Source organism: Ursus maritimus, unplaced genomic scaffold, assembly GCF_017311325.1.
Source record: "Ursus maritimus isolate PB19 unplaced genomic scaffold, ASM1731132v1 scaffold_4, whole genome shotgun sequence".
NCBI lineage: Eukaryota > Metazoa > Chordata > Mammalia > Carnivora > Ursidae > Ursus > Ursus maritimus.
The window spans coordinates 26,202,262-26,274,350 of record NW_024426552.1 but is presented as its reverse complement, the minus strand read 5'-3'; the positions used below and the strand labels follow the sequence as shown (position 1 = coordinate 26,274,350).

General features: G+C 36.9%; 1 long non-coding RNA gene across 1 annotated transcript; it reads left to right on the top strand.

The window, feature by feature from the left end:
* Nucleotides 1–31,317: 31,317 nt before the first annotated feature.
* On the top strand, nt 31,318–58,613 carry LOC103673046. Its single transcript, XR_571293.2, has 3 exons — nt 31,318–31,663; nt 32,844–32,974; nt 58,510–58,613. It is a non-coding gene; the product is annotated as an uncharacterized LOC103673046 (long non-coding RNA).
* Nucleotides 58,614–72,089: the final 13,476 nt, after the last annotated feature.

Genomic DNA, 72,089 nt, shown 5'->3' with positions numbered 1-72,089 from the left:
TCGTGAGTGGGGTTCCGTTGTATGCATATACCATTACTTATTTGTCCATTCAATAGTTGGTGAGCACTTGCATTGTTTCAAGCTATTATTTTCAGTAAAACTGGTATAAACTTCCACTTACAAATCTTTTTTAGATATCGGTGTTTTACTTATTATTGGGTAACATGATAGGTGATGTTTGACTCTATAAGAAGTGGCCAAAGAGTTCTCTAAAATTCTTATATAACTTTACACTTTTACCAGTAATATTTGAGATTTTTATTGCTCTACCTCCTTGTCAGCACTTGGTATTGTCTGCCTTTTAAATTTTACCTATTTTGTAAGAGTGGAATGATATCATATTGTGGTTTCAATTTGTATTTCTTCGATGATTAGCTATGTTGAGCATCTTTTCATGTTCTTGTTTGGCTACTCATATATCTTTATGAAATATTTATTCAAAATCTTGCCTTATAAATATTTTATTTTATTTTACTATTGAGTTGTAAGATTTCTTTATATATTCAGGATACATGTGCTTTGTCAGATATGTAAATTACAGATATTTCCTCCTAGACTGTGGCTTGCATTTTCATTTTCATAATGGTGTCTTTCTAAGAGCAGATGCTTTTAAATTTGATGCGGTCTTTTTATGTTTGTATCTGTGGTCCATTTTAAGTTAATATTTTTGCATAGTATGATGTGAGCAACGAGGATAGTTGGTCCTAAACTGAGACCTCGTTGCTTCAGCACTGTTGAAAACACTATCCTTTTCCTGTTGAATTACCTTCCTATCTCTCTTGAAAATCTGTCAATCATATATATGTGGGTCTATTTGTAGACTTTCTAGTCTATTACTTTGATCTACTTATCTGTTCTCACTTTCACCAATATCTTAATTACTGTAATTGCTCTAGTAAGTCTTGAAATCAGTAGCTTAAAAGTCTTCCAAATTTGTCCTTCTTTAATTTCTCGCATCAGTGTTCTGCAGTTTTCAATGCTTGAGTTGCTCATGTGTTGTTAAATTATTCCTGAAGTGGTTTTGTGTGTGTGTAATAAATACCTCATAATGCATTTTATTTAATTTAATATGACAGATGATTTCTTTTCCTGAAACTAAAATGTTGCTTATTAGGGTATAATTCTGATTCCTGTTGTATATTTAAAAATATTTAGCATGTCTGTATTTCCATGTATTGCATGGTTTATAAATTCTCCCAGGCCTTTCTCTCTTTTCAGGAAACTTCATGTATACAGTATATGTTGATTTCATTTGCCTTTCACTTTGTGTGAACACATCAGTTAAGTCTTCTGTTGGTTTCTGCTTTCCCGTTGTCTGTACTAGGAAGTGTATCAGTAGAGCTTACATATGAGGAGATGCGGGCACCAAGACCAGAACAGAAGGCAGTGTTGGTGCTCATGCAATTAATGACTTTGAGATTATCATCAATGTGATTTAAAAAAATTAACAAATAAAACAGGTTTTAAAATATTCTGGAGAATTCACAGGGCCTCTGTTGTTAAAAAACTGATTCAGATGGCACTAGTGAATGATACAGAACATCATTTCAAATGTAGTTATCCGTATGGAGTGGTCAGTCTTTCCTTGCACTGATCTGATTCTGAAATATACTAACTGCTTTGTAAACAGCTGCTGACCCTTATTTAGGTGATGTGACTTGTATTATGAAATCACTCACAAATTGGGGAAAATACAGAAAAAAACAATACCACTTAATAATTATCTTTTTATCACACTTTCTCAGCATTTTTGCCTTAAAATTTCTTTGAGCTAAATGAATTTTGATCACTTCCTTGTCCTCTACATAGGAAAATTGTGTATGTGTCTCTGTTTCCGCATTTGAAAAATAAAAATAATAAAAGCTGACTCATATGATTATTGTAAGGACTAAATGAGAAAGTACTTAAAAGTTCCTATAAAAAAGAAGATGCCAGAAATATTAGCTTCCTTTTTTTTTTTTAAAGCTTTTATTTATTTTTTTCACAGAGCTAGAGAGCACAAGCAGGGGGAACAGGGAGAACAGTAGAGGGAGAGGGAGAAACAGGCTCCCCGCTGAGCAGGGAACCTGATGTGGGGCTCGATCCCAGGACCCTGAGATCATGACCCGAGCCGAAGGCAGACACTTAACCATCTGAGCCGCCCAGGTGCCCCAGAAATATCAGCTTCCTTACTTCCTTGATGCCAGTGGGTGAATAACAGAAAAGAAGCTTTAGCTAATTTTGGTTAAAAGCCAATTTGGCTGAAGTAGTAAAAAAGATGCTTTAGCTATTTTGGTTAGAAGTGATCATGATTTTGTCCCTACAGCTCCATGAATCGATGAATTTTAAAGTTTCATATATATTTTTAAAAATTGTGCTCAAGTTTTTATTAATTCAGTGGCATAACAGGAACATTTCACAGATATAAGCTCCATTGTTTTGGTATCCCACACTTGGCTACTGTATCAAAAATTTGCCAACTACCATTTAACTCACTCAGTTGAGGATGATTGCATGAACAGCCTGCTGAAGACTTTTCTTCCTTTCATACGGAGTTAACATTGATTGGGAGTAAGTGCCTCAGAGTAGCCCGGATGATACAGCCTAGAGTGAAACAGTCATCACTTAACCATGGCATAAATTCAATTATAATTGTATCTTATAAGCTATAATTAGGCAAAAATTAGGTTATGATTTCAGTTTATTTAATTACTGTAGTAAAAGATATAATGTTTGAGTTCAGTAAGGCAATTGTTTTTTTCTGTGTTTTTGCATTCCAATTCTCTGTTACAGTTTCTACTTGCCACGAGTGGTTTTCTGTTATCCCCCAACCCCCCATTTTAAAGTCGCAATACACATTTACTATTTCATTCACTCTCCACATAATTTCATTTTCTATGAGAGAGCAAGCAGCTCAGCAAGGAAAAGAGAACTACGGTGTGGGTAAAACTCACAGTCACTTCCCTTTCATCCCTGCTTGGATTTCAAGTCACTTCAATACTTCCTGAAAACGATTTTGTGTCCAAATGCCCATATAATGTGAAGACCATCTGTATTGAAAATGTTGCAGCCTTAATGCAGTTAGGAGAATAAAACAAGATTATGTTTTTGATTATTGAATAGTACATAATATTTTGATTAAATTATTATTAATATTCAGAAGGAAGAGTCAGTAAGTGCATGGCATTTTGTAGTCTCTGATCAAGAAAAGAGGCAGATAAGTTGAAAGTATTTGTGTGGCATTTCTAAGCTTCCTCAGATACTATTCCTAACTCATACTGACTTTAGGTGTTGTATGTTGGAATTGACAGCACATATAAAGATATGGATTTTAAGCTATTGATTTGCTGGAGTCATTAAAAATCCTTGAGTTTGAAAAATGACAATAATGCTAGCTAATTGTTAGGTAGTAGGTATTTTCAAGTTAAAGGTAATTGCTACATTTTTTTAGTGGCATCTTTTTAAAAGTCTTAACGTAATTTTCAACACATCACTACAAACTATTAGCATCAGAAAAAACAGCATAAGATATGTTTCATATTTGTCTTTCTCAAAATTCCAATCATAGCTGAGTAAACGTTTTTTGTTTCTAGAATCATTTGACAGAACAGTCTACCGGGTTCTGATTCACTTCAGTGTATTATCACAGCTTTGTTTTTAAAGATTGATACCCAATAACTAATGTCCCTTAGGAAGCTCTTTGGCTTTTTGGTAATCTCTTTCCCTATTGAGTAAAACCTTAGAACTCCTTTGACTAAAGGACATTTGCATTAAGACTAAAAATTCATTAGGTTCCTATTCAAAGCTAGAAAAATGAAGTATGAGGTCAGAGCTCATTCTGTTATTTATTTGATAATTGCATGAAATTACTTCAGCATTTATTTCTACTTTAGAGTATCTACGGAAGTGCTCCTCTTTTACAAAGTCTGCAATTCACTTTGAGATGGTTGTGATTGTGGCCATTGTGTGACGAAGACACGAAAGTGTTGCCTCATGGTGGTCACATCGTCCTGAGAGCAGAGAACGGTGCGCAGGTCCTCTGATCCTCAACTCCCCCCTTCACACAAGACTTTGCGGCCAAATCTGACCTCCCCTCGTTTTTGTTGCCTGGTTTCCTTTTCATGTCCACGCATAAGCAAGGGTAATGCAGCTTTCAGTGTTTTTGCAGCTGAGGGAAGTGAAGTGAAGGGGTCACCGAGGTCGAGATGACAACGGAACTCTTAGTGTTTTGCTCACCAGGCGGCTGCCCAGTCCTTCCCGTCCTGCTGCCTTTGAAAACACACTTCTTGAAAGTAACTCCTTCCATTCCAACTGTTCAAAGGTGGACAAATCTTGTGGAGTTTAATAAACATGAAAGGATCCTCAGTTTCATGTGAACAGTTTGCAAACGGTGGTAAGAGAAAAGACTGTGCATTACTGTGTCTCCTACGGCTGTTCAGGGTGTGGTGACAGAGGATGAAATGATCACAAGTAATTAATAAATATCTATGCAGATGAGGGAGAAAACTAATGGATTCGTGGGGACCCCCTTTCCACTGTCTGAACTATTGATAAGAATGGTTTCTTCATAAGGGTAATGGGAGAGTATATTAAAATTCTTCCACAATCCCTTTTTTTTTTTTTTTAAAGATTTTATTTATTTATTTAACAGAGACAGAGACAGCCAGCGAGAGAGGGAACACAAGCAGGGGGAGTGGGAGAGGAAGAAGCAGGCTCATAGTGGAGGAGCCTGATGTGGGGCTCGATCCCATAACGCCGGGATCACGCCCTGAGCCGAAGGCAGACGCTTAACCGCTGTGCCACCCAGGCGCCCCTTCCACAATCCCTTTTAACCCAAAATTGTATTGTTAGAAAATGTTTTTATGAAACTAATGAAAATGAAGACATGTTTACAGAACCGACTTAGGTAGAACAGACACTGCAAAAACATGCTAAAGAAACGTGGGTTATTCTGAATGTAAAGCTCAGGCAAAATATAAACTCAGGATGCTCAACGCTAAATAATGTTATCTCAAGCAAATATCAGTCATTTCACACAACCTTGTTGGATTTTGGAACTGGGGGAACTCTTGTGTCTGGGTGGCAATTTAGAAAGCAGCAGACTTTTGTCTCAAGAGCTTTCTTTTCCAAACATATACCATTAAACTATGTTTGCCTAACAGAGTCCCTGCTGGTAAGGTTAGAATATGCCATATCATTGTAACAATTAATAAAACTATGTTTTATAAACATACTCACAAATCCTAAAATGTAAGTACTTATGTCAATATCCAATGCAATTGAAATTCTACAACTTTGAACTTATGCGTGTTACTCAGTAAAATTTTAGCAAAAAGCAGAACACCTGGTTGGCTCTGTCGGCTAAACGTCCTACTCTTGATTCTGGCTCAGGTTATGGTCTCGGGGTTGTAAGACTGAGCCCCATTTTGGGCTCTGCACTTCGTGGGGAGTCTGCTGGAGATTCTCTCTCTTCCTCTTTCCCTTCCCCCACGACCCCACTCTCTCTCCTTCTCTCTCTCTCTCAAATAAATAAATAAATCTTTCTTAAAAATTAACCAAAAGTATTGCCTTAACAATGAATATCTTTATATACGTACTTGGTACTTTGCAATTTAATGTTTTTCATATGTTATATTTTATTTACTGAACTATCAGAATATAAGTGCTATGAAAAACATATGTGCAGGAATTTCACTGCACAATCGGAGATAAAGCTCACTACTGTTTTCCCCATTCCCCCATCCACGTCCATACTTTTTGTCCAAATCATTCAAGTAAAAAATATTCAGGCTGAGCTGAAGTTAGGAAGGAATGTAGAGGGGGTGGGGCTGACGGGAAGCAGCCTCTGTCTCAGCCTTATTCCTTATGAATGAACTTCACATACGACACTTCATTCAGATAAATGCCCCAAAGTGCAGTTGTGAGGTCATACGGTTGTTATGTGTGTAGCTTCATGAGAAACTGCAAAGTTATTTTAAAGAATGGCTGTATTATTTTACATCACCCCCAGCAATGTATGGGTGACGGTTTCCCCAATGCTCACCAGTATTTGATGTTGTCACTATTTTTGATTTTAGCTATTCTGAGATCTATGTAGTGATATCTCATTTTGGTTTCAATTTGCATTCCCCTAGTTGCTAATGATTTCGAACATCTTTTCATGAGCACATTTGCTGTCTCTGTAAGTTCTTCAGTGAAGTATTTGTTCATGTTTTTTGTCCATTTTCTAATTGGATTGTTTGTCTTATTACTGTTGGGTGTGAAAGCTGTTTATATTCTACATATTAATCCTTTCTTGGATATATGTTTTGCAAATATTTTCACCCAATCTGTAGCTTGTCTTTTCATCCTCTTTAAAGGGTTTTTAAACACACAAACGTTTTAAATTTTGATGTGGAGCAGTTTGTCAGTTTTTCTATTTATTGATTGTGCTTTTGGTATAAAGTCTAAGAACTGCTTGTTTTGTCCTAGATCCTGAAGATTTTCTCCTGTGTCTTATTCCAAAAGTTTTATAGTTTTAAATTTAAGTTTGTGACCCATTCTGACTTAATTTTTGTATAAGATAGGAGGTTCAGGTTGAGGTTCAAATTTTTGACTTTGGAAGTCGAATTGCTCCGGAACCATTTGTTGAAAAGGTTTCCTCACTGAGTTGTTTTTACATCCTTGTAAAATATCAGTTGGCAGAATCATATCCCATTGGAAGGATATATCACATTGATTTATCCATTCATCAGTTGATGGACACTGGAGTTGTTTTCTCATTTTGGTTCCTATTAATAATTCTGCTATGAATATTTGTGTACAAGTATTTGTGTGGACACATGTTTTCATTTTTTTTTGTGGATATATACTGAGGAGTAGAATTACTGGGTCTTACGGTAACTCCGTGTTTAACGTTTTGAGGAACTGCCAAACAGTTTTCCAAAGTGGCTGCACCATTTTATATTCTGACCACCAATGTGTGAGAGTTCCAATTTCTCCACGTCTCTGCCAATACTTGTTATCTGTCTTTTTCATTGTATCTATCCTCATGGACATGAAGTAGTATCTCATCATGGTTTTATTTTTTTTTTTAATTTTTTATTTATTTTTTTTTTAAGATTTTATTTATTTATTTGACAGAGATAGAGACAGCCAGCGAGAGAGGGAACACAAGCAGGGGGAGTGGGAGAGGAAGAAGCAGGCTCATAGCGGAGGAGCCTGATGTGGGGCTCGATCCCATAACGCCAGGATCACGCCCTGAGCCGAAGGCAGACGCTTAACGACTGAGCCATCCAGGCGCCCCTCATCATGGTTTTAATTTGCGTATTTCTAACGGCTAGTGTTTCTAATGTTGAGCAACTTTTCACGTGTTTATTGGTCATTTGTGCATCTTCTTTGAAGAAATGTCGATCCAGATCTTTGCCCATATTTTACGTGGATTGTTTGTCTTTTTATTAATGAGTTGTAGCAGTTCTTTATATATTTTGGGTATAATTCCCTTATCAGATACATGACTTAAAAATATTTTCTCCTCCTCTGTAGGCTTTTTGCTGTCTTGATGATATAGTTTATAGCCCCAAAGCTTTTAAGTTTGATGAGGTTCAACTTATTTAATATTTCTTCTGTCACTTGTGCTTTGTTGTCATTATCTCTGAAGGCTCTGCCTAATCCAAGGTCATGAAGATTTACTCCTATATTTTCTTTTAAGAGTTTTATAATTTTAATTATTACAATTAGGTCCGTGATCATTTCAAGTTTATTTTTATGTGTGGTATAAAGAAGAGTTCCAAATTTTTTGTTGTTGTTATTGTTGTTTCTGTCATGTGGATATGCAGCTTTTTCAGAACCCTTTGTTGAAAAGAATTTTCTTTTTTCATTGAATGGACTTGGTACCCTTGTTGAGTATCAATGGACCATAAATGTAAGGGTTTATTTCTGGACTCTCCATTACTGTAGTTTTTTGGTAAGTGTTAAAATCAGGAAGAGCGATTCCTTCAATTTCACTCTCCTTTTGCAAAATTGTTTTGGATGTTCTGGATTCCTTCCAATTCTACATGAGTTTTATGATTAGCTTGTCAAATTCTAAAAAAACAAAACAAAACAAAAAACCAACAAAAAAACAACTGGGATGTTGATAAGGATTGTGTTGAATCTGTAGATCAATTTTTGGAATATTGCCATCTTAAAATAGTAAGTCTGTACCAATTGATTTTTGACAAATTGCTTAGGTAATCCAACTGAGAAAGTCTGGTCTTATCAAGAAATGATGCTGGACCGTGGACCTAAATGCAATAGGCAAAACTATGATACCTCTAGAATAAAAAAAAAAAAGAGAAAATCTTCATGACTTTAGGTTAAGCAAAGATTTCCTAAAGAAAGCATCAAAGGCATAATTCATAATAAAAATTTAATAATTTAAACTTGAACAAAATTAAATGACCTCTACATGCCACCATTAAGAAATTGAAAAGACAAACCATGGGAAGTACTATCATGAATGCTATCTGTGCTCTCTACTGCATGCTGCTTCTTCGCTTAGTACCCCTGAATCAAAACAGGGCTGGTTCCTTTGTACTGCCTGCTATTTACCTTTCTCTTAATTCTGTGTTTTAGTCACTGACATATGTCAACTGATCCTCCACCTGTATAATTCTTGGTTGACTCTTTCTTGACCATCAGTCTCCTTAATACAGATTAGTTTAAGCAATGTTCAACATGGTTGTATCCTGGCCCCTTATGATAAATATATCCTGTTATCCTCTCATGTTTTAGTGATGGGCTTGGCTTGAGTGAAAAGTGTGAACTGCATGTTCAGGTAGGATTAGAAAGGCCAGTTTTCACAGGTGAATGTTATGCTTTGGAGTATAAGTATAGTCTTTCTTCAAATACCCATTGCTATAGTCACTATTCAACTGTCTATCACAATTGAAATATGCCTCCTAGACATACATTTTGCCTGTAGCTTTGCTTAAAAATATGGCTCAATAAAATTTCTTATGGCTATGGAGCATTCAGTTCTGTTGGCAACAGTGATTTTCCACCTACTATGTATTGTTTGTGACTGAGCTTCAGTGAATCTCTACTCACGTTTTTTTCTCTCTCTAGTTATACTTACCCATTTTTATCCTCAGTACTACAAGTGATATTACTGCCAACATTTTTATACATTCAGCTCCATAGTTTTAACTTATTTTCCAATGAAAGACTCCTTATGATAACAGACTGGCAATGATAATGTTCAAAGATACTGAATAAGAGCACAGGGGAAGGGATTCAATATGGCATTTTTAAAAATTAGGAATATAAAATTAAATATATAAAAATTATGTCTTTGAATTCTTATATTCTTGTGATTCAAGATACATATACGAAATATGTTTTTAAAATATTAGCTGTTTTTTGGTATTTCACATCTTTAATTTTGAATATTATTTCTCAAAAGGCTAACCTTACATGGCAGGAGGGTGCCATACCAGGACTTAAGCCACAGATAAAATTCAAAATGGTGGCTTCTGGTTATAGTTTATTTGCTATAACTAGGATTATTATGATCATAATTTTAATGATGCTGCTGCTAATATTGTTGATGATGACTTTTGCCGTGGGGAGAATGGTGGGCATATTGTTCTTGAATGTCACCCGGGAAAGTCTTTGAGAATTACAGAGGCTTGAACAAAATTCTGGTAATTTACCAATAACATAGACATCAATCAACAGAATAATGAAATGTATGCTATATCTTATAAACTTATAATTTCAAATGGCAATATTTTAGATGTGCCCTTATATATCTCTCTGTTTAACAAAATTAGCTAACTTAAATTTTCATTAGGTAATTTTCTTAAATCGGTAGACACTTCCATCCTACTGGGTCTGATAAAAGTTTATTCCATTTCAGAATGTACCTTATCACAAAGAGAGGAGATGAGTATATTTAGTTGTTATTAGTTTAGGATGCTATGTTGGTAAGTAACTCTATCTCCCTATTTTGTCACCCACTACACTCAGGTCTGAAGATTATGCGAGATTGTTTCTGTTGGTCATACTGTCATCCAGGCACTGTACTGTAACTTCTCTCTTAAAATAGCTATTGAGTTGTGATTACAAAAACTTCAGTATTTGCTTAGCAAAGAGAAAATATGAATTATAATGGAAATCCTCAAGATATGACATTTTTATGTCATTCTTACATGTAACAAGAATTGAATATTATATAATAGTTAATAGTTACTCGTTAAAATACCTTTTTTTAATTTTAATTTTAATTTTTTTTGATGTAAAGTTCGATGATTCATTAGTTGCGTATAACACCCAGTGCACCATGCAATACGTGCCCTCCTTACTACCCATCACCAGCCTATCCCATTCCCCCACCCCCTCCCCTCTGAAGCCCTCAGTTTGTTTCTCAGAGTCCATAGTCTCTCATGCTTCATTCCCCCTTCTGATTACCCCCTCTTTCTTTATCCCTTTCTTCCCCTACCGATCTTCCTAGTTCTTATGTTCCATAGATGAGAGAAACCATATGATAATTGTCTTTCTCTGCTTGGCTTATTTCACTTAGCACTATCTCCTCCAGTGCCGTCCATGTTGTAGCAAATGTTGAGAACTCGTTCTTTCTGATAGCTGAGTAATATTCCATTGTATATATGGACCACATCTTCTTAATCCAGTCATCTGTTGAAGGGCATCTCAGCTCCTTCCATGATTTAGCTATTGTGGACAATGCTGCTATGAACTTTGGGGTGCATATGGCCCTTCTCTTCACTACGTCTATATCTTTGGGGTAAATACCCAGTAGTGCAATGGCTGGATCATAGGGTAGCTCAATTTTTAACTTTTTAAGGGACCTCCACACTGTTTTCCAGAGTGGCTGTACCAACTTGCATTCCCACCAACAATGTAGGAAGGATCTCCTTTCTCCACATCCTCTCCAACAATTGTTCTTTCTTGCCTTGTCAATTTTTGCCATTCTAACTGGCGTAAGGTGGTATCTTAGTGTGGTTTTGATTTGAATTTCCCTGCTGGCTAATGATTTTGAACATTTTTTCATGTGTCTGTTAGCCATTTGTATGTCTTCATTGGAAAAGTGTCTGTTCATATCTTCTGCCCATTTTATGATTTGTTTATTTGTTTCTTGTGTATTGAGTTTGAGAAGTTCTTTGTAGATCTTGGATACCAGTCTTTTATCTATAGTATCATTTGCAAATATATTCTCCCATTCCGTGGGCTGCCTCTTAGTTTTTTTGACTGTTTCCTTGGCTGTGCAGAAGCTTTTTATCTTGATGAAGTCCCACAAGTTCATTTTATCTTTTGTTTCTCTTGCCTTTGGAGATGTGCCCTTAAATTTGTGTGGAACCAGAAAAGGCCCCGAATCGCCAAGGAATTGTTGAAAAGGAAAAACAAAGCTGGGGGCATCACAATGCCAGATTTCGAGCTGTACTACAAAGCTGTGATCACAAAGACAGCATGGTACTGGCACAAAAACAGACACATAGATCAATGGAACAGAATAGAGAACCCAGAAATGGACCCTCGGCTCTTTGGGCAACTGATCTTTGATAAAGCAGGAGAAAACATCCAGTGGAAAAAAGACAGTCTCTTTAATAAGTGGTGTTGGGAAAATTGGTCAGCTATATGCAAAAGAATGAAACTTGAGCACTCTCTCACACCATACACAAAGGTAAACTCTAAATGGATGAAAGACCTCGATGTGAGACAGGAATCCATCAAAATCCTAGAGGAGAGCATAGGCAGCAACCTCTATGACATCGGCCACAGCAACCTTTTTCAAAATACCTTATTTTTTAACTAAGGTCAAAAGGTTAATATATTTAATTCAATATAAATAGTGATAGATTATAGTGAAGTATATTATGAAATTGTTTTTTTTTTTTTTTTTTAAGAAATGACCAAATAGAACCATGGATTTTCTACTCTGCCTTTTAAAAATATGACTTTTAGTTGAAACAATTGTTCTCAAATCATCCCATTCCCTCCCCTATGATGGTGAGCATGCTGGACAGTTGAGTTAGTGCTAGGATTTGGGTCCCAGAACTAAAGAGCCTGAGTCTTGCATTTATTCACTGTCAATGATGTTGAAAATATTAATGCCTCATGAGACAAGCTAGATTAATGGAATAAGACTGGAGTGAAAAAATATTAACCAATGCAATGAATAATTATTTTAGAAAAATTTTTGTATTTAGCAAAAAAATCCTGCAACTTTTTGTAATTGATAATGAATACTTAATTATTCCTCTACCTTTTTGAATTGAAGTATAACTTGAATTCCATAGTATACACATTTATTTCTTTAACAAGCTGTCACTATGTGAATGGCTTAAAACCAACAAATTACCTTAGATTTTGAGGTTTAAAAATGTAACTTTCTTAAATCACAGATCTATAGCATACAAATAAAATTTAAACAATCAATATTTTTATAATTTTAACATTTTGTCTTATTGCAAACATAAATATTCATTGTAGAATATTTAGGAAATAAAATTAAGCCAAAAAAAAATCCCTAAGATCATTCATAATCCCGCTACTCAGAGATAATCACTTAATAATGTCCCCTACATCATTAAATTTTTAAAATATGCACCCAGATTTCTCCAACAAAACTGAAATTGTTTGGTATATGTTATAATATCCTACTTAAAAAAAAACACCTTTGATTAAATTCATGTATCTTTGGGCCTCATTTGCCTTTGGGTAGAGATAAGGGTACTCTGAGTATGATAACCTCTAGAATTTTTGTCTTTTGCCTTCATCTTCTTTATAGAACCTCAAGTCTTATTCAAATTGCAGCAAAGTTTTGTCAGAATATGCTAGTGGATACTTTGCCCCTAAGGTGCCCTTTTGCATCCCTCCCAGTGCAGTCCTTGGTATTACCATGTCCTACTAGTACAAATGTATCCCTCCAGCCTGCTGCAGAACATTCCTGTCCCTACCAGGCTTCTCTGTTGGTCCACTGGGCATTGCCACTGATTTCATGTGGTCCCGCAGGGCAGATTATGTAGGGAATTCAGTGGTGCAGTGGGAAAGCCTGTCTTTTCTCTCTTCGTGGTTGTAGTGTGTTAGAGGGATACTTAATGAATACTGCTATACCCCAGTATTGCAAGGGGAAAGAGTAAAACAAGTTAGTAAAAGGAAAAGAGTAAAATAGAAAAAATAGTAAACACAAATAGACAGTAGAATGCAGCTGTTTAAACTGGTACGACTATCTCTCGGTGCTCTATTACATGGCCGCAGCCTTGAGTCTTCAGGCCTTGTGAAGTTGGAGGCACCGGCTACTGGAAGGTGCTCCAGGCCCTGGCTCAATCCACAAAGGCTTGAACAATACGGTGTCAGGTGAACAGACTGACTCTATGTCAGGACAAGAGAATGACACAGGATTTGCTCCAATCCAATTCTTCCCACTAAAATCTCTGCCCGTCCTCTAATACCTTGGCTCAGTGACTCTGAAGACTCTGTCTTGTTCTTGACTTTTTTCACATCTCCTTTTCCTTGGGGGTGCACTGAAAATATGAGGGTAAACTTGAGCTTTCTCTAGAACGTGCCTCGGTGAATGCAGACCTCAACTTTCCTGAAAAGGCTCAGGTGGTGATTTGGAGGTCAGATTAAGTAACATTTTGTTCTCAAGTGCTTTCCACAGATCTCTGCTAAAGCCCTTACAAGGACTCACATTCTCCTTACAGGACCAGATTCCTGATGATACATACGATTGTGTTGCTGTTTAAAAATACATTTCCCAGAGGATGGCACATAGTAGGTCCGGGTGGGTATTAGGAAACACTGATCATCAGGCAAGGATGGAAAACATTCTTACAATTCTTATTACCTTCCCTTTGTCTGTAGACTTCAATTTACAGCCCTGGCTGAGTTTTAGAGTCACTTGGACCTCACTCCCAGAAATTCTAGTCTAAAGAGCCTGGGCATCAGATTAAAAAAAAAAAAAAAAAAATCCTCAGGCAGTTCTAATAGTCAGTACTGACAACCATTACCTTAGGAAATGCAAACATCAACTGTTTTGTAGTAGTATCATTTGTTCTACTGCGAGTACCCTTTGGCGTATCTATTATAGAGTTTTCAGACTGTTGAGATTGCTTTTAAAATTGAAATTTGCCAGGCAAATTTGAAGTTCTTTTAAAAAATGAATTTTCATGGATTTTTGAAATAAAGTGCTGATTCCTTCATCCCTCATGCCTAAACATGTTGGGTTTCAAGCTATCTTTGTTTATCTGCTATGCCTCCAGCTTTAAGGGAAAATTGGTCATGTTTTCTTGTTGTGCTTTTAAGTACGAAACTCTGTGATTAGATCCATTTTAGGATTTGGGGGATGAAAACATGTCTGAAATAGCTGCTAGTTAAGCCTCAGCAGCAGGCATAACTTGCAACATGCAAACCCACAAGGAGGTGATTTGAGGACTGATTTTTTTCCACTTGCTGTTGTTGGGACCAAGTCAAAATTTGTCAGTCTTTGAATGAGCCCTATGGATGTATTTGCTCTGGCACTGCTAGCCAAACTAAGTCTACCACTTTGGGCAAGAAGCTCACTACATTTATTCTTACTGGTTGACAGGTTTATTTGTGGTCCCTATTTAAAATGGAGAAATTGAGCCCAGCCCTTAAACCTTTGGCTTTGGCAAAACGGCTTTGGACAAGATACAGAAGGCTAAAGATGGAGAGCTTGGAATTTTTCCTTAATAAACCTTTCCTTTGTAAAGTTGGCAAACTATAACCTACTAAATGGTGGGCAAGTTCAAGCATGTTGTTCAAGGCCAGTGTGAGCTAGAATTTCTTTACCGGTAAGCACACTAGCTCCTTGTCACTGACAGTGTTGGTACTTTCCAGCCACACATCCCAGACGAATCACCTTAAACTTTTGAAATTTTATAAATATCAATTTGTGGCTTTGGCTTACATGTGGGGAGCCATATATGGCTTTGTAGGTGCTTGATAGCTGTTTGCAAACTTTTTTCTCCTAGATACAACTTAGAATAATGAGTCAGCAGTTAGAAAATATTAAAGAATATACTGAACAACTTGCATTTGTAACAAGAAAGAAAAAGTCTTCTCTAATTTTTATAGTTTTCATCCTTGCATTCCTGGTATATGAATAGCAAGGTAAAATGGTTTGAAAAAAAAAAAAAAGACAAGAAGAAACCGTCCCTCATAGATTAAAGGGTGTATTGGAAAGGATGCTGGCAGCCAAGAGGAATAGCACTAGAGCAGTAATAAATATTGCACTCAATTCAGCATTGTTTTTGTCTTTATTGAAATATAAAGGGACAAACAGGGAAAGGAATTTATGAGTGAGACTCAAACTATTCTGTTCTCTTTCAAGAATTCAAAGGATGTTCATTTTTGGTAGTATTCTATAAATGCAAGATTGGCCCTCATTTCACCAAAACCTGTCTAACAATGCTCTCCCTATTTGTAGACCAGTTCTAGAAGAACACTTAGCATACCAACACTTGGCAGTTGTGGAGTCCTAGGCCTATTTCCTGGTCTTAACAAAGTGACCAGTGCATCTCCCAGTGAATCCTCCATTTTGCATGGACATTAACTGGGCTCTGCCAAACTCCACCCTACAAGTAACTATTTAAAAAAACTATTTGTAGCCTTGAAAAGATTCATTCAATTGCTCTACAAATATTTATAAAGGGTCTATTTACTATGAGCCAGGCACTGTCTGGGTGCTAAGGATCACTCAGTGAACACAACAGATAAAAGTCACTTTCAGATAAAAGGATTATATTTTATCAGAGAAAGAGAGAGACAACACCTAAAAGATATAATAAATGAGCAAGATAGTACATTAGAAATTGCTAATTGTTATGGAGTAAAATTTGTGCAGGGATAAGGGTGATTTGGAGTGTGAAGTTGAGGTAGTTTGCAAGGGTCAGTAGAATGATCAGGGTAGACATTTTTTAAAGAGCAAAATACGGCAAAGAATTGAAGTGAGAGGGTCCTCTGGATATCGGGGGGAGGAGAATTCCAGATGAGGGAAAAGCCACCTTGACGTATGACACTGTAAGTTGTGAGTTTTCAAGGCACGAAAGGAAAGCAAGGGTTTACAAAAGCAGCTGATGTCATGTGTGGCTGGGTCTTACTGGCTGAGTGGAGACTCACAGGCAGACGGCAGATGATGGAACACTGTGTGCTGTGCTATCGTATTTAGACTCTGTTCTGTCAAGGTCAGCTCATCTTCCATACAAGGAGCAGTCCGTAGGCAGAGATGGTTTGTACATGCTGCAGACCTTTGGATGTGGGAGATGCTCAGTAATGTCTAATGAATGAAAAAATACATGGTTACAAAAAGCTGCTAATAGTTCAGGGGTGGAAGAACTTTAAGAAAGTTAAACTCCTAACTGTGTTTATAAAAAAGAATATTGATGCTAAGCTTAACCAGAGGTATCATTTTCATAAGGAAAAAAATTTTTTTTCACAAAACATCGTGTGAATGTATTTTATGTCTGTAAGCATTTTCTTACTACCGCCACAACAAATTACCATAAAATTAATGGCCTAAAGCAATACAAATGTATGACTCACAGTTCTACAGGTCTTATGTTCAGAATGGCTTCATAGGTTTCTTTGCTCTGGGTCTCACAAAGCAGAAATCAAGAGCTGGGCTCTTATCTGGAACCTCTGGGAAAGAATCCCCTTCTAATATCCTTCAGGTTGTTGGCAGAATCCGGTTCTTCATGGTTTTAGGACCAAGATCTCCATTTCCTTGCTGGTTGTTGGCTGGGATTTGCCCTTAGCGCATGCTCTCTCTCTCTCTTTTTAAAGATTTATTTATTTATTTATTTATTTATTTGAGAGAGAGAGAGAGAGAGAGTGCACAAGCAGGAGAGGCAGGGAGAGGCAGAGAGAATCTCAAGCAGACTTTGTGCTGAGCATGGAGCCAGAGGGAGCCAGACTCGGGACTCGATCCTAGGATCGTAAAATAATGACCTGAGCCAAAACCAGGAGTTGGAGGCCCAACCGACTACACCACCCAGGCACCCCCACTAGCTCTTAGAGATCTTTCTCAGGTTCTTGCCTGTGGGTCCCCACATCTCTGAGCCAGTAACGTGTACAGTCACAGCTTTCTCCTGCTTGGAATCTCTCTGACTTCCTCTTTCTGCTATATCTCTCTTCTTTCTCCTCTAATGCTCCAAGCTAATTCTTCTATCTTTCTCTTCATAGGGTCATATTGAGCTCACCCAGATAATCCAAGATAAACTCCCTATTTTAAGGTCAACTGATTAGTAACCTTAATTACATCTCCTAACGGTGCCTAGATTAGTGTTTAAATAATCAGGGGATGAGAATCTTGGCAGGGCAGATTCTCCCACCAATTAGAACATAATTCTAATGTTTAGAATTATCCCTACCATAATGCCACATCCTGGGATAACTTCATGCCAAATACTGATGGTCTTTCTAGAGCCAGGACAGAGCAGAAAACCTGTTCTTCACGTGTTTGGGTGTCAGCACAAAATCTGTTCTCTGGGGAAGAAATGACAGGGGCAGTGCTCAGATACAGATGCTAATGGTATAAGGGGATGAATTTTGGGGGCTCCATCTTTGAGGAGCGTTGCAGTCTAATTTGCAGTGCAGATAGTAGTCATTTTCCAGTCAGATCAGTAGCAGGTAAATCAGAAAACAGTAACTACTGAGAGCCAAGTGTACAGGTGGTCACTGTAGAGCCAAACTGTCTGTAGGCATAGGTCTCCCTTGCTGGTTAGGGTTCAGGCTATAAGCATGGGCATGGGCTATTAAGCAGGAAGCGGGTCAAAACCCAAATTATAGAGCCAAATTACAGAATACGAAGACTGTCAAAGCAAAGGGATAACAATGGCAAGTTAGGAACAAGGAATCAGGTGTGTGCAACCCTTGATGACACCGATTTCTGGTTCTTCTGCGAAGTAAATATTTTTTCCAAAAAATGCTAACAGTTTCTCAGTAGTGCTGTATGAATACAAATGTCTAGTCTACATCCTTCTGTCTCTAGGAAATGCCCTATTTCTCCCTTAGAAATGCAGTGACAGTTTACTTATTATGTATCAGGGTCAATATCTTTCTATGTTTTGAAGGTAGGAGAGGGCAACATTCCTCAGCGAGATTTTATTTTATGACTTTAAAACATTATCTTATGCCTGCTGTTTTACTTTTACCATGCATTATCAAGAATTTTAGGAGACAAAATACGAATGCGAATGGTCATTTACAGAGTGAATAAAAAGAAATTTTCCCCCTCTTAGCTGTAAGTGCTTCAAAATATTAGATTTTTTTGGTCTGAAAAAAAAAGGACCTAGAAGGATTCTTGAATCTGGGAAGAGAATCCTAATTGGTCCTTTGAGGACACCATCATCAATAAACTTAGGGAAGCAAAATGAAGATTTTCAGAGTGTCTGTTTTTTGAGCTCTTTCCTGAGACACAATTCCTGGACCCTTTGCTTGTTCATTTTGTGGTCAAAAATATCCATCCATTATTAGATGTGTGTTGAGGGGGCCGGTTGGAGGAAAGGTGATAATTACTAAGTAGTATTAGTCTGTTTTTAGTCACCTCACACCTCTATAATGAGCACGTTTCTGCTTCACCGTTTTCCTTCAGCTAGCTGACCTGGCCAAAGCTCAGTCTAGCAGACGATTGAGTGTGGCAGTAGCCAACACCATACTGCTTCCAGCTTCCTGTCCTGGGCTTCCTCTCCTGGGTTTATTATATTTCAAGTCTGATTCTCCTCCAGCTGGCTCACGACCCCAAATATCGCTCTGATTGTGATATGGACAGACCATAACGTGAGCTAAATTTCAGAAACGTCAGAAATCCTTTATTTTATCCATCCATTGATGGTCTCTGAAAGTTACTTAACAACCTGTATTTGAATCTATACATTTTTGTACCAGGCAACAGGAAAACTAATGCCTTAATTGGTGTTGATTAATCTTTTAGATCATCAAAAAGACATAAAATGCTCTGCATTTTGCTAAAGATTATTGAAATTTTTTGCTAAGCAAACGTAAGTCAATGTTACAGTAATTATGATTAGTGTAACAGGTAGTCAAAAAGAAAAACAACAGGAAAAAGACGATGATTAAATTTTTAAAATACATGAGAGAATAAAAAGGGGGTCTTGTCTCAGTATGTTGCTAGCATTACCCAGAGATCCATGTCCTCCCTGGCAACCAAGTGAGGCTGCCTTATTGGATAACGTCTGGGTTGGTATGAGTTGGCAGTAGGTACTAAGTAGGCTAAAGTTGAAGGTTCAGTCTCCCAAATTGGCCATAGGTCATACCTTCATTTTCCAGATTGAGTTTCAATTATATTCTATTGGTAAAAGGCTATTTATTGATTGTTCAGCACAATCTATCTCGAATTCTAGAGGAATTACTAGGGTCCTCTTATTAAGAGTAGACGAATGACATAATTTTCAGATTCAGAGGACAGTGTGGGATAATGGATGTGAAAGGGTGAGGAAGAGGAATGTAGCCAACATAAGGCGGCTAGCCCTCTGGAAGTTTTCTGGTTTGGAAGGCCAGAATCGATATATTATCAGTTATCTAATCTAAATTCACAGGGGTCTAAGGCATAGATTGAAATGTCAATTTCTGTTTGTTTTTAAAAAATAAGTGTTACTTCTATACAGCCAGATAAGATATTGGCAGGCTATAGTGTTCTTTACTTATAGGCACCTTAATCAATCATAATTGGTAGTTCACTTAGTGAGTAAAGAATCAGAATAAGAGATATTCTGCACAAGAAAACTTACTTTAAATACTCTGTAGACAAGGCCTTGCTGATGTGGCCTTAATGTTCAAGACTCTGCTAAAGAGTGTGGAGTAATTCTGGGCCCGACTCGATAACTCTTACCCCAAATAATCTATTTGGACTAATTCTTTTGCCGATAACCTTAAAATTATGTTAATAATATTGCCTACTTTCAACTCAAATTTGGTCACAGAACTCGTTTCTTGATTAGAATATTGATGAATTCCTTAGCCAACCATTTATAAATTGTTGCTTAGTTTGATCAATTAACATATGGCCAACTCTAGTCATTACGTGTTGATTACATTGAATTAATTCTGAGTAGTGAGATGAATCATTATCACCCCTGTGTTTAAGGCTATAAGCAAGTGAAAGATCTTTAACTTAACTTGAAAGACTTCATTTAGCTTCTCTGTGATCATGCTTTTTTACCCTTAGAGCTGTATAGTCACTAGAAAACTCTGATCTCTTAGGCTTTACCTAATTGCTCCTAGCAGTACTATTAGGCAAAGAAGCCTCTAGTTTTTTAGACTTCTAGCATATTTAGAAAAAACTCTATAACTAGTTACAGAAAGTTATTAAACAAAGGGTTTGATGATGTAACCTATTCATTCATCATTTTCTCGTACTGTTATTTAGCTGCCTATAAAACTATTTCCCATTAGATGTAATAGCTCCCAAAGAAATGGAATATATCAAATCATGGCATCTCCTGAGAATTAGAGATTTAACTAAACAAAAATAATGAGATTGTGAGACATAAGATTTCCCATTTACTTTTGTTTCTATATGATTCCTTTTACTTCATTAATGACTTCTTTTTTCATATAATGACTTTTAAATGTTGTAATAGAGGAAGACAGGCTGGCATCCTATTTCTTCTTAATATACTTGTTTCACCTGGTGGCTGTCATGCTGGGATTTCCTGGTGCTGGTCAGCTTGGAAGGGGTCTTTTTGGTCTCTGTTGATTTCTCATCAGCGATTAATGTCAGTGCCTTCCTGGAGTTTGCGAGACTTATGTCAATCTTATGCCAGCACGTTTTCCTCCTTATTCTCTAGGAGTAAAAGGTCAGTTATTCTGCAGAGTGCCTATAATTTAATCTCATAACTCCTACTGAGAGGGGCTTCTACCTTCCACCAGAAAATAGAGATATTTTATTTTACGCACAGCTATAAACTCATTACCACATTCTTACTTGGTCAAATATAAGAAATAACTCCTGTCCGTATTCCAAATATGGAGTAGATTGCCTTGGTAGATAGTCACTAGAAGCCCTGGACATCAGGCCAGGCAATTTATCTGATGAAACTGACAAACTTTTCTCTAGTAAGACGTTCCACTCTATCACTCTTCCTTTGATTGTTATCCTGTTAAAATTTTTTTGCCACATCTCATAAGTTTCATAGAATTATTACACAATACACTGAAGAAATGAAACGTGAAAATGTTGGCAGTCATCCATTAAGAACAACATGCAACTCTCCATTTTCTCTTCTTTAAGTTTTAGCGTTAAGTCTTTTCACAATGGGTAATTTGCAGTCACTGACTAGTAAGCACAGTGGCTTAGTCAATATCCATTTCTATCTTCTTCCTTGCTACTAGATTCCTGATTTGTGGCGGATGCCAACATTCCCAGCCCCACATGATAAAATATTATTGGTTTACGCCACACATGGCATTCCTCTTTTTCTTTGCCACATGCTGGCCCTATTATACCTAGGGGGATCATGTGACCAAATTTCAGCAAGTAAGATCTAAGAAAAATCTATTGATGGATTTCGGGATAGATTTTGTTGAAAGTGAGAGGCATATATGATGCTGCTTTCTTTTTCCCTTTTATTTCCTAGAATGTAAATGTGACTGTTGGAAGTGTGGTAGCCATTTTTTTCTCTTTTCTTTTTTCTTTTTCTTTTTCTTTTTTTCTTTTCTTTCCTTTTCCTTCCTTCCTTCCTTCCTTCCTTCCTTCCTTCCTTCCTTCCTTCCTTCCTTCCTTCCTCTTTCTTTCTCTCTCTCTTTTTTTTGCAGCAGGAAGTTATATGCCTGAAAAAAAAATCTTACCGTGTAAGGATGAGAGAACAAAAAGATGGAAAGAGCCTCTGTTCTTGATGTTACCCTAGAGTAGCCAGCCTAAATCCAATACTAACCTACCTGCAGACTTGTTGCATGAGATAACTGAAACCTTATATTTAAGCTACTGTGATTTTGGACACTTTTTTTCCTAGGACATTGCATTTTAATTGATGAACTAAACTAGTCATTTAAGACTTCAACATGAATTATTTATAGGATATTAGTATTATTAGGTTTTACTTTGACTCGGAGTATAGACAAGACCTATTAAGCAATGTTAAATAATTTATCAAGCAGCTCGGTGACTTTTATATGCTCAATTATTTTGTGAAGAACTTTAATAACAACAAAAAAAGTCTTCTATATTTACAAATAATTTGCAATGCTCTTCATTCTCTTGGGTATATGAAATTACATCTTGGTATTATTTTTCTTCTACCCGAAGGATTCTTTAATATTTCTTATAGTACAGATATGATGAAAGTTCTTTCAGAATTTTTGTATCTGAAGAAGTCTTTGTTTTGACTTTGTGTTTGAAAGCTGTTCTCACTGTATATAGATTTCTAGATTGTTTTACCTTTCAAGACCCTAAAGATATTGGCCCACTGTCTTCTGACTGTCATTAATACTGATGTCAATCTGCTGTCATCTTTAACTTTGTTCCTCTGTATGTAATGGTTTTTTTTTTTTTTTAATGCTGACTACTTTCAAGATTTTCTTTTTCACTAATTTTACAGAGTTTGATTATGCTATAGTTTGGTATACTTTTCTTTTTGTGTCTTGTTTTTGGAGTCTGCTGAATTTACTGTCTGTGTAGGTTTATAGTTTTCATCAAATTTGGCAAATCTTTGATCATTATTTTTTCAAATATTTTTTTCTGCCCTCTCCACTCATATACACATATATTAGCTGCTAGAATTTGTCTTAGAACTCATTGACACTGGAGCAACTCTCTGGTTACATGTAAAAGGCTCATCTTGTGTCTCATAATCTCATAATTATTTTTGTTTAGTTAAATAGTTTTAATTCTCAAGTGGCTCCATGATTTGATATAGTCCATTTCTTTGAGACCAGTCATTGAACATTTTCTTGCATCAACTGCTTTTCTCTAACTCTGTCAAGATATGTGTGTGTGTGTGTTTTAATTTTATCTGGGATTTTCTTGTTATTGTAATCAGAGAAAAGCTCTTCTAAGCCCTTCAAAATCCAACTGAAAGTGAAAGTTTATTGGTCTATCTTTTTACTTCGTTTTTATTTTATTATTATTTTTTATTGGTCTATCTTAATATTACCATTTGATATCACTCAAAGAACAATGATAGGTGGGTGGTAGAAGGCAATATCTTTCTCACTTCTGATAATTTTCATATTTGGGCAAGTTTGTTATCATAATATTCCTATACCTCTGTGTTCTCTTCTTTATTCTCTCAGAGGCAGAGGAATACCATACTCTAATGAATTTGAAAGAAGAACCTAAGGAGGTCTTGTCAAGACTCTTTCTTTTTCCTTTTAGAAACAACTTTCATTCTACCCCTCCAAATGCTATATAACTTGCAAGTCCTAGTATGTCTATAAATGAGTGGGTAAATCTAATTCTTGGGTTCAGTATTTTACTCAGCATTCCTGAATGCAATGCCTACTTAATCCAACATCAGCATTTATTTTATGCATTTAATAAACTAAATTCCTAAGGCATAAGGTTAGAATTATGTTAGTAGGTATTTGGATTATCTATGATTACATAATAAACTAGTACTATACATAGTGGCTTAAAGCAGCAACCAGTTTTATTAGTTCTCACAATTCTGTGAGTTGACTGGACTCAATTACGTGATTCTTCTGCTTCACTTGATGGATCTGCAGCATCTGGAAGCTTGACTGGGCTGGAATATCCAAGATGGTGTTCTCGTATGGCTAGCAATTTTTATTGACTGTTGGCTGGTAGCTCAACTCGGGTTGCTGACAAAAGTGCCCTTACTGTTTTCTATGTGGTCAATCCATGTGGCTTGAGATTCTCACAGGAGGTAAGAAATTAAGGCTGTCATTCTTCTTAAGGCCACAGCTTGGAAGTCCCAGAATATCACTTCTGTCGCATTTCATTGGGCCAAAATTAGTCCCAAGCCCAGACCAGATTCAAGGAGACAGGAAATCAGATTCATTTCTTGATGTGAAGAGTAGCATGTACAGATAGAGTGGGAAAAATTTATTGGGGTTATTCTTGGAGATTAGCTTACTTCAGTAGGAAAAAGTTTAGTATCTTATGTAGTTTATTTGAAGGAAATTAATTCCCACAGTGTGAGAGATGCCTTACTTTAGATAACTTAGATGATTCAAAATGCAGCCTGAAGTGGAAAACCTCATATCCCCATTCAACAGACACAATGAGACCAAAGCTCCTCCATCTTTACTGCACACCTGATGGAGGAGAAAAGCCTTGGAAAGTGTCTGACAGAGTCTGTGAACTTTATAAAATACACAAGAGGAGCAGGGATTTAGTCACTGTTTCAAGATATTGTTGGGAATTCCAGGAAAATGTGTGGTTGATTGCCAGGTGTCTGTTTCAGATTGTATTTGCTACTTTTAATATCATTCTTGAACTCTGTGCAACTTTAAATTAAGAACAGCTTAATCTGTCATTGGGATGTAATGTCAATTCTCTTTGGGAAAAGATGGAAGATGAGGTATAAATGACATACAGAGGAGAAGTCTCTCCTTTCCTTCCCAGTCAGCTCACATCATCATCATCATCATCAAACACCAACATCGTGACTGCGGTGAGGAGTAGATGATTATGGTTTGAGGAATCACAAGATCAATGCCCTTTACTGTTTCCTCTCCCAGTCTGTATAGACTCCATGTGTAGAGATAGAATGGAGCCCTAGGTTATCTGGATTACAGTGGCTCCTGTAATTGCAGAATTTTTATAGAGAAAATGGTATATTCAGGAGAGAGCCAGGTTTTAAGTAGGGTGAGAAGAGAGAGTTTATGCAAACTGTTTAAACATGCAGGAGTGTTTGATTTCAGAAGTGAAGGGCAGGGAAATACATTTGTAAGTGAATGCGTCTATGATGAGAGGTGAGGGAAAGAGGATATGATGGAGGTGGGGCAGTGGGATAGGGGAAAAGGAGCAGATGCAGCTGAAAAAGGTTGTATTCCATTGTTGATTAGGTCTCAGGGATAAAAATTATATTTGGGATGGCCCTGCTATGCTACTATTTAATTTTAGTGTTAAATATTTTATTTGACAAGTAAATAATGACCTGTACAGTAACTTGATAGACAACAGCAGGAAAGGAGTGTTTTTAGTATAGTATTTTAACAGGTGCAGAGTTGGGACAAGTGATTTAAAATTCTGCTTTCAAGAGTTCTTAATTTTTTAGAAGTTTAGGTCACTGTGCTATTGGGGTTTATTTTTATTCACTTTGGGATTTATATTTTTACTCCCTTTGGAATTGATATTTATTCAAAATAACTTCATTCATTGGAGAAATAAGATGTAATGGATAATTACAATTTCAAGAGATGACTTGATTAGTCAGGGTACACATTTCACTTTAAAAACTTCTAGTAATTCCTTGGCTGACCCTGTAAATATTAGCATCATTTGGGTTTCTTTGGTGGATAACCTTTCTTCCCTAAATGCATAAAATCTCCCTCTCCATATGTCCTACAAAACAACTTTTGTTTTTCATGCTAATCCTTAAAATCAGTTATAGTCCTTTTTTCAGATTTAGAAAATATGAGGCATTGAGCTGAATCGACTCTGTCATACAAGCATACCCTGAACTTCTTCCTGTATACATTTCTCATTTGAACTTACTTGAACTTCCTGTTTTTCATCAATAGAGGATGCAATGTCTGACTGCATCTGTGAGCTATGTAGATAGCTCAACTGAAGCAAAGGCTAAAGCAACCTTTACTTAGGCTGTTTTTGGAATCAGAAGATTGTGATCCTCATTTTAGCCAACGTCCTTTGCCATTTTACCAGCATTCAAGTATATGATTACCTTATCAAGAGTAATTGTTTCAATCACTTAACCAACCTGACTAGCTTCAGATTAAAGGAGGCATAAATCATCATCTTACAAAGTTTTAGGAACTGTTTTATAAAGAAGATGAGAAGTCAGGTTTCTTCTGAAGTGGGGGCAGTGCCTACACTGGCCTCTTCCCTGGCTCCTGGAGCCACTGTGATTTTTTCCCTTCAAGAGGGTCAGATCTCTGGGTGGTGGGTATGTGGCTATGTGAAATCCTACTATCTAGGAATAAAACTGGATTATTGGATCATTTCACACATAAGCCAGAAGTTAGTTTCTATAAAACCAATTTCATCACTTGATAGTTTCAATAAAAACTGGAAAAGCCATATGAATCATTAAATAACACTTGGTATTTTTGGAATTTCCACCTTCATTTTCACACTCAGAATGGTCACTGAGCTGCAACCTTTCATTGCATATCTTAACCTGTGACGTCCTCGATCTTTGGTAGCGTTTTTTTCAGGTAGAAACAAAGTTGAACTACAGATAGTATCCAATTTTTTAAATATAAGCATCTTGAAAAACCAGCATGCTTAAGATGCATGGAGTAATTAAAGATAAAAACCCACATTTTAATTTTTTTATAGTGTTTAATCTCAGAGGACAGTTTAAGAAAGGTACCTTAGGACACAAAATTATAATTTTAAAGGGATTTATTCATCCCCAAATTCCAGGTATTTCCCCTCACCAGCCACCTCCAGGCACCACCACCATCTACATGGTTTCTCATTTTGTTTTGAGTTGGATCAATAAAGTGGACTCCACAATCTCATGAAAGAGTCAGCCTTGTATATGATGCCAACAGAATGCTCCTGAGAGGTTCTGGCCTTGAAGCACATTCTTTTCACAATGCAGGGGGAGTTCACAACCTCTCTTGTCGGTAGAGATGTTGTGCTCCAGTCAGATGTACAGCTTTGGATGGTGCATTGCCCATTTGGGTGTCTTATCAACAACTTACAGGGAAGTTCCTCTCCAATATGTCCAAGGTTCTTCCCCAATTTATCTTGGGGCTGGGTGGGATCTGGGTAAGTCACTTTATTTCTAGAAGTCTGTTATTTGATGGGAAGTACTGATAAACCTCTCCTTCAGACATCCTGTCTCCTAGCAGATTCCAATGATAATTTTACCTTTTCTACAAACATATAAATGCCCTCCACTGGTCTAAGATTTTTATTTATTTTCTGATATTGGCATCAATTCATTTTAATAATAATAATGACAATAATTATTATTAACCAACATTATAAAAACTAATATAATTCCTATATAACTAATTATTATCTAAATAATAGTTTTTGTTATCAATAATTGAATATCATCCAGTACACTGTTCAATTGATTTCATATAATCTTATCCCATTTGCTGAATCTTGGAAGAAGATATCACTTCTGGAATAGAAAAATATTTTATTAACATTTAAATTTTCTAAATTAATAAACTTTTTCTGAGAGATTCTTTTTTTTTTTTTAAAGATTTTATTTATTTATTTGACAGAGATAGAGACAGCCAGCGAGAGAGGGAACACAAGCAGGGGGAGTGGGAGAGGAAGAAGCAGGCTCACAGCAGAGGAGCCTGATGTAGGGCTCGATCCCATAACGCCAGGATCACGCCCTGAGCCGAAGGCAGACGCCCAACCGCTGTGCCACCCAGGCGCCCCTTTCTGAGAGATTCTTATTCTGTAGGGGAAAGGGATGGTGCGGTCACTAAATTTATTGCTGGAAAGAAACCAACATGTCATTTAGTCCTAAAGTCTTTTTATTACAAATGAAGGAACTTTGTTGACTGACTCCTTACCAGGTAACTGACTTCCTATTAACAGGATATGCCGTTTTGAAGGAAAGCGTAGACCGAATACACAGAACTCTTTCTGAGAGATGAGCCTTCACAAAAAATTGAATGCTAATTATTTGTATTCACCAAAATTTGGTTAAGATTGCAATGGTGTAACTTATGATTCTCTCAGGAGAATCTTTAATAAACTAGTTAGGGCCATAATCACTCCTGAATGAACTTTGTACAGAGTGGGTCCAAAGGCCCAGCCTGTTACAGTGGGGACTCTGCTTAGAACAGTGGATTTGCTATAAAATGAAAGGAAGAACACATGATTTAAAATGAGTATATTTGGCTTCTGGTTCTGCATTAACCTCTTTTTGTATAATGGAAATGATTAAAGAGAAAAAGTACTTGCATGGGGGCGAGAGGTAGAGGAGACATCTTTGTACCTTCCACTCAATTTTGGTGTGAACCTGAAACTGCCATAAAAAATAAAATCTGTATATAAAAAACAAAAATATCAGTGGTTGCCAAGGGTTTGTGGGGAGGGAGGGATGAATAAGCAGAACACAGAGGATTTTTTTTTTTTTTTAAAGATTTTTTATTTATTTATTTGACAGAGATAGAGACAGCCAGCGAGAGAGGGAACACAAGCAGGGGGAGTGGGAGAGGAAGAAGCAGGCTCATAGCGGAGGAGCCCGATGCAGGGCTCGATCCCAGAACGCCGGGATCACGCCCTAATGCCAAAGGCAGACGCTTAACGACTGAGCCACCCAGGCGCCCCAGAACACAGAGGATTTTTAGGGCAGGGAAACTATTCTCTATGATATTATAATTGTAGATACATTGAATATGTTTGTCAAAAGCTATGGAATGTACCCCATCAAGAGTGAGCCCTCATGTAAAAACAGTCTGTATTTTTCAAAAAAAGAGAAAAAGTAGGAAAGACCTGAAAAACTTTGTTATTATTTTAAATGCTAAGGAAGACATGGAACGTTTATAAGAAAAAGGTTTGCATCACATGTTAGGTTCCAATTTCTATTATGGAGTAAAGATGAGAACTTTCCTATGAGTAGAATTTAGATTAAGTATGAATCCAAATATTTAATTGAACTTTGGCATATAATACCAAAATATATGATAGGTTATCCTTTGCAGTGTATATATTTAAATGCCTTAGATATTTTGGGATCCCATTCTACTCTATAGCTCTGTAATTTCTATGGTCATAACCATGTGTGGTCCTCTTTTGTTAAATCAAGGTTTACAATCAGAAATGATTTTAAAGTTACCACTCAGGGTTGCCTGGGGGCTCCGTTGGTTAAGCGACCAACTCTTGATTTTGGCTCTGGTCATGATCTCAGGGTCCTGGGATCAAGCCCCGTGATGGGCTCTCCACTCAGTGGGGAGTCTCCTTGAGGATTCTCTCTCTGTCTCCCTCTGTCCCTCACCCTGCTTGTGTTCTGTCACTCCCTCAAATAAATAAACAAATCTTTAAAAAATTGAAGTTACCACTCATGCATTTATTCCTCCTTTAATGAAATATTTATTGTATAATGGAGTACTCAAGGACTTCCCAGATTCTGAGAGGCAAGAAGAGGGGGCGGCTCTGGCCTGGCCCATCAGAGCAAGTCAGGCACACAATTAAAATGCAGCCTGAGAAGTGTTGTGATGCAGAAAGAGTACTATAATGGAGATTCTGATGAAAAGGATATAAGCCAGATGGGGGGAAGGGAAAAATGTTCTCTTTTTCTGAATAGCCAAGGGTTTTTACAACTTTGAACTGATAAATGCATAGATTCAGGCATAACTGAACTTGTATGTTTCCCTTATTAATGTGCAAACTCCTTAAAGGATGGAGCCCTGTATTCTTTTTTTCTATAGTATCTAGCATAGTACTTTGCATACAGTAGATACATATATCAAACCATGATTCCCATAATTGCTTTCCCATTATGCCTGATACACGGGATATGCTCATTACTAATGCAGTTTATTTTCACTTGAGAAGTAGTGTATGGATTGTAGCATGCATAAATTTCATACCTTTGTATGATTTTCTTTCTTTTTTTCTATTTCTAAAAACAGTAAGTTATGAGGGATTTTTTGGATGTGCTTGGGATTAAAACCTGATTCTTTGGTTTTAATAATGTTGATAAAGTGGTGAGATTTGTTCATGACTGAATATAAAAAGAGACTGTTTTTAACTTAACCTAAAACTCAAATTGCAATCATGAGAAATTTCTTGAATATGCTGGTGATTAAAATCTGATTCTTTGGTTTTAATAACATTAATAAAGTAGTGAGATTTGTTTGTGAGTGAATCTAAAAGTAGGTTATTTTTATTTTACATAAAATTCAAATTACATAAGTCTTGGCAGAATAGTGATGGTGTAAAGAGAGTGTCTGAACTTGCAACCTGTTCTTTTATCTAACTCGCCCACATTTATCAACATGGCCTTATCCACTAGAATGCCCTATACAAACATGTGCACCTGCCAAAACTCAGACTGAGATTTTTATTTCCAAAAGCTGCCTAAAACGCTATCTTTTTTAGACAATCACCCTAGAAGCAAATGTTTCCTTCTCTGAATGACTACAGTCCCCTGGTTCTTTTGTTCTTAACTTACTTATCAGATTGTTTTTATTTTTTGCTTGTGTATATGTACACGTTAGCATCTAACCTAGATTTTAAATTATTTCGAAGGCTGAGAATTTGTCTCATTTACTTTGTATCTCCCATGGTGCAATCTCAGGACATGTTACAGGTCTTTACCAAAGTTATGAATAAATAAATGGTGAGATAGTGGGGATTTTCTTAGGCAAAGTTACATATATTGTAGGTAGTTAAAAATTAAATTGAAGATGTTAAGACAGTTAAAAAGATTTTTTTCCCCAGACTTTTAAGAATCATGTTTCTCTAACCTAGGTTAATTCCTATGATCATACTTTCAGGCCTTAGATTAAAGGTTCAGCTTCATAGTCTGAACTGACTTGTTATGAAAACCTTTTGTGGATGAGGGTCAGATAATGGTCTTTCTTTCCTCCTGGTTTCACAGATAAATGACTGACTCTGTGTTTGTGTTGATCTGTATTAGATGGTTTACTCAGTTGATACGAAAGAAGAGCGAGTTTCAGATAGCATTCAGGACCTGGTGTTTAGAAACAGACTTTGACAGTAGATGGCAATTTTCATCATAAATGTTTATATTTCAGCACATATGAGTATATTTAATAATAATAAAATTATAATATGAAATATAATGTTATATTTTAATATTTTATAATTTGATAATTATGATTTAATACTAATTATTATAAATATAATAAATTAAAAAATTTAATAATTACATTTTTATAATAATTTTTCTGTCATTTCCAATTAGCTGTTAACTTTATCCAGGTACTTCCTCCTTTAATATAGTTTACTCTTTGGTTCTAGATATTCCATTTTATTCTTTCATAGATTTTCACTTTCTCTGCTATAATGTTCCCCCGTTCATTGATTATGTCTGTATTTTTTCTTAAGTCCTTGCACATTTTCATAATAGGTGTTCAAACGCTTGTCTGCTATTCCAACATCTGGGTTATTCAGGTGAAGGGTTGGTCTATTGTCTGCTTTTCCCCCTGAGAGACTCTGGGTTTTGAAACCTTGAAGAGTGCTGATTTTTGTCCTAGCAGGTAGTTCATTTTTGACTGGGTTTAAACTCGAAACTGACCTGAAATAAGCCGCTAATGAAACTGCTTCGTTCTTTTAGCCTCCCCAGTCGTTACATTTGACACAAAACCTCGAAGTTCCTGTTGGAGGAGGCCGTCCGGAGGGCATGACCGCTGGTCGACCTGAGAGCTGGACCCCCACAATGGGAGGCTCCCCCCTCCCTTGCCCGTGGAATGTAGATTTCCCTGACGTTTCCCACACTAGGGGCCACCTCAAGGACACAGCCTTGAGAGAGGAATGTGCTGCGGCTTCCGGGACGTATATGCGACGGACCCGCGTTACAGCTTCTATATACCACGTCTACGCATCTCGCAGCCACCCAAGAAAAGCCCCGTAAGTGCCCTTGCTTTTTAAACCTGCCACCTACCAATCTGGAGCGGCTGCCACTTTCTTCGGTCTCTCTCTGCCCTTCATTTTTTGGCCAGTTTCCGATCGCACCAGCGGAGCTCCCGAGGTGGCAAACCAGCAGCTCCCCATCCCCCACCCAGGCTATACCCAGGGATCAGCCAGGAGTTTTGGTCGGAGTGTATATGCGGTTTCGAGGATCTTTTGCTCTGTGGTGTTGAGCTTTGGTTTTTCCCTCTCGGTGTTCAGCCCTTTAGCAGCCCAAACTTGACGCTCTGACTTCTGCAGTCCGCAGGCCTGAGCCTGGCTTGAGCGTCCCCACCCCTCCCCCCCTCCCCGAGGTGCTGCCTAGACTCAGTGCAAAGCTAGCGAACAACGACTTGTCCTGGTGCAGCTCCTTTCCTTCCTGAGAGAGTCAAATGCCCTCCAGTTTCTTCCTGCTCTTGCTCACTCTAACGGGCCTCCTAGGAGTTACTTCTTATACTTGGTGCAGAATTATGAATAGTTACCTGTCCATGGGTCCAATATAGTACCTGGGTCTATCACACTCCTAGAATAGATTTAACTATGATGGTTCATATTAGCCTTCATCCTTGAAAAGGATATCTGAAGCAGAGTAAAAGAGCTTAAACTCTCTGAGATTGCAGCATTTATTATTAGATGATACAGAGAATTAACCCAGTGGAAATGCTCTGCTATCTCAGGGAAATTTAATTTTATTGTAGACTGGCATGTAAATTGAAATTTAATTATTTTTTCAGTTTTACTAACATATAAAAATTGAATATTTTATTAAAGATAAAGAAGAAACAAACTAATAAGCATTTACTCAACACACACTTAGTCCTTTAAAAAAACCACATTTCAGTTCGTAAAGAGAATGCAGAAGATTCCTCGTCTTTCTTGGTCCTCTGTATCATAAAAAAAACAAAAACAAAAACCGAAAACTCAAGGTTTTGGGAAGATGGAAGCAGTGGCCTAAATTTCGGCTCTCCCTGAATCTTCCCACCAATACAGAGACAGAAAACCAACTGAAAAGTGTGGAATCTGACAACAGCAAAGCTAGAGGGGTTTCTCTGGATCTGATTTACTAGTTAGTGGGTGGCAACCACTGTAAGGTCTGGACCCCAAGAATACTTGCTAATAAAAGATGGAAACTTTCTTCCAGGTCAAAGTCTTGAACCAGGAGAAAATTCTGGCAGTAGAATCCAAACTGAACAGGACAATGACAACAAGTTCAAGAGGAACATGTTGACATAGGTTTCAGGAGATGGCAAACTTTCTGGAAAGGGCCAGATAGTAAGTATCCACGCTTGACTGTGGGCCATATGTATTCTCTGTTGGATCATCTTCCTTCTTCCCTCTCCCCCTCCCTTTCTTCCTCTGCTCTCTCCAGCCCTGCTCCCTCCTTTCTTTCTTTCCTTCCTTCCTTTTTTCTTTTCTGTTTTTTTAAAGAATATTTTAAAAACATTCTTAGCTTGAGGGAAGTACCAAACACAGGCCAGAGGTCCAGATTTCGTTCACCTGCTGTGGTTTACCTCCCTTGATCTGGGTAAAAATAGGAAAGGGAAGCAAAGGCAACTAATCTCAGACAGTAGGACTCCATGTTGTTTTAATCACTTTGTGAAAGCAACAAAAGAGGGCGCTCTAGAGCCATGAAGTTGGTTCATCCCTTCTTTCAAAAAGGACGTGAAAGCTCATTTTACTTAAAATTGAACAACAGAAAAAGTGAATTGTGTCTCATACCAATTTAATATTGGAAAAAGGAGAGTAAAGAGTAGCAGAATATCCCTACAGATTAGGAAAACACTCCAGAGGCATGCCCACCAAGAAATGAAAACTGACCTAATATTTCAAAACAAAATACATTAAGAATATAGTAGAGAATATGGATAAACAACATAAACTAGAATGCTGGAAATGCAGAAATACACAACTCTGAAAAAAACTGTTAGCAGAGTGTTGTTGTTTTTTAATATATACATATGTGTAAACTGTTAAATGCTGATTCCAACTTTCTAATGTGGGCATAAGAAAGTAACCCTCCCTCTCTAGTCTCTTATGTCTTTGGTTTTGTAAAAGATGGACTCAAATACTGCCTTAACACTCTGTTCCCTCTCTTTCTGGGTATTTGGCCTGAGAGATAATTTTATCTTCTTTGAAGTCATCCCATAACTAAAGTATGTATTAACATGGTAGGAATTTATTTTGTGGGGAATTTTATTTAATATGTCATGATAATAGAAATAATTTTTAAAATTTCAGAAGTTAGAATAAGTAGGCAAATTATATGGGTGAGGTGTTTTTAATAAGCAAATTATATGGGTGAGCTGGATATTATTTATTTTTTTACTTCATTGTTGTTTTGATCAAACCTCAGGGGGTGATTAAATCTACTGAAATTTATCAAATTTATCATTTATCTGAAAGATGACCTTTCCTAAACTACCTAGTGCACTTAATCCATTATATGAATGTACACCATTTCGGGAGGAAAGGATTTCCATTTTTCTAATATTACCCTTCTTGCAATCAATGCTATTCTCAAGAGGATTTCTTTTTTCATGGACTAGATGTTCTTTGTAAATTCGCAACATGACCTAATATAAAAATCAATACATCTTTAGGCAAGTTCATTTCTATTATTAGATCTTAGTGTAGCTTCACACTAACGTGTTTTGGGATATAAGCAGCGCCCTACCACAGGGCATGGCTCTTTCCTGGTAATGCATTAAATTTCATTATGGTAAAAACCATTATTACAAAATAAAATCCACCACAGGTTTAAAAAAAGTCTCTCAGCTCCAGCCAATTGCCAACAATGTTTATGCCTTAATGTGCTCATTACAGTATTAGTCTTAATTAAGTTAAAAAGCGCTTTGGCTGGGTTTTTCTCTATTCATGATGTCCCCCCATGAAAATGGAGCACAGGTTTTTCTAGCTTAGCAAGGACTAAAGGAAGCATTTACGGTGACACTGAGTGAACAGCTTCCCTGGAAGCCCACAGCAAAAAGAGGAAAAAAGCAAAGCAGTACACGCCGCGTTGCTTACATGATAAATTAGCATGAGCAATTTCTGTCATGGAGTAATGAAATGACGGTTAATTCTGTATTTTGCATATTCATGAAGGAACCTACTCAAATTAAAGAAAAGGTGCCAAGAGAAGTCCTGGGGCACTTGAGGTCTGTTTTATTTTAGTCCAATCCTGACTGAGAAGGTGATTAATTATCCTGTAACTTGGTGTTTCTAGCCATCATAATTAGAACATTCCAGCACCAAGAAAGAATTCAGACAATCTTTGAAGTGGTTGTGGAAGGATTTGCCTTGGACTGTAATTTTTCTAGAATCTAGAGCACACAGAACATGTCAGTGGTTGCATTTTCTATTGATCTTCCTGCCCCGTGCGAGCACTTTCCGTAATTCTCACACGTATGTGAAGCTGTGTGGCTTTCTATTGATCACCCACGTTTTTCATTGTCCATTAAAAAAATTTCACTTTCATGTTCTAGGCTTATTAGTTATGTGCTTGACTGAAATACCCATTTTATGTTTTTCAAGTTTAGCATAGCAAGGAGAGAGATACTTTGGAAGCAAAACCGTTATTATACATGTTCAGGAGAGGTGTGAGTCAGCAAGTTTGCAGAAATTCTTTGGGCCTGATCACATGCCAGTCAGAGAGGTGCTCTCCTGAAGAGCTGGAAAGTGTTGTAGTGGCAGTTATGGGACACAAGGGGGAAAATACATCTTCAAAGCTTTATGGTAAAATTTCAGTACTTACTTTGAAGTATTTCCAGAACATTAGACATGCACAAAATAACTACATATAAAAATAGTCTTAAAGACAAGTAAGTCATTCTTGGGTTGTCCACCAATTTGGATAATAAGATCTCCCATGTCCTTTGATTAGCACTAATTAGAGTTTTATGCTGCTGTTGAAAATATACTGTATTTTTTCATTGGTTGGTGTCCCGTCATTAAAAATTTGTAAAATCGTCTTGAATCTTAAAAGCACACATATACAAAATATGCCTTAAATTACCATTGCTGGATGCAACAAACAGCTTTTTAACATTTCATATCTTGTTGCTTCAGGGAAAAGCATTGTGCTAATCATAATGTTAATATTAATCACTCATGGGAGATGTGATGCAATATTTTTTGTCCTTTTCTTATCCAATATTCTATCCTATTTTTATTAAAAAAAATGAAATATTTTTATTTAAACATGGCTTCTTAAAATAAGGAAGAGAATCCCCGTGGCTGTCCTAGGATATGGTGAGTCTCCTCATGAGGAAATGGAGTGAGATGGAGGGAAACTCTTTCAATATCTTCAAGACCACTCTGTTTTAAGGCTTCTTTCTCTGAGGAGTAGTGGAGATTCCAATGACTGTCTTCTCTTGTATTCTTCAGCTTTGCCTCACAATGGGCTAGCAAATTTTCCGATATGATACAATTTGTCTTGATCCCCATGAACAAATGAGAAATAGCAAAGATTAATGAAATCTATTACAAATTTATATAAAAACATAAAAGTTTGAAGACTACAGCCATCCGATGAGAGACCTAGATGCTGCAAGAGATTCAGTAGCTATCTATTTGAGCCATTGGAACTTTTATTAAGTGGAAAGAACATAGATGAAGACATCAGGAACTCAGTGATTTTAATCCTAATCTGCCAGTTACCAGTGACATGACCTTGGGAAAGACCATCAGCATTTCTGGGTCTCCAATTACGTGAAAGGTCAAATAAGAATTCTCAGACGACTTTCCATTATACCATTCAGTGAGTGGTTTTTATTTGTCATATTGTTAGAAGATTTGTATATTTTAATTTATAGGGAAAAATCACTTTCATTAAGGACATGTATAAAGAGATAGAGACACAGCCCAACACAATCCTTGAGAGGCCATTTCTCTCCATGTCTCTTCTGGACTCTACAAATATAGTTGACAGATTCAGGAAAAGAGAACAAGAAGAAAATTAGTGCTGTTCATTGTCATATCTCTCGTTGTCAAAGAATTATTTAACATTTTAAGATATTTCCTATCAAGATTCTTGACTGGTCATGGAATGTTACTAAATTCATCATTTTTTTCCCCATAAAAACATTGACTTTTATGCTAATAAATGTCTTCGTTCAATTACTGGACAAAAATCTTTGTTCTTCAATAGTAGGCTTTTTCTAAGTCTGTTGTGTAATTGCAGTAAGGCACCTCCGAGGATTTATCTCTGCTGATGCATGCCAGCAGTATGTGGCCTTTTCTTGAACCCGTCAGAATTGTGACTTTTCTTTGAACTCTTGGCTGCTTGGTGCTACTGACCTTGTTGCTCGTTTATAACTTGGGTGCCATTTATCACTCCCAGACTTACAGATATTGTTGTGGAAAGAGACTGAATGCAATCGTTCATGCCATTGCCTCTTTCTAGTGGTGCCTTTGCAGCTTCCTTCCTCACAGGGTAACTGATAGGGAGAGATTAGTGACAAAGCTGTAATTCTACTGAGGGATTGTGATGTAACTATATCATAAACCATGAAGTGAGACTCAAGAGGTTTGAGATCACGACTGCTGAGATTAAGTTACACCAGGCACAGTCAATCTCTGTCAATATGTGTTTTGGGATGGTTTGTAATCTGCCTGTAAAATATTAGCTACCTGTAGAAAATACCTTTTTTCCCCCTAGTATTGACTTTATTATATAGCTTCTGCAATTTCAGAGCTTAAAGGAAACATTGATTTTTATTTTCATAAATACATACAGACATTTTGGAGACCATTTAGAAAACTTGCTCTTTGATTTGGTAATTAAACTTGAGGTATAATCGACATAGCATTATATTACTTTCAGGTGTGCAACGTAATGAGTCGATACGTGTGATAATACCTGTTTTAAATCTGTGAAACTTTTTGTAGGTTTCTCATAAAACGCTTGAAATATTTAGATTTAATACTTCGAGGTTGAACTTTTTATGCATTTGTGAACTTTAAAAAGATAATTTATTGAGGTTAAAATTCACATAATCTAAACGGACCCATTCTAAAGGAAGTACTTCAGTGTCATTTAGCACACTGATAATGTTGTACAACCCCAAGGTAAAACTCTGAACTCATGGACGGTCTCCCCCCCCGCTTCCCCCACCCCGTAGCCCTATGTGTGAAATTCTCAAGGTAGAAATAAATCAATCGACTTGATATTTTACTTACTCAACACTTAGAAGGCATTAAAGCCATTATTTTTTAGTTATCCATACATATTATTTTAGTTACCTTGTGCCTTTAGCAGCACTTTTGTAAGTTATTTTTGGGAAGAAGGTGGTCCACGTAACACAAGTCTGTGGGGGATATTAGGAGATGTCACTTTTTTTTTTTAAAGATTTTATTTATTTATTCGACAGAGATAGAGACAGCCAGCAAGAGAGGGAACACAAGCAGGGGGAGTGGGAGAGGAAGAAGCAGGCTCGTAGCAGAAGAGCCTGATGTGGGGCTTGATCCCATAACGCCAGGATCACGCCCTGAGCCGAAGGCAGACGCTTAACTGCTGTGCCACCCAGGCGCCCCAGGAGATGTCACTTTTTAAGTGTGCAAAGAAACTGGTTACGCTAGTATATGCAGATTTTTTTTTTTTTTTTTTTTTTTGCTGCAGGATTTTCAGAAACCTTTGGATGTTCATAGACTCTGCTTCTCCTTAGTTTAGAGCCATAGCATACAGTGTTTCCTGAATTATTTGCATAATTTTTCCTGGAGCATTCTGAGTGTGCTGTTGAGACCCATTCCATGTCAAACAGTGATCTAGGCCTAATTATGCAGTTGTTGGAGGACATTATCAAGAAATAGGAGGTTTTTACTAAAAGGATTTAAGAAATATGAATCTCACTTTTATCTTTTTTTTTTTAAGATTTTATTTATTTATTGGAGAGAGTGAGAAAGCACAGAAGGAGAGGGAGAGAGAGAAGCAGACTCTCCACTGAGCAGAGAGCCTGATGCTGGGCTGATCCCAGGACCCTGAGATCATGACCTGAGCTGAAGGCAGACACTTAACTGACTGAGCCACCCAGGCACCCCTGAATCTGACTTAAAACTCATATTGACATCATACTCTTAGAGTAAAAGGCTGAGATTCAAGGTTTTTTTTGAATTTTGTCTAATAAGTAAAAATAGAGTTAACATTTTAAAAGCATTTTTAAATATTATCTGTATTTCTTTTTTTTTTTTTTAAAGATTATTTATTTATTTATTTGACAGAGAGAGACAGCGAGAGAGAGAGAGAGAGAGAGAGAGAGAACACAAGCAGGGGGAGTGGGAGAGGGAGAAGCAGGCTCCCCACTGAGCAGGGAGCCCAACGCGGGGCTCGATCCCAGGCCCCCCGGGATCATGACCTGAGCCGAAGGCAGACACTTAACAACTGAGCCACCCAGGTGCCCCTAAATATTATCTGTATTTCTGTCAATAATCCTGAAAGCTAGGTATCATTGTCCTAATCTTATAGATGGATAAATTATTTAACTTTAGTCACATTAAAATATCTTCCTTTGGGATTACATGATTTGTCCAGTATCTCACGCTTATAAATAGTGGAGTAATGATTTAAGTTCAGATTCCTGGAATTACAGTCTTACCTTTTACTTTGCAGCATGGCTGTGGAAGCATGAGCCTGAGACTCTAGCTTTCTGGGTCTTCATTTTTGTATTTATAAAAATGAGGAAACGAGATGATCTCTAGGGTCTGGTCTAGCTTCAAAATTCTGTTGCTTAAATCCCGTACTGTTTCCTAGACTGTCCAAAGGGCTTAGTAAAAAAAGAAATTTTATATCCCTATATCAGGAATCCCAAGATCTCAATAAAAATGTTAAAATACTTTCCCATATAAATGAACAATTATAACAGCTGACCTTTATACAAACCTCCCAGAACTCAGAATGAGTTATAGGATCAAGGGAGGAACTCTGCTCTGCTTTTATAAATATAGTTAAGACCAATGTAAATACATGACTTGCCTTGAACACTAGGGTTTCTTCATAAGAACATAGAAACATAGATTGAGCTTGCAAAGAGGTTATGTGTATGTTTGCCTTTCCCTGGCCATCCTTGTTCATCAGATAAAGGAGCCAATTTTAGAGGCTCGGTCTGAATCCAGGTGGGAGGGGAGAGAATGTCAAAATAGATCCACCACCTTTAAATCAGCTTATTTGTCATTTGATTAGAGGAAACGATTAGAGTGAGTAGATTTGGTCAAACCTCAAATGACTAGATGGATTTTATTTGCTTTCTCCCAACTTTAAAATATTTTTGCCTGTTTACAAATACCAGTGTTTCTCCCCCTTTCTCTACTTACAGGCAGCTTAGAAAAAAATTCTCAAATTTCCCTTCTTTTTAATTGCATTAAATAAACCTTCTTAAAAATCACAGAATTGTATGCATATTACCACTTACAACATTTCATAAGCTTTCTTTTCTGTAGTTTATATTATTTACTACTATGATAATAAAAAATATTGTTTGTTTGCTTTGGTAATATTTGGTAATATTTTGGAAAACAATGGAAGTTTCCTAAATTCTCTTTTTCGCTCTTCACCTTTTGATACTTAAGTCATTTTCTTTTGAGTCAATTTTTTTTCAATTAGTAACGAAAGTAAGCCAGCTGTGTTTTCATTGTCAGTGTCTGTGCATATCGTAAAAGCAGCCCTCCAAAATCACTTTCGTGGACTTCATGAAACCCCACATCTTTTACAAAATTTGTCATTTCACTTAGCAATCAGTATCCACTGTCAGATTGTCATGACTCCTGACAAGAAACTGATAGGCTGGTTCCATGAAGGGGTTGGTGTGATGGATAGGAATGGACGTTAGCATCATGTGGGAAGGACAGTTTTGAGTGGAGTCTAATTTGTTAAGTCTTGATATATTTATTTAGGTTTTTTTGCTTTATGACAGTCTTGGTCAGAAAATAAGTGTCCAGATGTCACAAACACCTTTTAAGCCACAGATCCTTCTGGAAAAATAACTTCTGTGGGTTTGATACAGTTTATTCTTCATATCTGAATATTTCTAATGAGACTGCCCCTCTTCTTGAGTATCTCACCACCATCCAGAGTAAGCATTTGATTCCATGTATGTGCCCACCTAAATTTATCCCTCATTCATCCCCAAAGAGAGGGGCACCAGGAGTGAATATACAATGAGGGTCACTGATAACAAGCTCTTGAATATATCCAACACTGACCATAGAATATGTCAAACACTTCATCTGAGTCATCCTAGATATTGACCTTCCTACCTACGGACAGGGGACACCGTAGCGCAGCAGCACATGGAGGTCTGTAAAACCCTCTCAGGGACATGTGGCTGGTTCTGATGGAGGAAATGGATCTATGCAAGGACTCATAAAATCTGGATGATTTATCCAAAGTAAACACTGGGATATTGCTCCCTCTGGTCCTTTCTATGTGGGCGAGACATATAACAAACCATCCTTGCTTTTCACTAGAGGGTGTTCTTGGAAATTGTCACGACTTATTCCATTGTCAAAAAGATTGATTTTTCCCATAGGAACAGCTGTGATGGGTGGTAGGTGCTGCACTTCTGACCAGGGGCCCAATGGAGAAGTGATCCAGCAAAACATACAACACCTGTAAACATCTACAATAATTTTAACTTTCAAAATCTGGCTTGAAATCGTAGACCAGGGAAAATATACTGAACATCCAGTTACATAAATAAAACTTTTATTATAGATTTGACTAAAAATGTATAGCTAGTTGTGATAAACACTTACTAAATGGCTGTTTTATTTGCTTTCTTAGAAATTAGAAAGTATTCTTTGATATGATTTGTTTTTCTCAGCTGGCTTTAAAAGCTGTCCGGGGACATTTGAATCAATGTCTTATTTTTCTTTCCACACCTTTTTTTCTGTAGCAAGCAGATGTGTTTTACAGGAATAATCTACAGTTTCTTTTATTTTGCCAAGCCAGTGTATCATTAACTATTGAGTGAGACTTCCAAGGGCGTGAAAATTAAATAAGCGTCGTGGTGAAATTTACCCAAAGCAGTCAGTTGACGCACAGTGAGGGCCTCATACAAGAATATTCAGGCAATGTCCTTGGAAACAAATTTTTGTGCTTAGTAGTGGCAGTGTCGGCTTTGTTTATGGCGTGTTCAGGTCACCAGAGCCCTCTGTGGAGATGGGGTGATTTCAGGAGGCTGCCGGGACAATGGCTCTCTGTAGGCCTTGGCATCCTCCCCTCCCTGCTCCTTGCAGTTGAGTACCTTGGCACCAGCTCAGTATTTACTCCCTTCCATCTCAGAGAGGACAACAGAGTGTTCTCTGTGACTGACTCGCAGGAGCCAGAAGCATTCTGCTCATCTCTCCTGGCCCTTCGCTGCCGTACCTTCCCTAAAATATCAGCACACTTCTTGTCCGGCCTAAGATCCCGTCTTGTTCAGCGGAACACACTTATTCTAAAGAAAAGATTGGTGCACAATAAAGGAGAGCGTGAGTTAGCTTCCGAGATCATTTTACCTATTAAACCACTGAAGTATAAGAAGAATCAGGTGTGAAATTAGCAGCCTGGTGTGAAGGACAGAACACTAGGCTAGAATTCAGGGAAGGTGTGCTACTGAGGTCCTGCCACTGATTTGCTGTATATCTTTGGGAGAATATTTAAACTCACTACATTTCGTGTTCCTTATCTATGAAGTGGACCAAATATCACTTCCATGATTGTATGTTGCTAGATGGGATTTGCTTTTGTTTCCTTATGCCGTATCTCCCGGCCAAACATAAAGACTAGTTAAAGTGTGTGTGAATATTAATTTAGACATTCTCTTCTTAGTTACCTTATTAAATTCTGCCTTGTTTTTATCAGTTGTATTAGGGTTCTGCAGAGAAACAAGAATCAATAGAAAAAAATCTTTCTCTACATAGATGGAAAGATAGATTTTTTGGTATATATATGTACATATATAATTTTATATTTTTATATATATATATCTAGATAACTATCTATCTGTAGAGAGATTTGGCTCATATGATAATGGAGGCTGAGAAATCCCAAGATCTGCAGTCAGGAGGCTAGAGACCCAGGGGAGCCTCTAGTCCAAGTCTGAAGGCCTAAGAACCAGGATAAATGATAGACAGACTCAGAAACCCATGAAGAGGCAATGTTTCAGTTTGAATTTGGAGGCAGAAAAAGACCAGTGATCCATCTCAAAGGGTCAGGCGGGAGAAGTTGCCTCTTTCTCATGGGAGGGTCAGCCTTTTATTGTATTCAGGCCTTCAACTGATTGGATGGGGCCCATTCAAGCAGGGGAGAGTAATCAGTCTGCTTTACTCAGTCTACTGATTCAAATGTTAATCTTCAAATCCCAAAACACTACCACAGACACACCCAGAATAGTCTGACCAAATATCTGGGCATTGTGTGGCCCAGTCAAGTTGACACATAAAATTAACCATCACAATCAAAAAAGAAACCATTTGTGTAGTGCACATTTGTTCCCAATCTTTGGGATTTGATGTTGATATCTATTTTTCTAAGAGGTTTTAGAGATGTTTGAGAAACTAAGTACATCAGAATCATATAGTCTCCGCAAAAGTCCATCCAAAGCCAGAGCATCTGACTTTCATAAGACCCCTTATGAGGAGAGGATGGCCTTCCCTTTCTTTGATCTTTACCACAAGAAGTGGATATTAGAACCTTATTAGAAGTAGATACAATTTCTTCTTCATAAAGATCTCTCATCCATGATGTCATTTAAGCTTTCTTGAAACTCCTTCCAGGTTGATGAAACCCACTGAATAAAACTGTGCATTCATTTTCCAAAAATACCTCCTTCAAGTTTCCAGAACATGGTTCCTTTTTGGTACCATGGGCTTGAAAACAAACATGTCCTTCACGGTTTCATATGTTTCAAATATATTCATCACATGGTCTTTACCTTTACGACCCCAACATCTTAAAGTGCTTTTATTCTATTTTCACCTAGAAATTTGTATGTCACATGGCTTATTTTAATTGCCTTCAAGTTATAATAACCACAACTGCTACTGTACATGAGGAGGTAGAAATCGAGAAACAAGGATGCTGGATAACTAACTAGAAAAGAAAGATGGTGACGTCAGGGTCCGAACCTTGGGTTCATGGTTAGTGCTGTGGGGCTTTGAACTCTTGCACAAATTCTTGCCCACAGTTCTTCCCTGCTTCATGAACACTAACTGATTTTCTAAGAGTCGGCATTAATATTCATGTACCTTGTGATGCCTTCCTTGAGCTTACCTGGTACGATTTGGTTTCCTTTTCCATTTCTCCATTCCATAAATGCGTATTTACTATGAGGTAAAAGATAGTTCAGTTGCAATTAGTTACGATTTGAGTCTTGTTCTACTAGACACAGTCACTAAGCATTTTTAGGATAAAGCTAAGGGGAAGACATTTAGCTATTATACGGAAATACTTTTTGGAATGCTTTGACCTAACAAGTGAGACATTATAGATAAATTGAGGCATTTATATTTAAAAATGGGAGAAACTTCATGTAAAAATAATGAAATATGCAAACAAAAGCAAAAAAGGGGAATAATTAACTAAATTCACTAAAATTACCTAAACTTATCTTGACAATGAGAAGCAAATTGTAAAAAACCATGTTCAAATCATACTTAAAGTAGTAACTTAGTAAAAGAGGGAGATATTTTCCAGGGCAAGGGAATGAATAGCTACGGAATCATTAGATAATCAAATTAATGAAAAAGAATGAGTCATAGAAGCCCATTGGAAAAAGACTTAAATTTATTACTGATTGGACATCATTATTGACTCTGATGAGGATAACATGAAACTCCTAAAGACATCAAAGCAATGAAGATGTTTGTGACAAACTGGCTGATACGTGTTGTCAACTCAGAAAATGTGAGATGCTCCATGTATATTTGCATACTTGAAATGCCTGAAATCTTATTTGTATGAAAGAAACTTGATAAAAGACTCTCTAAATTGGGTAACAATCCTAAACATTTTTGTTGCATTACTAATAACAAGTTGTGAAGATATAAGTTTTCTCAACTATCAATGCTGGAATAATTTCAATAAATTATAGTGGAGAAAAGACTAATCTTTATACTAGAATTACCGAATCTTGTAAAATTTGTAGTATTTTCAGCTTTTTAAAAATTTTGCAGTTTTTCATGATTTATCTTCTCATCCTAAATATTCACATACACGCCTACGTTTATATTTGTAAGTTTATATTCTCTTTCATAAAAAATATCCCTCAAATAGAGTAAGTTTCAGGCCCTACAAAACCTGGATTATCCTGTGTCGCAGACTTTTCATACCTAGTAAGCATTTATTTTATTTTAATTATTTTTGCTGTCTGTGTGTTGGTTCTTTATGGAAGGAAGCAAGAATTTTGATCTTTAAAAGTTGGTACACAATGGCAGAAGTTGCTTGATAAAGGATTATAGGATGCATGTGTGTCCAACAGAGCATGGGGATGATCTAGAGAGATCCTTTCAAGGAAAGTCTAAGTCCTCTGCTTTCGCTAGGGGAATGATTGAGCTATTCAGATGGATGCTTTAAAGACTATATTTTCAGGGATCATTTCTATAGTTCATTAGATGAAAGCTTTTTATGATAGTAATTCATCATTTTGAAAAATTTAGAAAATGTTCATTTGAGTAGTTTAGATAATTTAGATAAATCCTCCAATAAAAACATAGCTTTGTTTGGCTTAGTAAAGACATTTTTAAAGATGTTTAATTTCATCCTTCCCCAGTGTGATTAAAAACATAAATTCTCAAAAGTAATAATGACTATTTTGAATGCGAAGACAAATTTATATCAGAAAAAGTCCTATCCCTCAACTTTCTTTTGACTTAGAGTGCAAATTCCAAATAAATTCTAATAAGATCTTCCTTTAACTTAAGCATATATTTAGATCGTGGATTCTATTAGTATTATAACTGATTTTTCTGCCTTTTGAATATATCTGGAATTAGGGTGAGTCAGTACTTTCAGTCATGGAAAGTTAAAAACAAAACAAACTTAAGAGAGTTCTGATTTTTGCTTTGGTAAAGGTGAGATATTTTCAAAGAGGAGAAAATTCAACTGCAAATAGATTTAGTTTATTTTGTATGCATAGCAAGTAAGTTTTAGGAAAGGAATGATAAGCTCAAATTAAACATGTTTGAACTCCATTCTTTTGACAGAATAATGCTATTTTGTACTGCAATAACTATTGAAGTATGAATTCATATCATAGATGTACAATGAAACGAAATACATAAATCTTGTTGTTCTTTAAGCTTAGACATGTGAATTGAAAAAAATTTCTTTAAAATTTTATTGTACAAAGTTATGTCTTTCCCTTTATTTTAAAAATATTGTTATTTAGAGTATGCAATTAAAAGGATACTCAGTGATAGGTATTTCCTAGTTTGTTTCTTTTCAAAAATTATTGAAATAAAATATAAAAATGGGGGATTCAAGCAATATCTATTTCTTGAAAGCTTTAGGATTAGTTCTCACTTATCTACCTGGCCAGACTTAGATATGCTTCTCTCCTTTTAAATGAAACTTCTAATTTCCTAGCAGGGCACTAGAGGATATGATGACTTTTAAATTCCCCCAAAGGAAAACATCCTAGAGAAGAAAAAAATGTGCTGCTTGAGTGCTTGACTTTCAAGACTGGGGAATAGTGGAAATCTAAAAAGGCTTCTCAATGACCCACTATGCAGATATTCCCATTTCTACTCTTCAGCTAGATGTAAAAAAATGAAAAGAAACATTATTTCTCTCCCAGCCCCTAAAGCATTATTTTATACAAATCTCACTCACTGAATTGGTATTTATTGAAAGCCTAACACTATAAGTGCTAGACACCACTGTATATTATAGTAAGGATGTGAAGAAACATAAAAACATGCCTTGCCCTTGATTAAATGTTGGTCTAATTTGCAGTAAATATTATGATAAACACTAATATTATAAGCAAGAATCGAATGCTCTAGGCAGAAAGAGGAGCACAATGACTTGGCTGTAGTGAATCAGGAAAAGGGTCATCAAGCAGACTGAGCACATGTTACCATTGGAGTCATATAACTTTGGAGCCAAGAGGGAATTTAGAGATTGCCAATATATAGATTAGGGACAAATTTATAAGATTAAAGTGTCTAGTACAAAGTTGAAACTTTTTATTGATTTATTTGACAAATGAATATTGAATACCAACTATTTGCTCAGCATAGTTCTATGCACTGTTATTTACACTGTTTAAAAATCCAACAAAAAGAAGCTGATTGGATTAAGGTGACGTAAGAGTATCCTGAACTCCCCTCCTCTCTGGGACATGCCAAATGGACAACGACATACAGATCAATTACCTATGAAAGAAATGCAGAAACTAGTTGAGTGACTCTTACGCATTGGGCAAATGAGAAAATACCCACCTCAAAATGGGTAGAAATGATGAAGGCACACTTTTACCATAAATCCTGCCCAGGCACAGAGCCTCCAAGAGACTCACTTTAGCTTTGAGGACACATATAGCCTGAAAGTGAGGGGATGGAAGAAGATATTCCATGCAAATTGAAACCAAAAGAAAACAGAGGTAGCTATACTACCATCAGACAAAATAGACTTTAAAACAAAGACTGTAATAAGAAACAAAAGTCATTATATAATGATAAAGGTGCCAATTCATCAAAAGGTTATAAAGTTAATAAATATGTATGCACCCAACATAGGAGCACCAAAATATATAAAGCAAATATTAACAAAATTTAAGGGAGAAATAGATAGCAGTACAATAATGATAGGGGACTTGAATATCCCAATTTGAACAATGGATAAATCCATCAGGCAGAAAATTAGTAAGGAAATATTGGACCTAAACTACACATTAGACCAGATGGACTTAACTGCCATTTATAGAATATTCCATCCAACACTGGCAGGATATACATTATTCTCAAGTATAGAAGGAACATCCTCCAGGATAGATCATATGTTAAGCCACAAAACAAGCCTTAATAAATTTAAGAAGATTGAAATCATATCAGGTGTCTCTCATCAAGCCTCTCTCTTGACCACAATGGTTTGAAACTAGAAATCCATTACAGGAAGAAAACTGGAAAAATTGCAACTAGGGGATTAAACAACATGCTGCTGAACAACCAATGGGTCGAAGAAAAAATTGAAAGAGAAATCAAAAAATATCTTGAGACCAAGGAAAATGGAAACACAACACACAAAAACTTATGGGATACAGCAAAAGCAGTTTGAAGAGGGAGGTTTGTAGAAATAAATGCCTACATTGAGAAAAAAGAAATCTTAAATAAACAATCTAACTTTACACCTCAAGAACTAGAAAAAGAAGAACAAACTAAGCCCAAAGTTATCAGAAGGAAGGGAATAACAAAGGTAAGAATGGACATAATGGACACTAAGAAGTCAATAAAAAGACAATGAAACTGAGACGGATTTCTGAAAAGATACCTCAAAGAACAAATCTTATATGTAGAATCTTGGGGGGGGGAAGTTGAACTCATACATACAGAGTAGAAAAGTGGTTGCCAAGGGCTAAAGCGGGAAGAGGGGAGAGGCAAAGGGAGAGAGGGGTTAAAATATAAAATCTTTCAGTTACGAGATGAGATGAGTAAGTTCTGGTGATCTAATGTATCATATGGTGACCATAGTGTATAATGGAAATCTACTAAGAGAGTAGAACTTTAATGTTCTCTCACACACACACAAAAGTGAGGGGACGGATTTGTTAATTAAGTTTTTGGGGAGAATCCTTTCAAATATACAACATATCAAGCCATCACATTGTGCACTTTAAAAATCTTACAATTTGTCAATTATACCTCAATAGAGCTAAAAAAAAAAAAAATAGAACCTTAAAAGAACCCAAAACCAAAACAAAACCAAATCAAAAATTTCTTTCCTGATGGAGTTTACATTCTCATGGGGGTGGGAATCCCACAACCAAACCTACAGTACGTTAGATGGTGATAAGTTAATAACTGCCATGGATCAGCTGACAAGGAAGGGGGTATAGAGATTATGAGAGGTATTATAATTTTAGTAGTTTGGCCGGGTGAGACCATTGAGCAAGACCTGAAGGAACTGAGAGACAAACCATTAGAAGAATCTGGGTGTATTAGGCGAGGGTTGCAAAAGAATCTCTAGCAAATAGAAGAGCCCAACATAAAGGCCATGACATGACATCATATCTGCAGCTCCTAAGAACATCATGGAGACCAATGTGCCTGGAGCAGCGTGCATGACGAGAAAGCACAGGAAATGAATTTAGGGAAGGAATAGGGAGTTAAAACACATGGGATCTTATCAACAATTGCAAATCTTTTGAATTCAGTTCTTAGTAAAACAGAATATAAATCTTTTGGACAAGGGAAAGACAAAATATGACATGTATTTGAAAATGCTACCTCTGGCTTCTCTGTGGCTGTAGACAGTAAAAGAAGAAAAGAGATTCTCTTAGAAAGCTGTTGTAGTGACCCATGTGAGAGGGAACGGTCAGGGAGGAAGCAGTACAGGTGGCTGGACTTGAACTCTGGATCTGTTTGTAAGGTAGACTCTGACTCCACAGGGCTTGCTGGATGAACAAATGTGTGTATAAAGGAATGAGTGGTCCTAGATGATTCGCAGGTGTGGGGCCTGAAGAGCTAGAAAGATGGGGAAGACAAGATGGGGAAGCCAGGAGACAGAACACGTCTGAGCTAATAGCAAGAGTTTGTTTTCATACATGGTAAGCTTGAAATGCCTAATCGATGCTCAACTGAGATGTCAAGTAGGCAGTTGGGTATAAAAACACTGGGGAGGAGAAAAGAGTCGGACTTTTAAATTCATTGGTTCTCAATAGGGAGATGGTGTTTAACGCTCTAAGAATGATTGGGAACCAGAAACGAAATGAGCACAGAGGGGCAATGACTGAGTACTGAGCGTCAGCTGGAGCTGGTTAGAAGGGATAGGCCAGTGAAGGGAATGGAGAGGGAATAGCCACCAGGGAAACTTTATCCTGGAAGTGACGGAAGAGTGTGTAATGAAGGGAGGAGCTGTCAAAATTCCGCCACTTCCACCAAAGGCTGTGGAAGCCTGAGCACTAGCTGTTTTATTTAGGGTCATGCCAATTATTGGCAACTTTGAAACACACAATTTCAAGGACATGATTGTAGTGGGGGAAATCATAAATGGAGTAAGTTCCAGAGAAAATGAGGAAAGAAAGTGAAAACAGCCAGTATAAATCCTTTTTTGAAGAGTTTTGGTATCAAGAAAAACAAAATGAAGTGTTGATGAGAAGGGGGTGTGATTAGGAAAAGTTTTTCATTTTAATTTTTTAAAGATGGGACAAATGATGGTTTCTATGCTTCCCCGAATATTCAGAGGGAAAAATTATTGATGTAGGAAAAGGGATAGTGATTCTTGGTAGATCTTTGATATGGCTATAACTTCCTCTCACTGGAATGTAAGGATGTAATTTTTGAGTTTCTTGACGGAATCAATTTTGAGTCTCTTGACTGAATTTTGAGTCTCTTAGCTGCTTCTTAATTAGTGGGATAAACGAAAGCAGTGGTTCTCAATCTTGTCTACCCAGTTGAGTCACCTGGGAACTTAAGTAATCAATGCCCAAGGCCCACCCCAGGGCAGATAAATGAGACCGATTCATCCCATAGTTTTCAAAAGCTCCCTCCGGTTTCAGATCTAAAGATTTTCTTGCCTTGAGAACTATAGAAGTAGAGTAGCTAGAAAATAATTAGTAATGAAGATAATAAAATGCACTAAGGTACAGACTTTTTTTTTTTTTTTTACCAAGTCTCAGCCTAATAGAAGAAAAAGTAAGACCACTACTTCACCGAAATATCTGCAGTGTAGAAGATTCTGAATCATTTAATTTCAAAAGACAGTCTAATCTAAACATTTGTTTTTATTACGGGTTGATTTCAAGATGATATTTGCTGAGTCCTGCAGATCAGAAGAGGGGATTTCTGAAGTAACAGGCAAGTAAAAAGTCAAATCTTATGAATGGACTGTTTTGCAGCCAGAAAATTGAAAGGGAAGATCTTAGAATGATTGAGAAAAAGGAGAAAGAGATTCGTATTATAAATGGGCTCTCCTATGGAAAAGTTTTTTCTAACTCTAAACAACTGAAAATATAATGGTGCTATCATTGCTGAGGGTTGGCTACTTTGTTTTGGGGATCTGATTTACGAAGTGTTTCTACTGTGTTTTGCCCTTTACCCTTTTGAAAGAGTGATAAAACCTGGACTCAAACCTAAAACTTGGGCTTCCAACTCTGAAGTCTGTATTTTTTGCACAGTTGTTGAGTAATCTTATGAACTAAGTGCCAGTTAAAGAAATAAAAATTTATAAATTATAAATATAATTAAAAAGCCCTTGACTTCTCAGAGTTACTGAATGAAATGGAATGTTACTCTTTTTTTTTTAAGGGGGGAGGGGCAGAGGGGGAGAGAGAATCTTAAGCAGACTCTGCGCGGAGCCTACCACGGGGATCGATTCCAGACCCTGAGATCATGACCTGAGCTAAAACCAAGAGTCAGTTGGAAATCAAGAGTTGGACGCTCAACCAACTGAGCCACCCAGGTGCCCCTTCGTTTGCTCTCACTCCATGTTCTTGGAAAGAATATTTTGTCCCTGTTTTCTATTATGCATTGGTTTATGATACAGTACTGAGTTGCAAAATCAATTAACTAGGGCTTAAACAGCCTTTTTAAAAAAGAAAATAGAGAATATAAAGTATAATGTATAGCATGCAGTAAGGGTAGGTGTGTTTTATAAAACATTTTTCCATTTTATAATTTCATATATATATATGAAGTTTATATATATATATATAACTCTACATAATATATATACACACACACATAAGTACATACACTTGGCCATGATTTAAAGTATATTTTTTACTGGAGGTCACAGTAAAAACTTGAAAGCCACTGGAGTAATGAGTGTTAAGAACTTGATAAAATTGTGTGGAATTATTTTGAGTAGCATATTTTAGAAAGCCAACCAAGCATGGGCCATAAGCCAGGGTTTATGACTATTTTCCTTATGGTGATTATTTGTTTTAAAATTTTTGTGGTAGCAGAATTTGGCCTTGTTAACATTTGCTATAATGTTCATTCATATTAAGTATATTCAAGTTGGAATGGGCTCAGTTCACAGAACAATTTGGCCCTGAGGAAAGAGGTGAAATGAGGGGAGATTTTTTATATTCATACCTAAAAGCTCAGACAGCTTTCTCCTTTGAGAGTTGCCTTCCATCTCCTTATGCACATACTCTTACACACTGCACAAGATTTACTTTAAAGGCTGTTTTCCTCATGAAAAATTTCCTTACCAATAATTCATGTACCAATTTACTAATCTTAAATGTTTAACATGAAAATGACAGGTATGGGTTTGTATTAATAAAATGATAGTGTTGCCCACTCTTGTGTTAGAATTAAATGTTTCATTCTTTTCTTTACCTTCTTCCTCCAGTAACTACTGTGGGAATAAAAGTGAGAAGTACTATTTAAGTTCTTATTTTATATTTAAGAAATGCACCTCAGAGTTTCGTCTGAAGTAAAGCGGGTAAAAACTCTAAGTACCAAATAATTGCTTGATTGTGTTTAAAGCTGACTTGGTGATTAATCAAGAAATTCCTGAGAACTTACTGTCTGGATGGCAGAATAAAAAGTATAATTCCTACAATGTAAGGTTTACCGTCTGGGATGAAATAATTTAATGAATAAACATTAGACTGATAATAAACATTAGAAGACTAATAAAAGACAATATTGAGTATAGATATTTATACACATGTATCCTTCCCAGTTGCCCCAACCTTATAAATTCCTTGAACATGAGCTGGCAGTGAATAAATATAGTCCATTATTATATTGGGGTACTCAAAGAATATTTTTTAGGAAGGTAGAGTGCCTCTGCTTTTGCGACTTAATAAACCTCAGCAGAAACCACGCACAAACACAGACTGTGAGAATAGGAAGGGCCGCAGAGGTCCCATTTTAGGGATCTGGACACCGTGACCAACAGTCCAGAGGTTTAGGGCCTTGTCCACAGCCTTAAACTCAGTGTAAGAGGGATCCTTAAACCCAGGCTTCTGTGTCTGACGGGGTGCTCCTTCTCAGCAATGGTCATTTCAGATCTCTTGAAATACACCCGGATAGGCTGTGATCACATAGCCCCAAGGAAAGGCCACAACCAGACATGGCCAACCGCAGACACAAGTCAACCATATAGTCATATATCCAATCACAATTTTACACAAAGGTGTGTATTCTATGTAATCTATTTAAATGTTTCAATTAAATACACTTAGGTAAATCTTACGTGCCAGGAAGTCAGGTGAGCTGTGTTTTTACTCTGACTTGGTGAATTCCCGAACACATCATTGCAGACCTCTGAGAGCATGTATGTGCATTACCCCCTTGCTGCTTTAACTTCCCTGTGTTAAGAGAAGACAAAGAGAAAAAAAATGGGTCATTTCACTTCATTGCAAGATGATGCTTGTTGGGTTGTGGTATTTAAAATAGAACCTCCATTTTAATGAGTCTCTAATCCTGATAATTTTCTATGCTTTTTAAATTTGTGCAGGATTATATTACACCAATTAAATTTTAAACTGATTCAGTACACTTTTAAAAGTATATTTGGTTCATATATCCTCTCTTACCTATTTTTAGTTGCTGTGTTCTCACTCTGTCTTGATTCCAGAGAACTCAGATATATTTGTATGATTTACCAAATCTCCAATAATCTGCACTTTGAGTGAACCCATCCATCACAAGAGATGCCCTTTCAAACTGGTATTGACTTGCAACTATCTGTACCAAGCTTTGTAAATCATCACTAACATTTTTAATAAGTTTTAATTTTTTATGAACCGTTTTTAGTGGCCATCTAGGATTTCAAATAATGTAGAGAGAACAAATGAGTTATGATGTGATTCTCAGGGCTAAGAAATAAAACAGATGCTTTTCAAGTTTCTGTCTATGGTGCGATTTCAAGCCAAATCATAAGAGCCTGAATCTTTTCAAAATGTTTCTGAAATTAAGAACTCACATGATGGGCTCTACTTTTGCCATTGTAGCCCTCCCCACACTTTACTGTCTGGGCTTGATAATCGTTACTCTCTCGTAGGAGACTACAATCTATGACCTCAGGCAGGCCTGCTTTCTCCTGCTCTATCACTTGGCATTTCTATCAAGCACATGTCAGGTATAAGACAAATTTTGTTGAATTAGTGAGGGCCACTTTGACTCGTGGTAATATTTCACCTATTTTGTTTGCATATTGGTTGGGACATAATGTTATTTGAGTGGTACCATATTTACTAATCAATAATAATAATAATAATAATAATACTTTAGGGGCCCCCGCCTGGCTCAGTTGGTTGAGCCTCCAACTCTTGATTTCAGCTCAGGTTATAATCTCAGGGTGGTGAGACCGAACCCCACGTTGGGCTCTGTGCTCAGCAGGGAGTCTGCTTGAGGATTCTCTCTCTCTCTCTCTGCCCCTACCACCCCTCCCTATCTCTCTAAAATAAATAACTAAATCTTAAAAAAAAGAGAATAATAATACTTTGTGTGCATTTTTTCAGACTTATTTCTTGAATTATCTAAAAGTGTCTGAAGCTATCTAGAGTGTCCAAAGGACACAGCTAGCTAGCTCTGCTATGAGGTAGACTGCCCAACAGAAAGCCTGCCTGTGTAAGTTTCGAAGACCCATTATGATACCAGGTGGCATATGCACTTCAGATTTTATGCAAGTCTATTCTATATATTCTATTTAAATTTACTTGTCTAAAAAATGTGTTCATTACTATTTAATGTTAAGATTAATACCAGTACTGCATGTAATTTGCAAAAAAGTATGATAACTGGGGGAGAGCACTGTGTTTTTTTGTGACAAATACAAGTATGCGATTTAAAAAAACTGGAATGTTATTGTATAAGACCACCATCGAGATATGTATAGAATACCAAGAAAATGTGAAATACTAAATGGTGGTGCATGAACACATTTCCTCTTCATTGACATAAATGCAGGTTATGTAAACCATGCATTTTAAATCTGCATTTAAAATTCTAGAAACTATATGAAATGACAGATACAGACAGGAACAGAATAGAATGGAGGAACCTACAATACAGGTGATATTGAAAGCCAATGAAAAAATGAAATTTCCCAATTCTCTGGGAAATTCCCCTAAATCGGTGGTGACAAAAGCCTGACTCAATTGTTAGTGGGGCAACTTATTGGTAAATAGCTAAATGAGCCAGAGAGGCGAGCTGGAGTACGGAGATGAGTGGTATCAGTAGCAACAATGGAAACTAGAAGACTAGAGAGTATTATCTCCAAGGAGTCAGGGAAAAGAATTATTTATCTGGAATGGATTTCTACGGAACCTTTAAAGAAGGACAAACTAGAGATTTTTGCAAATAATAATAGGGAGCATTTCACATCAGGTCCGCACTAAATATGAAGTGATTTCAAGGGAAAGTCTGACATGCAAGGAGGAAAGCAATTACATGAAATAGAAAATGCCTGTGTGACTATTAGCCAACATTTACCATATGAAATAATCACATTTTATAATTGATGGGGTAAAAATAAGAGAAATTAGTGTGGAACCACCAAGAGACTCCAACTTGAGAAATGACTAGTTAGCATTAAAGCACTCTGGTTCCTTTACTCAGGAGCAGTATAACGACTTTAGTATTTAAGTGAAATATACAGGTTACGTAGTTTAAGAAAACAGCTAATAGAATAGAAACAACGTTTAAGTACCACAATGTGGAGGGAAAAAACTGGATTTTATATGAAGCGATTTAACTATTAAACATGCAAAATTATAATACAGACAGCAGAGGGCAGGGTATCCTTGGTACTGTGTTGATAATTTCTTGAAATTGTAAAGCATGTCTAATGTTATCCCTGAAACAGTATGTGTCTTGCGTCAAGCCAGATATTAGAGATATTAGGTCTAACAAAATACTGATGACACAATTTACTCTTTATTAAAAACAGAAATCTTGATATGACCTGCATAATATTAGGGCATAGCTTCTAGGCAAAGAAATGTACATATTATTAGTCTTTGGATTAAGGAAATCTATTGAATTTTGCTAATACATTTTGAGAGTCATTTCTCTTTTCCTTGAAAATAGTTTCGAAGTTTCTTGGCTAAAAAGGAGAAAAGAAAAAAGTGCTTATAGAAAGGCATGGTGAGAGCCCCATCTTCCCAGGTTAAAGATAACCCCTTAATAATGGCCATCATTATTTCTGGATGTGATTCTCTGATTATATGTTTTCCTATCCTGTAAATAACTTAAACATTCTTTAGGATTCTGAATTCCTTATACCATTTTTGTGATTTCGTGCAGACAAAAATTAGTTTTATATCCTGTTTTAATTGTGTTAACGTATAGGAAACATTAAAATGCTTCTTTCTGAATAAATGAGATGTTTTATCTGCTGCCATCTTTATATTATTATAATTAAAGTGTCAAAGTACAGCATGTAATTGGACTTTGGTGTTCTCTAATTAGTCACTTAGGACAGCCTAGATTATCCTGTGGTAACAGGTAACCTAAAATACCATGACTAGCAGGAACAAAACTTTATTTTTCACTCATTCTACATAGTCTCATGGGTGGTCTAGTGCTGCTGTTCCATGTTGTCTTCACTCTGGACCCCTGCTTGATGGAGCCCTTATCTGGAATAATCTAGGCTTCTAGCACAGAAGTAAAGAGAAACTGGCAAATTATAGTGGCTCTTAAATATCTACTTGGAAGTGACACATGTTACTTCTCACTTTTCACGAGTCATATGACAAAGGTTGACATCAGTGAAGTGGGGGAGTATAATCTTTCCCAAGAGCTGGGCTGCAAATATTTAGAAAAATAACACAATCTGTTACAGCATCCTTATGATATTGGAAATCTAGCTAAAATTTTAGTTAATCGCTTTGTGTAAACTACTTAAAACAAATAATTTGTGTTCTTCTAAATGTTCTTGTGATTTAGTCTTTATTTAGCCTTTGAGAAAACGTTTAGGAATCTAGTAAGTAGAATATTTAGAGATGGTGATTATCAATGGTAAGGAAAAAATTTTAAAGGTCCTGAAAACTGAAATGGTAATAGGATTATGGGTTGATTTCGCTTTTTCACAGTGATAGGCTGGCCTAGACTCGGAACTCTGGGTGTCTTCTTTACTATGTTTCTGGTGAAAGAAATTACAGTTAAGTGAAAGATAGAAGAAAAAAAAAAGATATTTCTTTTTGTAAAAATAAATTGTAAGTTTTAGACGACTACCTTAATGAAGATAGTGTTTTAAATCTACAAAGTGACTTTCTGCATTTTTTCATAGAAATTTCACGAAAGCGCTGGTCAGTTAGCAGGTGATTATTAATGCCATTTTCCCATGGAAGATTCAGATTTAAAGAGAATGGCTCAAGTCGGTTGACTGGGCCATAATAACATTAAGGCTGAGGGTTTAAATTTCTGACTCTTCTTTTTCCTGTCTATAGATCATGTAACTTCTCAATTATTTTAGCAGTCTTATGTAATCTTGATGCATTCTGTATTCATGGATGTAGCTTTCAAATAAATTCTGCTAAAGACCTTATTATTAAAAAATCAAATAACTGGCACAGTTTTTCAGTTATTTTTCAATGCTACTCCATAAACTCCAGAAAAGCTAAATATTATCAAAATGTCTTTTGCTCACAACTTTGAATTTTCAACAATTTAAAATGAGTACAGCTATGTTTCCCAATATTATTATACTTAATGAGACAAATTTGCTCAGTGATAATAGTTTTGAAGTTAAGGAAAAAGTATTGAGGTCCTAAGACTTGTTAAACTAAATATTTCTAAATTAAGAATGGGCCCCAAATCATCTCCTTTCCCCCTCCATTTTCAAAGGCCAAGTATTGCCCAGATTTCAGGTCTGTACGTCTATCCTGATAAAATATGGCTAAATCCCATTTTGTTAGGAAAGCTACCTACCTTGTTTATGCCCTCTGGGAATCCCACTCTTTTTGTCCACCAAATCACAGTAAGTGGCAACTCAAATTAAGTGGTCAGTTACCTTCGAACAGGACTGTATGAGAGCCAAAAGAATACTTGAGAAGGAGTGAGCCCAGACTATGGAAGGAGAATCACATTGATTTTATTTCCCCTATTGTATGGCAGTCTAATTATGACAGGCACAGGCTTAGTTTGAGTCTTGCTCTACGACTTTCTAGGCCACGGGTTGGCAAACCACAGCCAGTGAACCGGCCACCTGTTTGGGTAACACGGCCACGTTCACGGGTTTGAAGACTGTCTCCACATGCTTTCACACTCTGCAGCGGAGTCGGACCGTTGTGCCCGAGACCTGATATCAGCAAATCCAATATTTACTCTCTAGCCCTTTAAGAACTTTGTCGACCCCTGTTCTAGATGCACGATCTTGGCCAAGCTACCTAAATGTCTGTGCCTCACTTTTCTAATTATAAAATGTGAATAATCGTCTTTACCAAGCTGGGTTTATATGAGGATTAAATGAGTCATTCTGTATAAAAACTTAACATAGTGTTAGGATGGAGACGAAGTGCATCACCAAGACTGATAAAACCATAATCATACCCAGAAAATATAAAATCACAGTATTTCCTCTCCACGAAGGAAAGAATTGGTAAAAACTCATGTAAGAGAATAAATCTCTGGTTGTTTGGTGAAGGATCTGGATTCTTTTTGCGTTGTTTCATTTCTGCTCAGTCTCTTTTCTGTGTCCCATGTAATTCTAGCCTCCTGCAAGTCTGTTTCGGACTGTCACTTCTTGTAGCCGGCCCGTCTTTATTATTTGTGGAAAAATCTGCACGTCTACATCTGGAATTGCTCAAAGGTCACTGTAAGTATTGAGTCTTTATTAATGATTTGTTCCCTTGCAAGACGCTTTCCAAAATGCCTGCAGCCAGGATTAGAGCTAGCTCTGAGAGCTAGTTTCCTCTGTTTTCAGAGACTCACCGTTTTGCTTACTTGTCTTCTCAGTGGAGAAGAGAAAGGTTTTCTTCTGTTTGCTGTTAGGCATGAAGACATTTCATGAATTAGAACAAGCCCTTTGTTGGGGAAAAGGTAGTCCAGTCTGGTATGTTTGAATATTCCTGATTGGGGTACATTAGGCGTTTTCTGTTTTATAATTGTAGGTCTAATATCAGGCAAGCTACAAAATATGTGAGAATATGTTTCTTCAGCTTTGTGATTTCCAATATTTCCTTAACCTACTGGTTTTCAGATTATAACTAAAATTTGCACAAATTCTGGGACATTTAGCAAATATAGAAAAACATAAGAGATAATTTAAAAATTTTGCTCTAATCCTTTCCCTAAGTATGCCACATCTTGACACACATATATATTATACAACATTGTTATTCCTCTCCACATATACATATAATAATTCATATACTGATATATCCTATCAATGGTATGCTTTCTTACATCTTGTATCTTGTTTTACTTGATATAACCCGATGTGTAGCTTGCCATGTCAGTAATTTTTGAAACACAGTATTTTAGTCGGTGGAAAATCCCATAATTTATTTAAACACACTCATATTGGAAACTTTGGGACAGAGTAAATTGTTACAACTCTTCTAGAGGGTAATTTATTAATATAATGCAAAATATTAAATTTAGATACTGTTCAACATAGAAAATTGCATTTCTGTGAATTTACCCTAAGGGAAGTAATAGGGCAAACTCACTCAAATATGTATACTGAAATGTTCATGTTACAGTGGAAAATGGTGAAAATAATTTTGTAGCCTCAGTGTCCATCAGTAGAAGATGACATAAATAATTTATGGCACATACTCCAGTGGAATGCAATGTGGTTAAAAGGGGGAAGATCTCATTTTTACCTGTGTACATTAAAACTGTTTTTATTTTTAAGTGAAATAGAGCAAATTAAAGACTAATTTGTTTAGTAGATCTTAGTTTGGTAAATACACACAGATACATGAATATAAAAATCTGAGGTCACGTACTTCACAATATCAAGAGTAGTTGTCTCTAAGTACTGGCATCATGTTTCTTTTAAGTTCTTTCTTTGTGAAATTTGATTGTGATTCATGGTTACTTTTGTGAACAGGGAAGAAAGAAAGATAATTTCAAAAAGAAAAAATATTAGCTATGATATTCTTTGCAAATCTATGTCTTTCACAATAGTTGAGAGTGTATCAGAATTGAATTTTACATCTTAGTGGAATCTTCATTTTTTTTAGTACCCACGAAACTTTGTAATTTGTAATTTATTCTACTTACAGTTCAAAGGTATTAGGAAAGTATTTTTATGCAAAAATTGTTGGACTTATGGACTGATGGGGATATTAAAACTCCTCATATGGGATGGACAGTCCTATGGCTAGAAGTACATGCTTCTTCCTTTTGCTTAATATGATTTCTTCAGAAGCTTCTTAGTCCATGGGATGAAGGAAGGTGATAAGGGGGAGACTGAGTAGGAGACCTCATAGTCCCATTGTTAAGAACTCCTACTACTAGAAGAGAGGTTGTCTGACTTTTCCCACTTCTTACCTATTTTTGTTCTCCAGGTAAATAATGGGGCTAGGAAGGGGCATATATATTACTAAATAAATCATTATTATGGCCCCAAGAAGTATTGTCTTATTCTCGATTCATCTCTAAATAGCTTTTGGACTAATTCAAGTTCTAAAATTCAAACTAAATCCCATGCATCCTTGGTAAGAATTCCAAATTCTAATTCTATGTTTTTGGACATGTGCGTGTGTGTGTGTATAAAATATATGTCTGTGTCTGTACATACACACACATATATGTGCATTTGATCTACAGAAATGTTGTGAAGCTTATGTCCGTATGCTCTCCCTCCTAGTCACGTATCATGGTATTTTATAATATTTTAGGGAAAAATAGATTTCATTGTTTTCCTTTGCATCCCTTTTATTACTAGTAGGGTTGAACATTGTTTTGCTTTGACCAGTTTACTTTACAATTTTGTTACAATTCTTGACCCTTTCCTCTATTAGAGCAGGAGTTGGCAAACTATGGGCTGCTGGCCAATTCAGCCATGATCTATTATTGTAAATTAAATTTCACCAAGACACAACCAGGCCCATCATTTATGTATCATATCATCTGTGTTTTTTTCTTGCTGCAGCAGCAGGGGTGAGTAGCTATGACAGAAATTGTGTGGCCATCAAAGCCTAAAATATTTACTTTCTGATTTTCTACAGGAAGAGTTTGAGGACCCCTCCTCATGTTTTAGAGGTCTAGTTTTTAAGATCTGCTTTTATCAATTTGAACGAGCTATTTATTTAGTAAGGATTTTAACTCTTGTTTGAAATATTTCTTGCAGATATTTTATTTCAAGTGATTTTCTTGCCTGATCAGGCCCAGGCGATTTTCTCCTCTAAGGGATTCCTATTCCCTCTTTCTCTCAAACCCCCTGAGCCTGGGGTGCTGGAATGACACATGTAGTGTTCATTAACTTAGAAGGGCTGCTATTATCCTTTCTACAATGACTATGGGTGGGCCAATTTTTTTTTATATGATTCGTCACTTTCACACCAAAATGTTCACAACCCTCATTCTTGACCTGGATGTTAAGAAATATCCATTTCTGGGGCGCCTGGGTGGCTCAGTCGTTAAGCCTCTGCCTTCAGCTCAGGTCATGATCCCAGGGTCCTGGGATTGAGCCCCACATCGGGCTCCCTGCTCAGCAGGTTGGTCTGCTTTTCCCTCTACCCTCTCCTACCCCCGCTCCCTCCAGCTTGTGCTCTCTCTCTTTCTGTCAAATAAATAAATGGAATCTTCAAAAAAAAAAATCCATTTCTGAGAGTCATTTAGGATCCTTCTATTTGTACCGAACCTTGATATCCTAGCTATGATAACGTTTGGTGCTGTAAAGCATTGTTTCATATGGACTTCTGGCTTTATTAAAAATAATTCCTTGGGGTGCCTGTGTGGCACAGTCGGTTAAGCGGCGGACTCTTGGTTTTGGCTCAGGTCCTGATCTCGGAGTCAGGAGATGGAGCCCTGCATGGGGCTCCCTGCTCAACAAGGAGTCTGCTTGGGATTTTCTCTCTCCCTTTCCCTCAGCCCCTCCCCCTGCTCACTCTTTTTTTCTCTCTCTCAAATAAGTAAATCTTAAAAAAGTAATCCCTTATGTTTTATAACACTCTAAATCTTTCTTGAACGTTTTTATATGGTTTCTCTCTTTCCTTTCTCCTTTTCATTCATTTTTTTCCTCCATTTTTTTCTGCTTCTTATTATTTCCTGCTAGTGTCTGCTTTTGTTCAATCTGTTTTCCAAGTTGTATCATTAGTTCTGAGGGAGTCTTTTTTATTTTTTTTAAATTAAGAGCCAATTAGATTGTTACGTAGCTTTTTAAAATACCTGTTAGTCCCTAGGTATTTTTATACCTGAGGAAATGGATCAAATTCGTGCTTCCCAATTATACACAGGATATGATACGATACTTTGACAAATATTTCTCCATCACGGTGATCAAATAATGTTACTGTGGCTTCTTTGTGTTTCCATATTTATCTGAACATTAAACATACAAAGAGAGAGAAATAGCTAGACCCCACAACATTCAGTTTTCTTCTCCTTCCTTTCCCCCCCCATGTAAATTTCTACCTACTTTGTCATTGGGGCAGGGTCATGCGTCTAACTGTGGACTTTGGCTATGAGAGGAAGTGACATGCGTCACTTCATGTCTGAGGTATTTAAGCATGATTTTGAGTTCCTCTTGACCAATGTTGGGAGCCACAGGTTGAGATGGCAGAGCTGAAGACAATGTGGCCACCAATAGCCTGGTTCCCTGAGTGACTATTTGGAGGAGAGTTTCCTCATAACTTGTACACTTACCTGAACAAGAAATGGACCTGTGTCCATAGAATCTAAGCCACTTAGATTCTACGACTAATTTGTTGTGATTATATAACCTCAACCATTCTCATCAACTTAGAAATTAGTATTAGACATGGGGGGGGCTGTATTATAATTAAATTACTTGATGTGTACTTGAAAGGCAGTGGACATACAGTGAGAAAAATGATCCTGGAGGAGACAAAAAAGAATATGTATGTAATTGAGTGGAAAAATATTTGGTGAAACTACTGTAGGTCAGAATTTGGAAGGCAGATTGTGTGCTTAGGTAAATTTAGCTCCTGTGGAAGAGGTAAAAACAGAACCAAAGTAGTGGCTGCTAACTGCCATTGGGTTTGGCCAGGTACAAAGGTAAAGGTGAATTCAGGAAAGAACTTGCTGATTCACAAGCAGGACTGAGAAGAAATAAAGGGGATATAGAAATACAGATTCCTACGGTATTGGAAAAGCCAACTGCTTCTAGACCCAAACAGAACACAAAGAAAGTTTATGTGCAACAAAACCTTTCAGCTGAGTATAGTACTTAAGGCAGAGAAAGTTTTAAAAGGGAGGTCTTCCTATCTGTTATTACAGATGAGCTTTAGGTAGCCACCATCAAATTGGTAGGAAAAGATAGGGGGTCAAGAAAGCAAAGAACTACCGGAGATTAGAACTAGGTATTTTATTTTATTTATTTTAATTTTTTTTTATTTTTTAAAGATTTTATTTATTTATTTGACAGAGATAGAAACAGCCAGCGAGAGAGGGAACACAAGCAGGGGGAGTGGGAGAGGAAGAAGCAGGCTCATAGCGGAGGAGCCTGATGCAGGGCTTGATCCCACAACACTGGGATCACGCCCTGAGCCGAAGGCGGAGGCTTAACCGCTGTGCCACCCAGGCGCCCCTATTTTTTAAATGTTATTTATTTATTTTTAAAGATTTTACTTATTTATTCATGAGCGCAAGAGAGAGAGAGGTAGAGGCAGAGGGAGAAGCAGGCTTCCCACTGAGCATGGAGCCTGATGCGGGGCTTGATCGTAGGACCCTGAGATCACGATCTGAGCCGAAGGCAGATGCTTAACCAACTGAGCCACCCAGATGCCTCGAGAACTAGGTATCTTAAAGTGTGGGTGTGGTTACTGCACGTGGAACTAATTGGAAACAAATGGAGAAGAAACCTCTTAAGTATTGGGGAGAAATGTACTGCCTAAGAAACACAAGCCTGGACTAACGACACCTTTGTATGAAGCTGACAATGAACTTTGTGCACACAACCTCATGTGAGCAAGGACACGGTGCAGCCCTGAGGACACTTATTTCACACAGTCAAAGAAGGGACTAGAAGTAAAAGAGAACTTGTCATAGGGTGGAGACCGAAGTCACATACTGGTAGGGGGCCTTCGCTGCATGCTCAGCAGGACTCAGGAGTTATAGGAGCTGCTGATTGTGTCCCATTTGTCTTCTTTCTAAAAGTGAGTATATTATTGTAGTTATCCTGACCCTGTCACACCTTTGTGGATTGAGTGTGCGTGTGTGCGTGCGCGCGCATGCGTGTGTGTGCGTGTGTGTGTGTGTGTGTGTGTGCGTGTGTAGGAGCAGGTCATTTGGCTTAAATTCCTAGGTCTCCAAGCCATGAGAAGCCACAGAGGAGCTTGAATTTTATCTAGAGGGGCTGGACTGGATGGTCTTCAGGCTGTCTCCTTGCGGAGCTGCCGAGTGTGTGTTATGCGTGGGAAGAGGAGGGAACTGAACATTTAGTGAATAGAAGGCGATAGAGATTACCAGACTTTACCATCATTGATTATTTTTCCCTGTGCTTGATAATTTCCCAACATCCCTTGGAGTTTATGTCAACGAGCTGTGAACAGAAAGGATGTGCTTTTCCTGGGAGTGGCCGATTTCTCTCAGCTCTTTCTCCCCTTGCTCTGGCAAGTGCTGAATCCCTGGGTAAGATCAGTCTACCCAGGTCAGACTTGAACACTGTGTGCAGGAAGAGAACTTTGTGCTAAGCCATTGAGATCTGGAGTTAATCTTTTTTTTTTTTTTTAATCAATTTTACAAAGGTTTTCTAGTTGGAAAACTTACCTGGAGTTGTTTCCACTAAACATTGGTGTAGATCACTTAAATAAGAAAGTAAAAGCTGCCCCAAACAAAAAAAAAACTATCTAGTATAGATTTGAGCTAGGAGAAAGCTAAAAGCTCCCATGCAGCAGATTCTGACCCCCTCCCACTGTATTTCATGCCCCTGACAATTGTTCCTAAATCACAGGGAGGTCAATTTGATTCTAAATACATCTAATTTTTTTTAACATTTTAGCCATCCTAGAAGACTAATTAATACTGTATGTCTTTTCTTTTTAGTACAAAGTATTGGTTTTCATCTATAATTATGGACAGTTAGAAAGCTACCTAGCATGTGATTTAATTAGGCTGGCCTCATTTTGTAAGTTAATTTATTTTTACCTAAGGACACCAGAGTAATTTGTTAAATATTTTATAAGAATCTGAACGAGCAGCCGTGTTTACGTTAGGGAAATAAAGCATTTGCTTATTAAAAAGGTTCAAAGGACATAAGTCTGCCGCAACACCAACAAAAATTGTGTGCGAGTTTAATGTGTAATGAGGAGTCGAGAACCTGGTGCGTGCAACTGCACCAGAACATTTATTTTTCTGCTTAATTATTGGTGCAAAGTTTTAACAAAGAATGGAACTTCCTATGAAAGGAGACGCGAAGGCTAAGAGTGGATGGTGTGTGTGCAGGGGACCTTGGGAAATTGAAGCAGTTTTACAAGAACAATGAGAAATTCAACGGGTAAAACTCACCTTGAACGTGCTTCTTAGGAAATACTCAGACATATCATTTTCATTTACATAAATTATCATTTCTCACTGTTATATATAACAATGTAGAGATGGTCAAATTTCAGTATTTGCAGGTTAAAATGTGCACATAAAATTGCCTGAATAAGAATTTCCCCAAGGTTTTTAAGTTTCATTTGCTATCGTGGAGTCTTCTTTTCTTGCTTAAACTCAGCTTTTGCTTTAGAGTCCATCTTTCATCTCTCTCTCAAGCAGACTCCGATCTATTCAACCTGCCCACAAACATAAGACAGATGGAGATAAATAACCCACTAGAAAATCCACTTGGCGTGAGTACTGCAGTTTATGTCTTAGAGGACTGGAAATGGGTCTGACTTTGAAGTCAACGAAGGAATGTATGACGCTTAGAGAAAATAAATCTTTTTTCCCCCCTCCCTATGGAGCCAGAGCTTGCTGGGCTTCAAGCTCCATGTAATAGAGTTCACTGATACTGCATTTGCAAGGTTGATGTTTCTAGGAAAAGGATGTTTACTACAATTGGGTAACATGGTTCTCTTCAGGTCAGAGAGGCTCTCTAAAGTTGTACTTCACATGGGAAAAAGAAGTGAGTATTATTCATTTTTAGGAGTAGGTTTGTATTGCTGTTTTGCAATCTGAATTTATAAATGGCTTTAAAAACCCAATATTCATGCTAATAGTAACAGATCAAACACAATATTTTTTTATTCCATGAGTTACATTAATTGCAGGTCATTTGTGTATGTTTCCTAGTGAGGTAGAATGGGAGCCCTCAGATTCCCACTGCAATGATATTACATTAAGGATAACTGTTTGTTGAGATGATTTAAATGAATTTCTTTGCTATTGTAATAAATAAGGCTTAGTGATCCACAGTCCTTAAATTATGGAAAACAAAAGCAAAATTATATTGGAATTTGGGACAAATATTCCACCAAAACTGTTTACTCTAAATCTTGAAATTAAAACAATATTTCAAAAATGATAAGGATAATTAGTGAGCTTACTAAAGAAACACTCCACTGAGCTAACTTTAGGTAAGTGACAAATAGTTGATGGTTTAAGTAGTCAGATGCCTTAGATAGTACAATTTAAGATACTGGTATTAGCCTTTCTTAGACTCATACTTGAGCATTTTTAGGCAGATAATTTCCCTGCATTTGTACACGTTTGATGAGGAACATCTCTATATCTTTAGAAAGCTTGAGATAGTTTCACTTTGAGGGGTATTTTATCCATACTCCAAAACCAAATAGAGCCTCCTAACTGATCAATTTGAATATTGCAAGCATGAATACAAATTAAAACTTTTCTCCCAACCAAAACTTTCTATTTAACAAAAAATAAGCAAAAGTAGCATGCTTATTTTTATTTAGAAACACTATCAAAATTAAAACAAGAGAACCAAATGTCAGCTATGCCTTGCACTGTAAGCAATTTCTAGAACAGTTTATGGAAAAAAGGATCTGGTTTAGTAGATTACTTGAGAGGTTCAGAGTATATCCCTTACGAATTTTTATGTATTTACATGAATGAGAAATGCTAAAATTGAAATGCCTTTTTAAAAGATGGTTTTTTTTTACCTTCAAACTCTAAACCTCTGGGGTACATGGGTAGCTCAGCCAGTGAAGCGTCTGCTTTCCACGTGGGTCCTGATCCTGGAGTCCTGGGATCACGCCTGGTGTTGGGCTCCCTGATCAGTGGGAGTCTCTTCCTCTCCCTCTCCCTCTGCTCCTCCCCTGGCTTGTGCACTCTCACTCTCTCTCAAATAAATAAATAAAATCTTTAAAAAATTAACAAACAAGCAAACAAAACCTCTACATCTGTAACTTACTTAACTCTCCTGCAGTCTGTTCTTCCTGCCCTTAGATAATGATGTGAGCTCATTGTTCATGCTGTTGGAACATTTTTAAAAATATATTTTAGATTACTTTAGGAACTCTATTTAGAAGAACTTCTTCGTATGCTGAAAACCAAGTGCAGGACTCTGGTGTATCTTTAAGAGACAGTGGGATTTTCATAAAAATAACTTAAGTAAGAATCAGTAAATAATAAATGGGAAGAAAACATTAGAGATATTTCCATTACTTAAGAAAGAGAAGTTCATGTCACTGAAGGCCACTAAAGATATTTAGATTGAACATAAAAGAAATATTTTTGATTATGAAATAGATCATGAGCAGAGTAGTCTTTCTCTTTTGTGATAGGGATATTAGTAGAGACAGCGGAAGTATTTAGGGTAATAACATCTATTGAGCACTTACTGTATACTAAGCACTATGCCAAATGCTTTACAAGAATTCACACTTAATTCAGTCCTTGCTACAAATCTGGAAGTTTGTTTTATCCTCAAGTTAGACATGAGGAACTGAGGTTTATTTTAGAGGTGTTTACTTGTCCAAGAGTTATGGAACTGAGACCAGAGCAGCCAAGCCAGTGGAAGTTATTAAATTCTCTGGGTCTTAGATTTTTCCTATGTAGAATGAAGATAATAAGGCCCATCTCTTATGAGGTTTGTAGTAGAAAATGAGGTGACAAGAGTGCATGTGGGTGGCTCAGTGGGTTAGGCATCTGCTTTCGGCTCAGGTCATGATCCTAGGGTCCTGGAATCGAGCACCATGTCAGGCTCCCCACTCAGCGGGGAGTCTGCTTCTCCTTCTCCCTCTGCTGCTCCCCCTGCTTGCATGCTCTCTCTCTCTCATTCTCTCAAATAAATAAAATCTTTTAAAAAATCGTTAAAAAAGAGAAAATGAGGTAACACATATTAAAGCAAGTTCAGTGAATATTTAAAGAATGTTATTTATCTTCCTTAATCAGCTGTGCACATATGGCTAAGACTTTGTCAGGTATAATCTGCATTTAAATTCCGTGTATATACTATTACTAAACCGTGCGGGAGAAGTTGGCTGGAAACATGTTTTAGTCCTTCCATATCTCCTTATCTTGTACCAAGACTCCAGGACATCGGAAGCATGCGATGAATGTTGTCTCAATGAAAAATGAGTAGGAGACAGGACAAGGGAGCTCAACTGTCTATCGTTGGTTGGAAGCCAGTTGGACAATATGGTTCAAATTTTAAAATGTGCTTATTCTCTGGCTCAGCAATTTCACTTCTAAAAACGTATCCTAAGGAAGTAATGAGATTTGTGTCCCAAGATGTATTTTCAACTATCATCAACACAGCCTTATCTTCAATAGGAAAAAATTAGAAACATCCTAATTGCCAATTTAAAAACTGTGCAACAGGTGTACAATGGGATACTGTGTAGTTATTAAAAGTGATCTATAAATAGACTTATTAGAGGCAAAAGAGTCTCATGACATATTTGTTGACATGTGTAAAATGCCGCTCATGCAACTGTATGATCCTCCTTCTGTAACACACACGCACACGCGTGCACACATACATACTATAAAGCTGCATAAATAAAAGAACGAATAATGGTTATATCTGGGTAAAGGATCACAGGCTATCTTGATTTCCCCATGTTTTGCTTTATTCCCGTGAATTATTTTGTAGAAAGCATATTTTTTATATTTGAGACATAATAACCCTATTTTAAGAAATGAATGACATCATCAATGCCTGGATTTCTGACATAGGACCTCAGCAGCAGGTTTTTAAAACCACATCTTAAAATAGTTGATTGGTATTTTGAAATTAGTACAAACAAATGCCTTTTTGGCGAGTGGCCTCTTTTTTTTTTTTTTTTTTGCTTTTGTAAATAACTAAACATAGGAACATTTTGATAGTTTCTCAGCTTACTTCTATTCTACTCTTCCCGCCTACTGGAGGTAAGAGATAGGGAACTTTGAAGCACTGAGATAGGGGATTTATTTGGGTGGTTTAATGATGGGGAAAACCACAGGATATGTTTGAAAAGTTCTCTGTTGGATAAAGTGATAGAACTCCAAGGTGCTTTATTCTGATTTTTTCTAAATATATGAGTACACATTAATATTAAATTGGCAGATTTATTTCTGACTGTTTTGGAGGAATATCGACAATGGAACACTTGGTTCTAATCAGGTTGGCTGTCAGCCCACTGTAGGAGGAGTTGTCTTATAAAAAGTCAAAAAAAGAAAACCACTTCCATGTCCCATCTGTGGAGAGAGCGGAGCCTTGACAACTGTTGTTTGTCATAGTGGACAGAATGAGATACAGAAAGACCCAAGAAGAGAAGCAGTGAATACGGAAAAGTGTGCATAGGATATATATGAGTAAATGGGATTCCAGAGATCAAAAGTGAGATCAAAACATGGGATTGCAGGGAATCTAGCCTCTCGGGGTTAAGCTGTGTTAAAAGTTTCAAACATTCATTTATAATTTGTAGAAGTTTTAAGTGATCACAAATGTGTCTCCAGTGGCAAAGATTTGGGTAACATTGAACACGGTTGCCTTGTCCCTTGTCCTTGAATGGAATTTCTTTCCTGGCTTATTCTTGCCTATTACAATCTTTGCAGTTGAGCATTCCAAGATGATGTGAAGCAACCCGAACACAGAGTAACTGATTATGGCTTGGAAGAATTTTGCAACGGTGGTGGTTACCGTCCGCATAATTCCATTTTTGTTGTCAAAGACTATAGTTGCCATTTTTATAAAACTTATTTTTCTCATGGAGGAACTTTCTATATGAAGAATAAAAAAACCTTAGTTTTGGTTATTAGACCTGTGGGATCCCATACTGGAGACCACCAGGTCTCTTTTATTATGTTAAATAAGTGGGATTTAGCCTACAGTAGGGTCTGATTATTCAGCTCCTCCAAAAGTAACTCCTGACTTTGATTTTGCAAAACACATTAATATTAATTTTGTTGCTTGAACATTTGCTTTTCATATAACAGAATCCACATGTTGGTTAAGGCCAACATATGCTGTTTATTATGCAGGTTTATCTGTTCCTGATGATATAGCACATAAATCAAATCTAAATTAAACCAACACCACTTCTCCCCTGTGCCATGATATTTGGGGATGAGATTGTTTGCTAAGGAATCATGCGGAAGAATAAAATACTTTTGCTTATTGAAAGTGACACAATATATTTAGAATCCTTTGTGAGATATTCCGATTGCTCTCAATAGCAACCCCATTACCGATCAGGAACTTCAAATATTTCCATCATAAGTCCTCTTGTTTACAGGGTTATTTAGCTTAGCTTTTGAAATCTTTCTAGTAGTTGCATATACGCTTACAAGCAACATGGAATTTAAAAAACATGAAATTGGCTTAGTGAGACTAAGGTTTTTGGTTTTTTTTAACTTCTTCGGTTGGTTTTAAAATCTGGGATGGAGGATACAACATTAATAAAAGACATGTTTAAAAAGGCTTGGGAGCCATTTTTGCTCTTTTTGTCCTTGATGGAATAAAACGTTGGTTACAACAACATTCAGAGAAATGCTGGGGTGTTTTTTTATGTAAAAATGGTCTGTTAATTCCAGGACTAAAGGAATGTGGGGAGACATCTTTGTTAACGGTTTCTTAAATTGTCTTTATAACCGAACCACTTATTTTTATATTTAGCTGTACTGAAGTGAACTTTTTGTGACAATTTCTCATGTTTCCATATCCTTTTTGCAATGTGGAAATATTTATCGAGTTCATTAATGCAATATACTCTTCATTGGAGATCACAGGCCTGATCTAAGACTCTCAAATTCCCATCTGAAAGACATACTGGCAAACCAGCTTGCCAGACAGGCCAGCATATTTAAGGCTTAGTTCAAATATTACTTTCTCCGAGCAGCTTTGCTCTATTCTTTTTGCTTCCTTGTGCATTTGTTGGCTTTTTCTTTCTGGAGCTAAAAATTCTCTTCCCTGCCTGTCAACTATCTGATAGGTTTTGTCTTTACAGATTGGTTGCAAGGAATAGATTCATTCACGTTACCTGAAAGTACAAGGGAGATTCTTATGAGTCTTTAGGGACTGCAAATGGAGTCTTCTCAGGAGTAGGCTAGGCATCCTGTCTCCTGCTCCAGCTTGCTCTGGGCTCTGTGGTTGCTCTGCTTGGCATTTCCGTCCTCTCTCCTCTGACTAGCATGGCTTTGGTGAATGATAGCTCGGCTTCTCTACATCTTCTGGGACCACCCCTACTGCTGGGTTTCTTGCTTCTGTTTCCCAATACTTAAGACTGATCACTTTCCTTTCCTTCGAGAGGTGTGCAAGTTCATGGAGTGCTTCACTGCAGTTGTCATCACTGGCCCTTGGGTCAACATCTTTGATTAGAGAAATGAGGCCATAATGTGCATGTTTGTGAATATTATTCTATGACTATTATTCTGTGAAGACCTAATGAATGGAAGTGGATATTTTGTTTATATAAAACAGATACGTTTATTTTATGTGTTTGTATTTTGTGTAGACATACTAAAAAGAGTGTCCAGGATCGGTTTCTACTAATGATTGTTAGGAAACTGGAGAAAAAGAACATAACGGTTAATCAAAATGGACTTCATATTGGGGCTAAAATGTTGTCTTGTGTTCTTTGAAATAGGCATAAAAATATTTCTACCTGAATAATTGGCAAGAGACTTAATATATCAGAAGGCTTTGTGTTATTAAAATACAGAGAATGGAATCAATGAATTTTATTAAGTCCTTATCACAACTGACCTCTTTGTATTTGATGGTGTT